Here is a 69084-nt window from a genome sequence, read left to right on the forward strand (position 1 = left end):
CCACTATCCGTTAGACTTTTGCACTGGCAAAGTATCTCTGAAGGTGTTAGCAAACTCCTTTCATCTACCAGCAATACTCCAGCTCTGACTGCTCAGGACAGAGCCCAGTGCTGTGTGTCGGGTCCGGGGAGCATGTTCAAAATGGTGTGGGGAGGCTTTTCTGCCTGCCTCTCTGCAGATGCCACAGGATTCTAGCAAAAGTGGCAAGAAAAGCAAGTAGAACCCTGTAATCATCCTTTATGAGAGGCTTAACTTGATGACAGCCTCACAGTAATAGGTTTTCCATCATGCCTTTTCCCTAACAGAACAGCTCCAGTACTACGCCTCATCTTTTAGCTGGGCTTTACTTTGTCAGACCCCTGACAGGCAGCAACATTGTCCTCCAAGTCCTTGACAGAGCAAGTTCCCCAAGGAGAACTCAGGTACATGCGTGGAGGAAAGACATTAAGAACTGACATTTCAAGGCTCTCTTACTTCATATAAGGAGTGAGGGATTTTCCATTTGCAGTTGTGTGTGTTTTTTCCCACAGAAAAAGAAGAAAGAAAATGAGAAATACATTCCTAAAATCTGACAATAACCGTAGCTTGGACTTACTCAGGTACCCAGAGAAGCAGATAGCAGGTCTGTGACTTCACTTCAAGTTAAGGCCAGGTTCTGTTTAATACACATTTTCTTGTGCAGCCATGGTTTGGAAAAACAACACCTCCCAGGCCTTGGGATGTATGTTGTCATTCTCTGCATATGCTTACTGAGGTTAATTTGAACTGAAAGAGTTGTTTCCTTTAAAAGATTCTAGCTAGTGGTACCTCAGACTTACTTCATGATAACCTAGGAAATGCTGCTCAGCCGAAGAGCAATTAAGAGGTAAGATGAAGGATGGCAGTCAGTCAAGACAGTGGTGGTGTAGGTTAACAGCTTGTAGCTGGTGTAAGATACCCAGTTATTATCCAACAACAACAGATGTATAACTATTCTTAACTTCACCCTCAAAAGGAAAACAAAGAGTACCTACCATGGTGTGATTTACTATTCCCTAAATAAGACAGAAGAAGAGAAAAAAAGGGATATAAAAGTTGGTGGAGGAAAAGCAGCTGCTGAGGTAAGCACTACCAGCCTCAAAGGAAGAACTGGAAAAATTATAAAAGTGATATAAAATTATAAAAGTGATCAAAGGAAGAACTGGAAAAATTATAAAAGTGATCAAAACAAAGAACCTGCGACACCTGGAACAGAGAGCTGAACGCACATACAGCCTGCGGCTCAGTACCCACATACCCCTTGGCACCTGATGTACCCCAAGCACCCACTGCTCCCTGGACAACAGAGTGGTCAGGTGATATTAAAAAGGGCTATGTATCACCGCTTAGTTTTGTACAAGTTTGTTTGTTTCCAGTAAGTTTCTCCATTAGACTTGTACCATCTTTACCTTCACTGCCAACTGTTTGATTGCTTGCTGTCTGGGTTTATCCCTTCAGCTACAGTGGTGGCAGTGAAGCAGAGAAAAAATGGTGAGGGATCAGGAGAGGAACAGCTTAGGTGAGGGCAGAGTTTCCTTCTAAAAGTAAAAGTTGTAGATAAGAAAATAGTAATAGTAACACAGTGTTCAGTTAGTGGAGGGTAGTTTTAAGTGCAAATTAAAGCTCAGAGGAAAGTGTAACTCTGAAAGTGGGCTTGATGCTAGGCTTGATGCCAATTAAATAGAAATGCAGCCTGAAACTCTCTGCAGAAGAAACAACAGTTCCACAGCTCTGTCACAAAAGTCTGTTTCCTTCACTGGAAGATACCTTTCTCATTAAAAAAGCCACATTGTCTTGTTCTCGTCTCAAAATAACTCAAAATTTTCTTCCTTTGGTTATGACTGTTCAGTTCCTTGTCATGGCAGGAAACTGAGTTAAACTGATGAGTTGCAGTTGTAATTTTCTGGAGTCAGTTTGAGGTTCATGCAAGATCATCAGGGAGAAATATATAGAGCTCCATATGGGAGACGGGGTATGAGCGTTGTCTCTGTGTGTGATATCCCCTCTTCTCTACACCTATCCCAAAATAGTGCAGAAACATGCCAAGAACACTGCCAGTACCTACTACTATTGAACTGATGACTTTGATTTCTTACGTAATTTACAGATGATTGAAATGTTGTTAACAGCTCCAAAATCCAGTCTCCAGAAGCTTTTGACCATATATATCCTAAATATAACTTGTTTTCTTCTGTGAGAAGTATGATTAGGAGACATGGTGAGCCTTATATTTTTTAAACTGACTCCAGAATTATTTCCCTCTGTTTGTTACTTTGCAGCTTTTAGAGTTTCCTGTGGCATGAATTCCCATTCCCAGTCTAGGGACTTTGTTATAGCTTTGCCTTTTAAGATCCTGACTGGAGATTACACCAGGATATACAGCCATGTAGACCAGGGAGCAGCTTGTAAACAGACCAGCTGTTTGTACCTCTAGGCTGTATCTCTGCTAGCTGTCACTGTCTGTGCTAACAAAGGAAGTACATTACAGAAAAAGCAAAAAAAATATCTGGAGTTTATAGTAGATTAAAGCCGAATATGAGTCAAGAACATGCTGCTGCAGGAAACCTTAATGCAATTGTAGGATGTACAAACAGAGGTTTCATAAGTGGCAAAGAATGTAATTAATTTTTCTGCCCTGCACAGCACTGTTGAGAACCTGTCTGGAGTACAAAAATGTAAAAATAATGGAAAAACCCCAGAAGAGAGTAACACTATTTCTGAGAGCCTTCGAAAACAGACTGATGAGAAACAGTTGTCAATAATTTTGTTTCTTCCCTCTAGAATAGAGAGGCTTGAAGAAGGACATGACAACATACCTCTCACTAATGAAAATACTGTTAAAAGAGACACAGAGGTCAAATGTTTTCTATGTCCATCAGGTGTCTTCCAGTATAAACAGCATTTTCATAAAGAGGACTGCAATCAGTGGTTTCATTTTGCACCAGATGTGGAACAGAAAGTTCTTTGCCATAAGAGATAAATAATCCAAATATAAGGAAAAAAAAAACCTTCTAAAGGTAGTGATACGTGGAAACATGGATCTTAAGAATATTTGGCACTTTTAACAAAGCTACAAGCAGTGCCAAGGACATACACTTATCCTTCCCCAGAGAAGGGAGATGGCTAAAAGGACTTCTTCGAGTCCCTTCCAGGATTAATAATTTCTATAATTCATAAACTCATACATGTGCACAACAGAAATCCTACACAGTCAACAACAATCCTACAGAGTCTCCCAGCAAGCTGTCCCAACATGGAAACATGTCCCAAATGCAAAATAATGTTACTGTGATCACCAGAGGCTCCTAGAGAGGTTTCGTTCATCAAATATCTGTTGGTATTAGCTGCCAAGTAGACAGCTGTCCTGGTAGTGAAGTCCTCCCTTTCACAGTTCCTCTCCTTTTACTGGTAATGTTTCCTGCTAGTCTAGTACAGATTGTATATAATCGCTGTTCTCTCTCCATATCTGCTTATAGCAATTTGCTGTCTTCATAGGATTCAAGCACCTTTTGTTGTATTTTATACTCTATATAATATAAATATATGATCACTATAAACCATATGTTAAGCTGACTTTTACAATGGAACAGCTGTATTGGATTTAGTGGGATGGTTCAAAGAGCTCTCAAGAGCACTTAGTCTAAAATCACTGGAGCAGGTTTGTATTCCTCTGAGAGAGTCCCCAGTGAACGCTCAGCAAGCACATGCCTACTCATGATGTGATACGATCCAGGTGTTAAGAGGAAAGCAGGATGGACATCTGAATGGGAAGGTGCTGTTTCAGGGGCTGAGGCTTTATTGAAAAGAACTGCTTTTTAAGCAGGAGGTGTTGATTGCTGCTTCAGTCCCAGCCTAGATTTTAACAACAGGTGGGCCACAAAACTGTGTCACATGCACAGTATTTTCCCTGCCTTAGCCTTCTGACTGAAAATAAGATGAAATGGAAGAATAATGTTTAATGTACTCCTAATGATTTATCCTGTCAAACTTGGTACCTGAGCTCAGCTGAGATCTATAGTCATCGTGTGAAACCCCTTATCACCTATAGTGTTTGCATACAAATTATATTCCCTCCAAAGTCTCATAAATCCTAATTAGCTTTAACTCTGATGCCTGAGAGTCTCTGATTATAGTATCTCACTTTGCTGCAGGATCCTTCAAGAAGCAAAGTACAATATTTGAAGAATAGTCTAATATAAAGTTAATAACCTACGAGCACCATGTTCAGACCCAGTATCTTTAATTAAGAAAATGCCAGTTGTCCCATCTGGAAGTTCATAAGAAAGAACAGGGCAGATAAAAGCAAAACATTTACATTTAACAATGCAGTTCTTGTGACTGCCCTTAAGAAATATTCGTATCACAAATGTATTTTATACTGGTGTCATTTACCATAGAGCAATTTGGGAGCTTGCATCTGAACTATACCCTTACTGGTTTGTAGCTGGAAGAGTGCCGAAGGGCTTACTGCATTGCTGGTATGAAATGTTGCCTGCAACCTGGGGAGCCCACTTTCCCTTAGGTTGTTGTTTTGTCTTCCTGTATCTAATGCTTCCTTAAAAGATACAAAAGCCAGTTGCTTCTCACACTCTGCAATTCTTGCCTTTAAAGATAATGGTCTGTCATACTCTGTGCTTTCTTCCCGTCTGTTCTTGTCCTTTATACTCCCAGCCTTTATGGCATGGCTATCAATTTGCTTTTTATTTCCTGCCTGCAAACCCACACTCCTTCTTCCTTTTTTCACATATGCAGACTTACTCTGTTCCCAGATATGCTTTTTGAGTGCTACCTTGGAAATTCAATTTGAGCTTCCTTGAGTTAACCTCAGTTTCACTGCACTCGTTCACTGTATATTCCCAAACAGTTTTTGCAGCATTACAGTGCTCTGCCTATCTTCTTACCTCAGAGAGACCTGTCTGGTGTCAACAAGAATAGCACCCATTTCCACTAACGTATCTAAAAGCTAGACTTCTTGCCACATCTGCCTGCACTGATGCAAACAATTCAGAATGATTTTGTCTTCTTGCAGACGTGTAGAGTGCCATATACACAAATAATGATGTGTAACAAGCAGAGCTGGTTTTAAAAGTATTCTTCCCATAGGAAATGTTGACCAAAAATTTAAAAGCAAATATAGTTGCCATATCAAAAGCAAAACCTGTAATGTTTGGATTCCTTGCCATCACCTTCCTCACTCAGTTGTTTTCCTTTCCTCCCTCTCTCTTTCCTTCTGCTGGAAAGAAGTAGGGAAAAAGAGTGAAGAGGAAGAATGGGAGAATTCCCCAAATTTTCCTCCTTCTAAAGAGTCTCATTCTGTTTTCCTCCTCTCTCTTCCTCTCTCTTTCACAAGCACACTTTTTAAATAGAAAGCAAGAAAGTAAAAGAAACTCTGAAAACTGCTGAAACTTTTCCTTTTCTTTTTAATCTTCCCTCTCCCTTCCCACTGGGAAGGGGAATAAACCACCAAGATGCATATATGAAATGAAGGGGTTTTCCACGTTTTCAAGGCAATCTGCTCCAAAGCCTTCCCAAAGTACAGCAGTTTATTCACTTCTGATCATGGATGTCTGTAAGGTGACAAGGTAAAATAAAATAGTTTTCTCTTAAGTCACAGTGAGTAACTTGAGATCTTAGGTTATACCTAAAGTTTTCCTTTGACTTTGCTGCTGGTTAAAGCATCATCCACTTCCAAAGGTGACAGAGAAACAACAGCTGTGGGCAGTTTAATTACAGCTGAGTCTGCAGTAATGTCTTCTGCAGAAGTCCCCCTGCCTTACATATTCATGCAGCTTTTACCCTCTGCCTGTCTCTCCTCTCAAATTCAATTTGCCCTCAGCTCTTTGCAGCACGACATATCTCCCCAGGGAGTTCACCTCTTTATTTCAGAGGGATATTTGGCTTCCCTACATGCACAGAAATTGCATCTGCTTTGCTGAATCAGAAGATACTCAGATCTGTGTGTGAGACTGGATTTCCTGTGCATTCAGTGGTTGCATTATGAAAGCTTCCGAAGCCATGGAAGAGGGAGGGTCAACCAAGAGTCCATCTTCAGGAGAGCAGGGCAGAAATTTAACCCCACTGATCTCAGGATGGGTGGCTAACACAGCCGCCTGCTTGTAGCCACATCACAAAGCAGGGAATGGCCTGTCAACAGGGCCACACATGGGCCCTGCTGTCCTTTTCCCTATGAAACCTGCATCTCTGCCAGCCACTCACAATACCAAACACGCATATGATGAAGACCTGGAGCACAAAACCACTGAAAAATGAACGCTGGCTATTTACATTCCCCATTTACTGCAGCATCTTTAGCATTGGGTGATGCAAGTGTTAGGCACAACACGTAGTGGGGTGGGTGACAAAGGGACATTTGCGCTGCTAGGCTGAAGGCAGAAGTACAGTTTGAGGTCATGTCTTCCCTTTTCCCCCGGGCTTCCCTCAGAATGACATCTGCCATCTCACTGCCAAAACACAGGCATATGTTCTGTTAGTCAGTGTCAGCAAACTGCGTGGTGATGGCTACATTTCTCCTTCCACAAGCAGAGGACTTTGTCACAGTAAATGACTACAGTGCTAAACCTAAAAAGTGTCATGAATTGGTTCAACCCCTCTGAAAAATTAGATATTAGTTTCTGTCTTCTTACTTGGGGGAAAAAATAGAAAACTAATGTTATTTCTTTAGGTGTGACAGAAAACAGAACTGAGAAAAATATTTTGGAAGCTGAGAGGTTTTCCTTTTTTATAATATTGCAGCAAACCTTCTCAAACTAAAAATTTTACAGTGAAAATGTACGGTACGTGCTTTTGCTTACCATGTAATAAAGAACAGTAATTCCTCCCAGGAGAAGACAACAGCACTCCAAGAACTCTTGCTGTCCTGGATACAACAGGATTTCAGCTATCTATCTCCTGGCACCAGAGATATATTCAGAAATATATTCCTTCCTATATTCAGAAATCTTTGCTGGCAGGGAAAGAAAAGAGCAAACACCTACACCTCCCATGAGCTGCTGTTAGCCCTTGTTGTGATGAGTTAATAAGAAGCAATTTGGTCCCACAGCTTCTATGCTCCAGTTGAGTTGGCTGTGGTTTCCAAGAGCTGGTGGGACTGCATGTCTGGAGGGTCAGTTTTTGATTTATGTTTGTTTTCAACTGCATTAGTCTCTTAAGCATTTTTCCAACAACCTACCTTAGACCACTGCCAACAGGAGTATCTTCTGCCCAATAAATACTGCCTGGTTCCAGATGCTAGGATACAAGATTACAGCGAGGATTAGGGATATGGGGTCTAAGGCTGAGCAGATCAGAGAGGAACAGTCACCCACTGAACCTGACACTAGTGTTGCATTTCTTGGGAGTGGAGCAGCAGCAGCAGCAGGGAGGCCTGACGTCTTCTTGGACCTGGTGACAGTCAGTCTGAGAACTGGCTGCAATTAACAGCCAGCTCTTCCAAACTGCCTCTAGCGCAGCTTTGATTCTCACCTGGACCTGTGACCTGGTGATCCAGTGGGTGGCTTTGCTTTATGAGTCAGAACCGATCAACTTACAGAAGCAAGTACAGAAGCAAGTACAGAAGCTGGTATAGTCATCTTTCAGCTGAGCTCTAAGATAAAGACTTCAGTCATAGAAACAGAGATTTCATAGCATCTTCCTAAGTGTCCTGGTATTGACCAGTGTCTCCACGTTGTCTCTGGTAGTTTTCTTTTGTCTGCATGAATTCCTAAATTAAGTAGAATGTACATTGGGGTCTTTCTTACATTTTTAGGGTAATATCTCTTAAGACAGAAGACTACCTCAATTCCAGAGAAGAAGGAAGAAATCCTTTACAGAGATAGGGTAAAAACTCCCCAGAGCCACTAATTCCAAAGTTAATCACTGAGAAATATTTTGCCTATATATATGAAGTATGCACAAATATGCTATATATAATAGATATATAGTACCATACATAGGATGTAGTAATAATATAAGTAGGGTCCTAATTTGATATGCAACTAGGAAATGTCGAATTAAATTTGCAATACTTCATAAAATTCAATGTTTGAAGAGATTTGACTTTCATATGAATTAAATGGTAGTCCAGCCTTTTTGTTAGACTTCAGTTATCTTTTTTTTTTTCTTTAAGCGAAATGTACATAGTGATTAGATAAGGAAGCATTTCTTTTGTTGTCACTGCAATTTCCCAGCTTTACCAAGACCCTCTGCACTCAGATACTATTCTCAGTCATATTCTATATACCTATGCAGGTTATTTTGTAAAACTTATTTGACAAAGAGGGTTTTTTGGGGAAAAAAAAATCAAAAACCCAAACCCAAGTCAACCCAAATCCCCCTATATTCTTTGATTTCACTAATAAAACATCCGCACCTTGGTTATGTCCTTTGTTCTGACTCTGTGTATGATTCAGAGAGTATCCATAACAGCCCAACTGGTGTGTAAACAGCTGTTAACGTTGCAAAAAGAATGGAAGGATTAGATGCACAGTAAGTGTGCTCTTTTTAAGGGGCATTGCAATTGCCCAGCATTCTGCAAAGTGTGAATCAGCATAAAGTAGGTAAGAATTATTTTTGTTTTCACCAACACTTGAAGCTCTAAATTGTGTTGAGTGCAGCTAATTATAGTATAGTTCTTTGAACAGGGAACAACATATCGGTGCACAGGAGTGCCTCTATTAATTATCAACTCGTGACAGAGGTTTCAAAACTCTGCTTATAAAATGTTCACTAGTTTCCAGTAGAAAAATATTTAAACTGTAAGAGAGTATCTCTTTTATCCCAGTGTGAAATTCTTATAGTACCTTCCTGTTGGTAGCCTTCACAGGACACCTTATGCCTAGGAGGACGGACCGCTATCAGCAAACCCAGAACTCTTCATCGTCTCTGAAGAGAAACAATATACCTTAGTGAAGAGAGATCCAAAACTGAGGTGTCCCCAGTTTCATGAGACTGTGCATGGGGAAGGGGGTATGTTCTGTGAGTGAGGAAAATGTGATACCAACCTAACTGTGGCTTTGGCCATCAAGCTGGAAAGGCATCTAATGAACTTCTTCCAATGTGAAGTCAGGAATATTGCTAGAATAATTGCTGGAATTGCAGGTTTTCACTGAGCTTTTCTACAGAATGCCCATGCCCTGGCTTTGGCAGGCGGGGCTGCAGGGCGGCCTCTGTGAGGAGAGGCCGAGGCTGCCCTGAGCCAGACACAACCGGTTCCAGCCGGCTCCCACTGCAGGGCACGGCTGGGCCCCTCAGCCAAAATGGCGGCGTGTCAGGGAAAAAGTATTTAAGAAAGGGCAAAAAATGCCAGACAGAGAGAGAAGAGGAGAGGGGAATAAAAGTGAGAAACAGCAGTGTGAACACCAAGGTCAGAAGAAAGAGGGGAGGAGGTACTCCAGGTGCTGGAGAGGACCACACCAGAGCAGATATCCACACTGCAGCCCGTGGAGGACCCCATGCCAGAGGAGATATCCAACCTGCAGCCCATGGAGGACCCCACACCGGAGCAGGTAGGTGTGCCCTAAAGGAAGCTGCAGCCTGTGGAGCGCCCATCTGGAGCAGGCTTATCCTGAAGGACTGCAGCCTGTGGGAAGGACCCACAGTGGGGCAGGGGAAAAGTGTGAGGAGGAAAGAGCAGCAGAGAGGAACTGTTACGGACCGATCGTAAACTGCCCCCCGCCCCGCAATTCCCCATTTCCCCTGTGCCACTTGGGGGAGCAGGAGGTAGAGAAGTTGGGAATGAAGGAGTGAAGTTGAGCCTGGGAAGAAGGAGAGGGTGCAGGGAAGGTGTTTTAGTTTTTGTCTTTGTTTCTTACAATCCTATTCCATTTTTAATTGGCAATAAATTAAATTGATTTTCCCCAAGTCGTGTCTGTTTTGCCCATGGTGGTGAGTGGTAAGCCATTTCCCTGTCTTTATCCTGACCCATGAGCTTTTTCACACAATTTTCTCTCCCTGTCCTGTTCAGGAGAGGGGGTGAGCGAGCAGCTGGGTGGGTGTTTGGCCCTTAATCAAGGTCAACCCACCACAGCATTGCACGGCTGGACTTGGGGAACTTGACATGTGGCCAACAGAAAGTCTGCTGGAAAGAGACTGTCTCCTCTCAACAGTGTGCAAGGTGATTATCAATGTACATCTGCTCAGAAGCAGTTCCTCCCTGTAGTTGATGACTAAGGTAATCATGCAAGTACTTGCAAATACAGATGAACCTGTCAAGGAGCTACATGGAAATAGTCAAGTTTACCATTTAATCTGAGCTGAGCACTCAATTCTTAGTTTACCTGAAAGGCAGAAACTCTGTTGCAGTTCACCCTTTATTCAATAAAAGTTATTTTGCTTTTCTGTCAAATGCAGCAAACTATTTAAGCCTCAATGCTAGTGGAAGGGCAATTTAATTAATTCACAGAGTTATTCTTTTAGTTGGATTTGAGTGAATCAACTTTTCTGAAACTCAAGAAAGAGGGGTTATTGGCTTGGCGTTACAGATGCTACTCCTGCTTGCATTTCAGCTAGCACTGGAAGCAAGGTTATTTCTCTCTGAGGATGTCAATCTGAGACAGTGGCATCCACTGCAGTTGTATTATTTTAGTAACAAAAAAATGCAAAAAAATTGATCATCAACTGTCAAGAAAAAAATCAATGAAAGGGGAAAAGATTCACGTTTTGGTGAGGAAATATTCATCATGCAACTGTGGCACTTGATCCACCTGAGCACAGGCTGGCAGATAAGACAGAAGTGAAGTTCACAGAAGTTTTGTCAGTTCCCTTTGCTGTGCTAAGTAAAGGAAATGCAGTAAAACAGTGAAGAACAACCAGACTCGTCTATATTAAAATAACAGGAGGCTCCTCCTGTATTCTGGCAGGACTAGCTAGTTGAGGAGACATTATAAAACCAGGACCGAAACAAATAAAAAACTCTCAATAACAACTTTTTAACCTAAAACCACCATGTCTTGAGATGGAATCAGCACTCTATGAACAAGATATGTCAGGGGAAGGGTTTTCTTTATCTTTTGTAGTTGCAGTGAATTCTTGGGTCACTAGGAAGCACATAGCTATCATGATCTCAGCTCCAAACAGCAGGAGATTCTAGATGGTGCCTTAATGCAAACAATGCTCGTGCTTCCTCTCCCCTTTCCTTCCCAATGCATGGGCAGACAGGAGTGGGCAGTGTGTTCTATCAGTGTTTGCATTTATGTACCATGTATAAGCTGAGTCTGGGGCTGAGCATGTGGTCCCCTGATGGCACCAGTATAAAAGCAGAATAGGATACAGTTCTTGCCTCCAGAAATTTCTAAGTCCAATGAGACAAGAAATACTGTAAAAGGAAACAGAACAGAAAGAGGTGAAATGACTTGGCCCAGGTTACCCACTGCCAGAGCTGGGAACTGCTATCAGCTCTCATGTACCTGAGGCCCTGTCTTTGACACTGTGCTTCTCTTAAAACCATGCAAGTTGGTTTTGTACCTGATTCTACAGGAGCAGCAGTAAACAGTGTCAGAGAAAGTCCTTCCCAAGTGGGACATTCAGTGCTACCAAAGAGATTATGTATCTGAAATTTATTAAAAAAAAGTCCCTCTAACAGCAATATTTACAAAATTGGGATTCAGGTAAGGCAATGGATTCACATTCTATGGCTGCACTTGTAAACAGCAAGGTAGATGTTGACATTTAATTTTCTCACATTTATATTCCTAAGAGGAATTATACATTCAGTTTACACAGATTTATTGCACTTAATTGCTTAACAACATTTGGTATAATATTAAAAAGGTCAAAAAATTATTTTTAATACATATTGTGAGGTCCTGAGCCCCTGTGGGTTACAATGATAAAGTCTTCCCTCTAAAACAAAAAGTAGTCTAGATGTGAATGTGCATAAATGAAATGGATTCAGAGGTGGGGAAAAGGAAAAAAAAAAAAAAGGAGGTAAATGCTGTTTTGAGCCACATGCACAAAAGCACATCTATGGAGGTAAATACTATCTTCTCCGGTGGGTGGAAATACATGTGCGCTGTTGCACCTGAAGTCCTCAGCTGTGATCTTCTCATTGCCTATTCCTGGGGAAAGACCCTGGAGGGAAAGGAGCTCATGGTTCTGTTTGTACAAAAGTTTCATAAGATCATCCACTCCCAAGCCCTGGGACTCATCTGGTGTTTTCCATTCACACTTTGCAGTAATGGGAAAATTAGGGAGTTTATTAAACAAAATCATTCTGCAGAAAGCTTTGCTTTCTTTTAAACACTTTCAGATTCTGAGGAAAAAACCTTTTTTTATCTTAATCAAAGATATATTCCTTTTTTTCCAACAAAATTTCAATATTTTTCTGAAGAATGTTTTCTTTTCCAAACAGCTCTAGTAGACATCTTATGTCAATGATTAGTTATGTAATTTATTATCATTTAAGGTCAAGATATGATCTTGTGTACTCAGGTTAGTTCTGCTGAAGTCTGAAGAGTTATGGCCAGGCAGCAAATTTTCCAAGATACTGTGAAGTCTGTACCACTGCACCACACCTTCCTCTCTCTGTCCATGCCAGCAAGTGAGCCTGCAATGATTAATGAACTAAGTCTTATACATCTCCTTCCCCATTCAGATCAGGGCTGAATTCACCAGTGGCAATGCCATTATACGCTGGATGAGAGTATGGTCTTTAGTGCATTCCTTTTTCAGTCCTAAATTCCTTTGCATGTTGCCCACGTGCAAAGCCCTGAACAGCTTACGAGGTGCCCACTGTGGCTAAATAGAAAATTGTTTCAATCAAACAATTTCCCACTCTGTGATGATGACGTGTACTATAACTTCAGTGCATGACTCCTTCTGCTAGTTTAGCTTAATAAGAACATGTAACATCACAAAATCATTTGGCAACAGCAGTGTTAGGATGGCAACCAGAGCTGCTGCCATGAGATGAAGATTAGTTTAATCTTCTAAACCAGAGGATGATATTTTAGCTGGAAATGCTACAAATTGTGAAGGACTTAATCTGATAATGAGGATATGGATTTGTACAAAATACAGCTGATTTAGGCATGTACATTACCAAACCAGTACGACATTACACTGACCATACTGTAGTTTTTATAAATCATACCTTAATACTGTAACTGATACCTTTATTTTGAATTCAGCATTTCATCTGATTTTGACAGAAGAAAAAGTGTCAGAAATTGGTATTCACTGTGCTTCCTCAGACCAATATTGTTCTGAACAAGTTTCACTGTAACTGTACAAGTAAAAATTACAGTAGGATTTAGGGTTTTGTTGCCATCTTCTAGACTGTCAGAGGAGCTGGTTGCTAGAGATGACAAAAAAACCCTCTCTGGACACTGAGTCTAATTCGATGCAAAACATTTGCTGTCCTCTATGTATTTTCTAAAAACCTCATTCACAAGGTTCCCTGTGGTGGATTTCTCCAGAAATGGAAAGAGGTAAAACGGTGGAAGAAAAATTGCCTCTCAGCTTCAGCCTGTTTCCGTTCTATGCTTAGACTTTGCTACTTCCATATATTCTGTGTAGAATTCTACAAATACTTCCTGTCTTTATCATCCCTTCTTGGATACCTATACTAATAACCGACTAAATGGAATCTCTCCTGTTGAGTTAAGCCCCTACACTTACTTGTTGCTTTTTTGGACAGATATGTTCTGTTTTCATTGTACAGTAACACCAAAGTAGTAATGTCTGCAGAGGGATACTCCATCTTCACTCTACACCTCTTCACTGGGTAGGAATGGAAACCAAACACAGAACCTCCAACTATTTCAACCAAACCAGGGTGAAAAACTCTACCAGCCCTCAAATCTATATATGATTCCCACCCTGCTTTCACTTTCAGTAAGAAGAGGCTTTGGTGGACCTGCCTTAAACACAGCTGAAAATTAAAGCAGTCCTGTCTAGGCACTTCATTCCCAACCACTTGATGCTGGATTTGCTTAGTGAAAAATGCCTCACTGTGCCTTTGCATCAAATATCTAGCAAGGAGAGCAACTGCTCTCTACAACTACCTGAAAGGAGGTTGTAGCGAGGTGGGGGTCAGTCTCTCCTCCCTAGTAACAAGTGATAGGATGAGAGGAAATGGCCTCAAGCTGCGCCAGGGGAAGTTTAGGGTGGATATTAGGAAAAACTTCTTCACCGACAGGGTAGTCAGGCATTGGAAGAGGCTGCCCAGGGAAGTGGTTGAGTCCCCATCCCTGGAGGTATTTAAAAGACGGGTAGAGGTGGTGCTCGAGGACATGGTTTAGTGGTGGACTCGGCAGTGATAGGTTAACGGTTGGACTCGATGGTACACTTAAAGGTCTTTTCCAACCTTAATGATTCTATGATTCTATGATTCTATAAGTCAGTCAGCACCTATCCTCTCACAGTAAGTCCTCCTCAGATTGCATCCACTCAACATGTCCTCCCTCAGGGCATGTATGGTGCTTTATCACTGCTGTTTCTCAATGCCTTGTGTCCTTCTTAGTGCTTCTTCAACAGCAGCACTGTCATCCCTATGTGGCTTCCAGGGCGTGGCACTGCTTGGCTCATACCACTATAGGGAGAGGAGGAGGTGGTACCTCTCTTTCCAACAGCTCTCAAGCCAAAACAGGTCACAGCTGAAGGTCTTGCCTCCTCCTAGCCTGGCTTCTGTCTCTGCTGATTGCAGCAACCCACTATTTGCCATGCTTCAGATCAGAAGAGACTGGGAATTTTAAAACCTTAAGCAGACACCAGTTAAAGGGATTACCTCCCAAATAAAACTTTATCATAGAATCACAGAATATCTCAAGTTGGAAGGGACCCATAAGGATCATCGAGTCCAACTCCCTGCTCCTCGCAGGTCTAGAAAGGACTTTAGGCAGAAAAACATTCTCTGTTACTATCAGAGCTCTGTAGCTTAACCAGTTGCCATTGCAGACAGAATTACTCCTCACATTAAGTGAGAAATGAGTTCTTTTTTCAAATCAAAAGGGATTTTTAAAATTTTATTTAAGACAAAGCTTAAGCTATTGAGCTGTTCCAGTGTGGCTTGTAAAATATAGCACCTGATCCTGCAGAAGTATCATTAAAAAAAAAAAAAATCCCACCAGGCTGAAGGCAGCAGCTTAAAGGAAAGGAGTGAATGGAGGCAAGTTGTCTATCTGGACTTCTGTCAGGCCTTTGACATGGTCCCCCACAACATCCTTCTCTCTAAATTGGAGAGATGTGGATTTGATGGGTGGACTGTTCGATGGATGAGGAATTGGTTGGATGATCGCATCCAGAGGGTAGTGGTCAATGGCTCAGTGTCCAGATGTGGTCAGAAAACCAGCATGGCGAGTGAATGAACGAAGGAGTCAAAGTCAGGGTGGCCAAGTGCACAGAATTCTGCAAGAAAAACACATTCAGTAACTTATAAAACATACTGATAGGGCTGAGATCAGCAGGTGCATCAAATACAGATAAGAACATGCCACTGGCCAGGCACCTCTTGGGCAAAATCTGCCCTGTAAGTCTGCCCAAGCATAGGTTCATTTTTCTTCCCACAAGCCAAGAACAATTCAACATTTCTCAAGGTGCTGGGGTATAAACAAGCTGCCAGAATTACATTCAGGGGCAGTCCTGCTTTGTTTTGTGTAGTCCAAGTGCGATCAAAAGAGACTTCAAGGCCCTGGGGTGGTTGGTAAGGGAACCTGGAGCACAGGTTATTTTTTTTCTCTCTTCTTTGAGCGGCGGGCAGTGACATTGGAAGAAATAGACACACCTACAAATATTTTCCTGCCTAGAACAGGAAGGGGGATATGTGCTGGTTGACAGCAATCGCTTACAGACCCTCGACTTTGACAGCTGAATTGTTTCACATGGAGGAACTGCTCAACCCCTTGCTCCTGTGCTCAAGCAGACATGCAGTTAACCCATATGAAAATGCCCAGCCATATACCACGGAACCTCCAGCTGCACCATGAACACAAAGCATCTTGCAAAATGAGATTGCTTGCACCGTCCGAAACCTTGCTCAAGCACATGCAGCCAGAACAAGGGATGGTGACACCACTATGACTAATGAATGCAGGCCATTAAGTAATCAAAACATGAGCTTCCTGCCTCAAACTCACTTACTGTTTGGGAAATTCTATCATTATGCTTTGGGAAATTATACTCACTTTTTGCCCTGGATGCTCATGGGTGTGGCAGTGCCAGAGACTTAAAATAGGAAGGGCCAAGTTTGCTTAACACTTAAATACTTGCTTGCTGAAGACTATTTCCAGCAGGAAAATCTGGATTGCACATTTAAAGAAGAAAAAAGCAGAAATGTGGCTAAAATCCTATGAGTAAGAGGGCAGCTGAAGAAATGTGTAAAAATTGCTCAGAAACAAAACTAAACAAAGCAAAACAACCATTATTTTTACGTGCTAATCTGTTTCAGTGGGTTGCTTGCAAACCCCAGTACGTTGCTTGATGCTTCTGTGACTGTCACCCCCTGGGAAATTCCTGTGACCATTAAGCATCATGGAGCTAAAACCAAAACCAACTGGTATACAGGGCTTCCTTATGCTAATTGCAACAGTAAATATTTTTCAGAACACATGTCATCCTGGAGAAACAGGCACGATCAATGAAGATGAGATTGTTTTCACAACTTTATCCAAATATTGTAGCTCCTACCACATCAGATGCACACCCCTGGGCTTCTCCTCCGCAGGGATGTTTCTGTAGTAGCAGAATATTCCCCTTCTAGTGCTAGAAACTAAAAGAGGAATCCTTGAATAGAGATTCCCCTTAGAGTTTGGAGTCCTCTTGCTCCCCTGAGGGGAGTTTTATCATTAAAGCTCTTACTTCTGCCAGTCGTCTTTGTTACAGTGCCCTGCTATGTCAAGCACATGGTTGTGGAAGACTTCTCTGTCTTAACGCCTGTTCACTCTGCTCCACCTTACCATGCCACTTCATCCTATATCAAGACCTACTCTCAGTTCAGAAGGTTTTCCCAGAGCATTAGCTCTTTTTTGAGGTTACAAATCCAGCTTTCCCATGTTCTCTGTTGCACCATGAGGTCTACTTTTCTCACCCTACACATCCAGTAGGCGATAAATTTAGTTGACAGCGGTACTCCACCACTTCCCTCTCCCACACTACCCCTCTATCCCATCAGCTGCCACTGCCATATCTCTTCCTCCTGCCACCTCCTGCCTACTTGGCCTCCCCAGTTCAACCTCCCAATGTAATCCTCGCTATACCCGCTGCAGCTATCCTGCTTAAAAGTGCCTTTTTCCCACTGATGCTCACCAGTCCTCCAAAGCATTTGCATTGCTTTATCCCCTTCACCCCTCACCAGCCTCCCCCCCCATGCCTGACTTTTCCCAAACCCTTTTAGCACTGACAGGGTTAATAATGGAATGAAACAGCTGTGAAATGGGAAGGGCAAAAGCTCCTCATTCACTTCCTCTTTTTTTCCTCCCCCCCCCCCCCCCCCCCCCCCCGTTTTAAGGGAAAAAGCTGCAAACACAATTTCAAGGACTGAATGTGGCTGAAATTGCACTGGAGGGGGCAATCTGTTCCAGCCCAGAAGGCGGTGGGAAGAGTCCAAGCAAAAACAAATTGTCTATATCTCCAGTTGTAAAATGGAAGAACAATAGGATTAATTATCTTCCACTTTGGATGCAAGCGTTTGGCAAACCTGTCCTGACTGCTGTATTACCATCAAAGCTGAAATGTTAAGACGTATGCACAGTGAGAAATCATAAAAGCAGAGCAGCAAAGAGGACGCGGGGGCTGCAGGAAGAAAGATTTAAAAGGCTAAATATGCACAGAACTGCGCTTAAACACATCTGCAAAAGAAAAGGGACACAGCGATTTTCTTATCAATATTTGAAGGGTCTGAACACCAAGGGGAGTTACCTCCTTCAGCAGAAAGGATGCAATTAGGAAGAGTGGATGAAATCACAAGGTGAATTTAAACTGCCCCTTGTGGAGGGGAAAAAACAAAAAGTCTTTGCATAGGAAGATATTCTAGGAAGTGGGAGTCCCATTACTTGGGGTGTGGAGAACTACAGTGATTCAACAGAAACACACTGCTTGCAGCAGTCCTGCACTGCCACGGACATGCAATAGATGACCTAATGTTTTTTTTCCATCTGTTGACTCCATGTTCTGGGTTAAATGACCACAAACTCAAGATTTGTATGTGTTATTAAAATATTTTAAGATTGCTTCTTTGCGCTGTGTCCCACAGGCTGGCATCACTTCGCTTTCCTCTGTTGCCAGCACAAGTGCTGCTTCAATTATTAATGAAAGAGTGCTTTTTATACAGGTTTTCCTATCCCAATATGTTAAATCTGTCTTGGAGTTGTACTACTGTGTAATTAAGTTTAATGCATTTGAGTTGGAGGCACAAATAAGGTGGATGCTGTAGCAGCAGTGTAATGATGGGATTTTTCTCCAGCTGATGATACACCCCAGAGCGTTTCAAAGTTTCAAATTTTGAATCTAATGGCTCATTCCTGTTCTTTACCAGGGACCATGCGCAAGACAGAGACACAGGGTGCAAGCATTGACGCGCTTAACTTGCAAAAGTCAGCGGCTACAGAGTGTATGTGAACACAGACCAGTAGCTCATCCCAGAAACTGAGGGAGGGTGAGACGAGACAGAAAGCAGACTTCAGGTGGTAATTTGCTAGTTGGTTTGGACATTACAGAACTTACTGCTCTCGCTTGCCAGCACACATGGATGCCAGGGACGTTACGGGAACTTGGAACAACATATCTAAACATCTAAACAGCAGCAGCAGGATGGGGAAATGGAGAGCCCCGTCCTAGACAGCAGCAGGCAGGAGGCATGCGCTATTCTCCAGCTTCACGTTTGCATTTTCCTGGAGCTCAGGGCCTCCTGGGATGGCTTTCCTAACGCTATTGGTTTCAGAGAATTCACCGTTAGGAAAAAGAATGTCTTGCTTTTACAAAGTCTTCCTGTTACAAAGTCTTCCTTTCTTGAATCACGCTGTTTTCTTTGTTCACTTATCATCAACACAGGATAATTCAAGCCGGACGCACCAGTTCAGTGGCCTGATATTTAAGCACATATTTACAGGAAAAAGGCATTCACTGAGCCGCCCTTGACTCAGGACTTGGACTCTGCCAGGCTGGCAGGGCCCAGGGGCTTCAGCCATTAGAAAACAATACAAGGCTCATCTCCTGTCAGGCGTTTGGGTGGATGCCCGATTTACTTTCAGAGGCAAACTTCTGGCTTGAATCTTGCATTTTAATGCCATGCGTTACATTAAACACTACACACGGAGCATCGAAGAAGCAATTCAGTGCAATGCTTGCAGCTCTCCTGTGTGATGTATTGATTCCATCTAGCATGTGCCAGGTCTGTCTCGTAGCCTTGAAATCTTCCAGCCCCACAGAACAGTTTGATTTCTGTTCCCCTCCTGGTGTGTTTCTTGGGAACAAGGTATAAGGCACAAATGGTAGAAACAACCTCCTTAGAGCAGAAGTGTCTCTCCAAAGTCAAAGTGTTCATAATAACTCTTCCTACAAGGCAATCAGGAAAGCAGGTGCACTTTTCCCACTGCTTTTTCTCCTGTGGATTGTGCAATCCAAAAGCTCCCAATAAATAAAACCAGACACATATAAACACGCAGCCTCTAATCTCTGCCAAGCAGTCCATGGTGGGACTTCCAATAGGACCAGGAGCCTGCCTCTGCAAACAAAAGATCACGAATCCTGATTCTGGATTTGCTCCCCATTATAACCTGTGCAACTAATTATGACTTCTTGCCTACACATAGTTTCTACTGAGAGCTCACTTGTCTGTTCCAAGCCTTCCTTTACCAAGGCAGATTGTCTACTGTTCTCTCTCAGGCTGTCACTGGATTTTCAGTGTCAGAGGTATTAAAAGTCAGTCTCAGACAGGAAAGCATACTGGCACAGTGCCTTGGGAAATGGCAGTAAGAAGACCCCTGTGGACCAGATTCTGCCCCACTGGAGAACCTGGTTCAGATAAGCTGTTTCCCTCCCACACCTGCAAACACGCTGGAGTGAAAATAGATTTTCCATTTACATTGATTTACCAGTGGTTTGAAAGATACTGTACTCCCCTGCCAAGCTCTCCTTTTCTTAGTCCAAACAGGGACATGGGTCTAAGTTACTTGGAGAAGTTTTTCTTTCTACAGCATGCCTGACAAACACATGGAGTCTAAGAAATACTGAAGGATGAAAAGGGCATTAAAATAAGGACCTGACAGTGTATGAAAGCCAAGAAAGGATTAAAACTTTAAAGAGAGCCCTCCAGGACCCTGAAGACTCTTTTGGACAGAGATATAAACTTGGCTTTTTTTTACTTTGTGAGTTTTTGCATTTGAAGTAACAAACTTCAAACCATGGATGTGGGAAAGGGTCATTCCTGGGCTTACAAAGGAATCTAGCTGGCCACAGGAGATGGAACAGAGTTTTGTCAAAGACTCATCTGACTTTGCATACCTCATACCTGACTCTTATGAATCTGCATACCATAACTGATAGATAGATCTTTTTTCCCTCCACCCATCAAACATCAAATCCTTCATCTTCCTATACACCCCTCACTTTCTGTTCTGCAGGTCCTGCCACTTTGCAGCAGCCCCTGCTCCTGGTATCTCTCCTCCTTATCACCCTGAATATTTGCTTTCACATCTGCATTAAAAGTGCCTTCCTTTTTGCCTGCGTCTCTGCTCACCATGTGAGAGCTGCAGTACGGGGCCGAGTTAGTCACTGGAGCTCTGGGGCTATCGCCACCCTGTATCTGCCAGCACGTCCCAGGGAATGCTGTCACCCCGGAGGGCTCTCCTGGATGCCTCCCGCCCATCCTGTGGGCAGCCCAAGGGAGCTCATGCATCCTCCCTGCCCTTGCTGCAGTAGCACTGGCAATCTTCATGAAGTCTTTCCGTGATGGTATCTCACAAGGACATGTACAGGATAGCTGCCAAGGCTACATAATATGCTAGCAGCCATCCTCATGAGGGGTATGTGTGCTGTGGGAAGTACTCTGATCTGCCCTAGTCCTGGGACTCCTTTACACACATACATCTTCCTTGCAGTGGGTTATGCCAGCATGTCTCTCCAGACTTTCTCACAGATGACCAGAGCAGACCAGCAGCTAACTGGGATTTATTTGTGTGCAAGGGGGTGATCTATGCATTAGTTCAGTGACTCTGCATGTACCACAGAAAGCTGCAGTGCCCTATATTTTATTAATAGACATTATGAAAACTTGTGGTTGGAAGAAAGGCAATAACTTTTACCATTCAACACTTTAATACTCTTAATAGTAATGACCATTCCCTCATTCCTGTCTCTCATCAACAGCTTTCAAAGAAGAATCATTAAGAAGGCATATTCCAGTACAAGAGAGACATCAGGCTCAGTTCATTTAAAAGAGATATTTCAATAAAGCTAATTTAACATTCAGATCAGACGTGCCCTCAGGGATTCCCGTGCATGCCCCACACCGCTCTGATGCTCAGCTGTAGCCCATGTTTGTACGATACTGGTGTGTAAGATACGGAGATGCCCAGCAAATGTGGATTTTCCTAAAAGACTATAATATAAGTCAGTCTTTTATTGGACTCCGCAATACAGTGTGTTCAGCCATATGTTAGAGTGTGGGAGGGTATAAATTACACTACATAAAGTGATCAGGTTCTTCACTTGTACTCCACCTTACGGTACTCGCATCCCTGGTGCAAATTGATAGAAAACTTGATATTTGGATCCTTGGTGGACTCAAAAATGAGTAGGAAGAAAATTAAAGCCAAAATGTTTACAGATATATCAAACCCCGCTGGAAAAATATTTTAGCTTTCAGTAGCATTCCACTTGTTTCCTTAAGTGATTCAGTGCTTTAAATAAATAGTTTTGATTGCCTTAAGTGTTCTAAGGAAAAACATTTGGATTCCAGTGATATTCGGGAACTAGAACACAGATAAAGCAGTGTCTATTAAGCCAGGTAAATAATAGCAGCTTCTTTTACAAATAGAGTTGTAAGTTTTTGTGATCTCCCCAGGACCTTCACAGCAGAATTTTATGGGTTCTGTAGAGAGCACATGTTCACAAACTGAGTCTAAAAAAGAAGGTGGGAACTAGTTGCACCACTAAGCCAAAAGGATGCTACATTTTGTCTGGAACACCTTAAATTATAGTAAAATTACTCTGCAAGAAATACAGCATTTAAAACATTGGAAGTAAGCAGCAAAGCCTCAGCACAGTCAGTTGAGCTGAGTCAACTAGTTCAGACAGTGCTGCATCTAGATGTAAAAAACGATTTACATACTTGGCATTAACACAGTTCTTTGAATATATTTTGCAGATCTGTCTCGGTTTTCACTGTTTTAAGAACCAGATGCTATGAAGATACAATTTGTAGCTTTGTATGTGAATCATCATCTTACATGAAATGATTAAAGGGTGGGATCCAGCACAGCAGTCCAGTGAATGAGTGCCCCTAAATTTACTGCCATGGAATCAATGGAAGCTTTTCCATTGACTCTCAATGGAGAAACTCAATTGCCTTTCCATTAAGGCAACTGTTTTTCTATGCACCTACAATTTAGGCAGATATCTATCTTAAACAGGCAGACTGGATCCTAGCCTATAATGCTAACACTGTTGACAAGCCACAATCACAATATCATGACTAATATTTAAGGACCCAATCAGCCAGTGTATCTGTTACCAGTTTGCACCTTCTTGCCAGTCCACATTGCCCAAACAACCTTGATTTAATGCTGGACTATGTTTGCAAAAAGACAACAACTTTGCCTAATTTCACACAAAATTAGACCTATTTGGGATCTGTCCTGTACAGAACTCTTGAATGTATCCATTAAAGCTAATTTGACTAATCAGTCAAATATGATTAAACAAAACCTGATAGCAAAAATCTTAGGTTTGCCAAGGAAGAATAACTGCTTATTTCTAGAAATATAGCCCATGTTCAATAACAGACATTCATACTGATGCTAATTCATGCACTGCATAATGTTTTCCACTTTGATGGTTATAAATTACATACTGTAACTTAACAAGTTGGAAAATGTGCTATCCCAGGAATGAGAGAGGGAAAACATAACAGCAGTCACCTGCCAGTTTTAATAGAAAGATGTAACAAATAGCAGCTATATTAATTTTTTTAAGATCATCACTTCAGGGCTGCAGCCATTTGGTTCTGCCATATTTAAATAGCAAGAATGGTATGCAGAGAAAAAATATTTGTAATCTTAACTCCTGCTGGTCTGGCAGGTTCCCACCTATTTCACAGGTCTCTGGTACCGTCTGTCATATGCTGGTGAACCCATGAGCTTCTGTGGAGATGGGAAGTACAAACATATTTGGGTTACTCCCTGTCACCACGTAATGCTGCTAAACCAGCAGAGGTGACCCACCTCTTTGGATTCAATATTGATTTTTTGTTCTTTAAAATGCTTGTCCATCCATCAATGTCCAAGTAGAAATGTAGCAAGGTCCTCATGGATTCAGCTTACTCTTGCTTTTCTGCTTATGTGCCACTAGAGAAACAAGGAAAAAAAAAAAGCCCAGAGAAATACTGACAAATCAGTGCCTGGAACACAAAAAATTGCAACAACCTTTGGTTTCCTTTTGTAGTATTGTACTGACCTTGAGAGGGAAAAAAGTCTAATTTGAATACTGCAGGATCTAAAATTACAAGAAAGGATCAGCAGTGATTACAGGAAAAAAAAGAAAAACTTTTTCATCTTTTACAAAGCGATGGAAGTTATTGGAGGAGGGGAAAGAAAGGAAGGATGAAGTGCACCCATCTTCTTCTCCAGTGTCTATCACCTGATGAAAGGATAAAATAGCTTTTAACAGGCATGTAAGACTCCCCACAGATGATGCTGGCTTGGCAGAAAGTTCTCACAATACCACCTTTGCAATATAGTGTATGGTTTTTATCACCCCATTAAAAAGATGTTATTTCACTGGATACAGGCTTTGGAAGACGACCAGTGTTAATTGTGGGCAGCAAGAGGCGACAGTGCATCTTTAAGCGGTAGACTGAAGCAAATCAAGTGCAAAATGCTCACTACTGCTTGGCAGTTTAAATTTAAGAAAAAAATTAGTGGAAGAGATTCTGGTACTAATGCTGGAATATAGAGCTTTATGTCATGGGATTTGCACTGATGTGTGTCTGGATGAAATGAAATTTAACCTACAGAGGAACTGGCCAATTTGTAACTCAGATGATCAGAACACAACATAATACTGTCTCAGAACAAGCCAACCTGCCAGCTTCTTCCTAGCAGAGCTGAAATGAAAATATCTAAAGCCAAACGTTTTAGTAAATCAAATGTCTGCAGAGGCCTCTGGCGATATAAAAGCTATTGTCAGATATATAAATAGTTAATATTTACAGCTGAAAGAAAGACATGAGGAAGGACCTGCCCCTTCAGCTTTCACTAAAATAAAGCATAGGTTTTTAGAGGGGTCTCTTTAAATAAGGCTGCAGAGTTCCTCCTTAAAACATCAGAGGCCATTCAAAGCTTCAGCACAAAAGCTTAGTGGACACTTCCCAGCAATGTGGCCTCTAGTGGGAAATTAAGTTTCCACCAAATCAACTTTTTATGCAAGAAAAAAATTAATTTTGCCCAAAGCATTCAGGTTTCCTTTGGGAAAATCAAAACAAAATATTTCCTTCACTACATGGGCTTGACCCAAATCAAACATTTCAGTTTATTTTTTAACTGAACAAGAATATTTTATTTCAACTCAGCTCAACTTGAAACTGCCTCTGGGCTTGCTGTTACGGTGGATATAAATTGTCCAGGAGAATAAGGGAATAAGACAATTTGCATCTCAGCCAGTTAGCTGGCTCACAAGAAAACATTTTTAATTCAACAATATTAAAATGTTACATTTAGATCAACAAGACTGAAACAAAATGTTTAGATACTTCCAAACTGAAGTCCTTCAGAACTTTTCCTCCCATGAAAATATTTTGATATGGAAAAAGAAATGTTTAAATAGTCAAAATTGCACACGAAAAAAAAAAATTCTGACTCTGATTTCCTGCCAACTAATCATTACATCGGTTTTATGCCACAGCAATTCCATTGAGCTCCACTGGAACCACACTGGAATCACATCAACCTAAAACGGGTCGCAGGTGCAATGTTACTGATCTCAGTGCACAGGTTTAGGCAGATAAAAGATGTACCTTAAGGTGCTCCAGGTTCTCTCTCACATTTATCTCCTTGTTGGTACTGTGAGTATGCGGAGGAACTTGCAGATCCTGAAAGGATAACATGTGGTTAGAAAGAAGGACACCCTAAAAATCACCAGGAATACTGCACATCTTTCCAGAACTTATGGATGAATGAGACAATCAGGCTTTTAAAAGTAAGAGAGAAACCACAGCTTCACCTGGGATTGAACAGAGACTGAAACTAGCATTTGCGTGTGGGATAGACCTGAGAGTTTAGAGAGTTTCAGTTATTTTTATATACATATATATGATATATATTTGCTTATTACAGATTGCTTAGTATATATTACACTTACTTTTAGAAATTATAGTTAAACTGAGTTATTCCATCTTCCCCTTCAGCCTCAACTTCTAATATTCAGTTCTCATTCAAAAGCAGTCCAGACCAAATCAATACAGCCAGCCAGTTTCACAGCAGAGACCCCCACAACAACACACCGGTTACTCACCACAGGTTTTCAGTCATCAGGACCCGTGGCCCATGGGAGGACACAGGGTGCTGGTGCCACAACACCCAGCTTGCTCGGGATCATCACCTGGAGGCAGCAAGGGTGAGGGACACTGCTCCTGCGCGGATTTCGGAAAGCTCATGTCAACCTTTTCTCACCTCACTGCAACGGCATGGGTCAAGAAGGTCGAGAGATCCAGAATGAGCATGACTGCAGAGTGTGCGTCAAAAAGAGACCAGCACTGTTTAGTTATTTTTTCTGGTTTGTAATAACTAGGCTCTGATTCATGTCTTGAGGTGCCACAGTATTAACTGCTCCAACAGCCCCTGATAAATGTAAACAGATACCAAATAGTAGTAGTCTCGGCCACAACACAAATTATTCACATTCCACTTGCCTCACTTTTAGATGTCAGAGTGAATGATTAACCTTTACAGTTTACACATTTACTCATTACACAATCCACTCAAAACATCAAGGAGGGCAATGCCAAACTCAGAAACTTGGGATTTTTATACCCGAAATAATCCTGAGAACACTGTTTGAGTTATGTAAACTAGGTTTTTTACTTGTCCTCTTTCAGATGAAATTGTTGAAAAGTAGCATTTCTAGGAAGCAGTTATGTGCACCATGCCAAGCATAAAAACTCTGCCCAATGGGACAGATTAATGTCCTACAACATTTCTGAGCAGCGCCAGGGAACAGAGGAGGGGCTCTCATGAATCTGATACGTTGGTGCCTTCCAGGAATTAAAAAGCAATATGTAGACTGTTCAAGTGCCAGCTGTGTTTCTAAAGAATGCTTTATGTCCAATGCAGACCACATTATCGCCATTTTAAGCTAAGATTTCACTTGATTTACATAGGCTGGGACAGACTGCAGCTGTCTTTGTTTTTAGTGCAGACACGCTGCCTGGGACTGCAGGTCGCAGAATGTGAGGCTCTGCCACTATCGGAGTGCAAGCTTGTTTGTTTAAAAATGGACGACCATGGGACCTACAGTTTTCCAGAGCTATTCACCTTTAGGAAAAGCAATGGTCAAGGCTGGCTTTAGACATGACAAATCATCCAGGAGTTGTATCTCACTGTGCTTTCAAGGCAGAGCGCATGCTCAGTTCTGCAAGGAGACAAGAGTACCTGTGGAAGCCCTGGTACCCTCCTTTCACTGGGTTCAGGAAGGAAGGTTGGATACTTTTTTTGTTGCTTGATGCCTATAATGATACTATATGGAGGGGAAGCCATTTTCAGGTTCTTGGGGGGGCGGGAGGGGGTGGCTGCTGCAGTCAAAAAAACCCCTGAGATAAATAATACAACGTACTTGTGCTCAGTGGCACATCCAACGTAGTTTGCTAGAAGACATCGTAAGATCACGGATTTGTTTCTGACATACTGGGTTACACGAAAGTGGCTTTTGACTCATCCACGTTTCATGTGCAAATGTAAAAAAGACATTTCATCTACCTGTGCCTCAGCTTCACAGATGTCAAATAGTTTTCTAGGGGGACAGTGTAGTGCTCAGAAGGCACTGAGACATTACAGTGATGTGTCTACAGCTAGACCAAAGCAACTGGTGCAGTGCCTATCTGAAGAGCTTATGACGGTACCTGCAAAGGTCTTAGACAAGGCAACATTCAGCCTGTTTGCACTTACCTTTTATGTTCCTGATGTCCAGAGTAGAGCTGCAGTCTTAAAGGAGTCATTGGAGCAGAGGATGGATGAAGTACCTGGATGAAAGTCACCCACTGCAGTGAAGCGGAGATGAAGTTACTCTGTAAGGAACAGGAATGTCCTTTAGGCATCTGCTTCAGGTCTACAGGGAGCTGCAGATGTGAAATCAGGATTCACAAGCCTTTTACACACAGCCTATTTCTTAGCATATTCATTCAGGAAAGTAGAAGACCAGGTCCTAAACCTCCATCTCATCCTTGGAGTGGGAGAAACGTGCACAGCTCTGCTTGGTGTAACCGGACTTTGCTGGCAGCTACAGCCTCTGACCCACAGTTTGGGTATTCACCTGCAAAAAAGGTATCTATCTCCCACCCATGACTGTTACGTTAAAGAGTCGTTAGAGCCTGGAGGGAGCCATCTAAGAAAATAACAGGACACCTGCGTTCCTCACAAAGGATTATATGTAGCCCTAGCCAAGGGGTCTTGTGCCCTGTTTTGCACAGTAGCCGTGTTCAACACAAGTGGAGCACAACCTCTGCAGCAGATCTGCACTCTCACGTCAAGGGCATCTGCATGGGGACAGCCGCTGACCCCTCTGGAGTACGGATGCCGAATTCACTTGGTGAACACAGTAACCCATTTGGTTATCATGTTGAAGGAGAGAGGGAATGGGTCTCTTCTGGATCTTGGACAGGACTGCCAGGGCTGAAACATTTCTTGCTAAACTCAGCATTATCAGCCTTTATTACCAGCTTGTGTTGCCTGACAGACTTCTGGCCGTGTCACCTATGGAACCAGGAAACTTAAGGGCTGGGATGACTCACTTCCAGCTCCCAGGTGGGCATCAGTAGGAGCTACTGCCTGGCTGCTCTGTCCTGCTGTAAGGGCTGTTGGTGTGGGCCCAGCTGGAAGCAAAACCAGCCCCAAAGGAACTTTATTTTAAGAGGCTTTCTGCAACAGTGCCTCACAGATTTAGATGGACTTTGGCAGGTGCTCTGAGACTCACTTTGACAAGGTTTTGACCCCTGAAGAGATGAGCATGTGCCAGCTAAGCTGTGGTGACTCTCCATGTGTTTGCAGACCCCTGGGATCTGCAGTGGGGTTAGCAGTGCTGTACATAGAGATGAGCTACAGGAGAACACTGCAGCTCCCCTGGGCCCACGGGCACACCAGGACCCACCGGCGCCCAGTGACACTCGCACTTCTCTCAGCTCTCACTCCAAACTGCCTGAGCCTGCCTGTATAAAGCCGTTGCCCTCTGCGTGAGGGAAAGCTGCAATATATTTCAGGATGGGCAGGGGAGCAGCAGTAAGTATCAGTGAATTTGGGAGTAGGTTTTGTGTTTCGTTGAAAATTGAAGAGTTGGCTACTTCTTAATTCATGTCCTGGCAGCAGAGGTACGAGGCAGAAACGGTGAAGGCTGTTTTGTTTCCCCCTCTGTTGTATACCACTTTGCCTTACTGAACTGCTTTATTTGGGACACTTCCTTGGGACAGGTTGTTGGGGTTAACTGTTACACCCACCTCCTGACAAATGAGCGTGACGTCAGAGTGACTTCAATTTTTTATAAATATCTATTGCCAATTTGATTAACGTCAGCACAGACCTGGAGTTAAAACTGAAAGAGACTGAATATTACTCCTTCCTTTTAAGGTTGTCATAATTTCCCCTTTACATAGAAAAAGCTTCACACTTACATTTTTCACCAGTGTCTGCCATCGCAAGCCTTAGATTTTGTCTCTTTTAAGCCTGCATCCTGTAAAACACTGTAATTGCATGCAGCTGTGTTTGCAAGCCATCCTCTGCAAAAGGAAAGTGTGCATTGAAAAAGCACCTAAGCAGAGGACCTCCAAAATACACACTGCAAAAGCACCTAGTTTACCAAAAAGACCCTCTTTGGTCTGCCCTCCCCTGCCCTCCTCTGCTGTTGCTACCTTGCAGTTTATGACATCCAGATAGTGGGAGGTCTGACAAACCGAACAGGCAGCAAGCAAGAAATTCCATTCCTGTTGAAATCAGTAATTCCTCCATGCAGGCTGCTTTGTCATGTGTGCGTATGTGTGTGTGTGTGTGTGCCCTTTCTTTTGTGTCACTTCGAGAAGGGCTCTGATATTATTATTATTTTAAATATAGCTTGCCCTGGGGCGGGGAAATGCACAAGGAAAGAGTCGGCAAGCAGCCTATCTCTCAGAAGAAAAGAGCAAGCCTCACAGCACAGGAACTGGCTTCACTCAAGTGTGCAGTTTAGAAGTCAAAAAACTATTCCAAATACCACCATTTTGGAGGAGGCTGAAGAAAAAGGACACAAAACTGGCTAAATACAGTGAAGAATATGGTAAATCAGGGTACAAAGTGCACCTTATTGCTGTTTGAGAGTGGGCTCTGAAGTACAATGTAAGTCTTCCTTAAATTGTATTTTTTTATCGCAGTATCTAGTTGTTTAATTTCCATTCTGAAGCCAGGCTGGGCCAAAAGGTACAATTAGCTATAAAAATCAGCATGGAGCAGAATGTGTAATCTCTGATATAAGGCTGAAAATGATACTGAAATACAACAGAAGTCAGAGAATATCAGCCATATTATGGAAGATGAACTATAAATAAGAGCATATCTAATTATTTCAAGAGAAAGATGCTGGATGGAATCTTTAATCAACTTTCTTAATAGGGAAGTGAGAGCTCTGCTGTTTTGTATGGCAAGCTATTTTAATACTGCTGTGTTTAAAATTGTGTGATTACAGTTACCAATAGCAATAAGATGTAGCTCCAGAGGGGAGTCCTAGTGGTTGCAAAAGTTTTTTCTCTTTTATTTCTCCAACATTTTTGTTCTCTGAAGCCTCAAGTCTATATTGTCTATCCTACCATTTGGTTTTGCTTTTCAGCTGGATTTTCAATGTATGCCTACACGGGACTTCCTATGGAACTGAAAAGAAAACATTTCAGCATTCGGAGTAATTCCGGTATGTTTTTCTACATCACGCTAGTGGCAAAAATACACTCGACAAAAGATTGTGCTCCCTCAACTTCTGGCATGGACAGCTGAGGAATATAAAGCCTGATGGTAACAAAGGGTGATAATTCCCTATTTTTCACTATTTATCTCACCGGTTTTGGACTTAGCAATGGATATTCTTTGTGATGAGGAGAGCTCGCTGAACCCAACTGCAAACTCTTTAATACAAATAAACCATGAGAGAAGACTCTACAGAAATGTTTACGGAGCTGGAGAGATTAATATATCACATCTCTTTAATTTGACTGTGGACTCTGAAAACCTAACCAATCTTTCAAGTGAAAATAACATGAGTCCACCGTGCTACTCTTCCCTGATTCAGCTTTCACAGAAAAACTGGCCAGCTTTGCTGACAGTGATAGTGATTGTTTTAACCATTGCTGGAAATATTCTTGTCATCATGGCTGTATCACTGGAGAAAAAACTACAGAATGCCACCAACTATTTTCTAATGTCACTTGCAATAGCTGATATGCTGCTGGGTTTCCTGGTCATGCCTGTGTCAATGTTAACCATACTGTACGGTGAGTATTAGCTATGTAAACTACTGCATGTATTGAGGAGCTTTAAACATTGCATGCACATGTTGTTGTTGTTGTTATTTCATTCTCTTACCACAAAAAATTGTAAACACTCCACACAAGTTGAAATATATGTAATTGGTGAATGGATGTAAGAATAGGTGAAGTACTTGAATCTTTTCCTACCTTGTATTTCTAATTACAGGCATTTTAAACACAGTCCAGAACATCAGTTTATTACTCAGTTGCTGGAGGAATTGTCTCAAAGTGTATATGAAGATGCTTCTTTCTCTCTGTTTCCCAGGTTTTTTTTCCTAGCTCATAAATGTCAATATTCCTAATGAGAACGTAGGGTCCTGCCAGTTACTTTGCCCTGCAAATATGCACAGAAACACTAATGACTACCTTTAGATTCAAAGTATGCAACCCCTTCACTTTTTTTAATGAAATAATACAAATGTAAATAATTCTCTCTCACCAATACCCTGTTTAGACATCTACTTACCAGCAAATGCTGGAAAAAATATTGTGGGAGTTAAAAAATGGATGGGAATTAATTCTACTTAATTTTTAGTAACATTTACAAAGGCAAAGCTATGATTTCTTAAGATAAGTTATTTAAGAATTAAGTGAATAATGACTCACAGTTCATACCCTTGTAGATGATTAATAGCAGATCTTTCTTCTCATTTTCACCAAAATCACTCGCAGCACAGCTCACGTAGGAAAAAGCAGCAGCCTATGTGTTCAGTACCAATATTGTCAGGCTGTTATAATCCCAATCCCTAAACTTCAAGAAATGAGTTTCCCAGTGCTACAACTGAATTGCTACAGTTCAAGGAGAAGCCAGGCAACGTCAGGAGGAAAGTGAGGTTGTTTGCAAAGATTTCTATTGCTTCACCGTTTTGGCACTACAGGTCTAAGCATGAGCCTGTGACTTAAGAGAGATTTCATCCAGAAAACTGGAAGTTTATTTCCCAGTTTCAGTATTTCTACACAGATTGCTCTCAGTAGCATTTGCAAGCTGTATTTGGCAGCAGTGATGGTGTAACGTTGTGATTTATTGTCTTAGTGGTGCAATTACCTTTGGTGGGAGAAACAGCGTAAAAGAGAGCCGCAGGAGCAGAAATTGTCCGATGTGTGAGATTAGCAAAACCTTTTTAAATCCTGCGTGATTCCCTGAGACATGCAACAGGGACTCCTGCTGGCCGGGCTCTGCTGCCGAGGAAAGTGGCGCCTGAAATCCACGGGTCAGAACTGATTTGGAGGTCGGGACATGGGATTTCCTGCACACAGCGAAGCCAAAACCCTCGTTGCGGGGGGAAGGCAGCGTCGCCGTCCTTTGCAATCGCCGGCGCGGAGGAGTAGCAGTGCACCTAAAGCCATAGGGGATGGAGTGTGCTGGCTTTGCCTCCTCTCTCCCTGCTTTTTCCCTTGCAAGGTCAAGAAGGGGAGGCCTTTGCAGGGTAACTTGGGGTGAAAAATCATCTGGTGGTGCATGCAGGTACCAGAAGAGCCGTCTCAGCATGGTGCACTGTCAGTCTCCAGGACAACCAGTGATGGTGCAGAGGGAAACCTCCCCTTACACAGAGCATTTGCTTGGCCTCAGCTGCCCAGAGAAAGGCCAGGATGCAGCCAGCATCAGCCACATCACCTGTGTTGACAGCCCTGAGCTCAAACTGGGGGCCTTTGCACCCACCTCAGTCTGCCAGGATACCTCCAAGGCTGTGGAACAAGAGTGCTCCACCACCCGCCCCGCAGCCCCTTGAAGGGGGATTGTGACTGTGTTGCTCAAAAGAGAGACAATTTCCTTTTTGAGAGCTTTACGGCTACTATGGGCAATTGCCATTCGGGTGCCTGGCCACACCAGCCATGTTCCTGCCCCAGCCTGCTTTGGGCCAGGCAGGCTTCTCCATTCACCCAGCAGCACCAGCCTCTGCTGGAAAAAAAGATACCCAGCAAGTCCTGCCAAGGTGGATGTGCCCACAGAGCAGAAATCTCACACAGTTGAACAGCAGCACCGGTTCCCACCCAAAACCACATAGGGTGCTGGAAGCCTGTTGCTCCTGCCTCGGAGGTTCGTCCCACGCCGTGGGGTGACAGTAACAGCGTGGAGCAGCTGTCAGGATTATTGGCAGATGGAAGGAGCAGGCATTTCAGAGGGCTCCTGTCCAGCCCGGTGCTGACCCCAGACATGGCTTCGGCTGATGTGCTTCTGACAAGGCAGGACGGTGCACAGGGCCTCCTCAGCAGCTGCCCATGCCTACAGACTCTGCTCTCTTCTTTCCTTACAGCACTTCCTTAGCCTGTCACTCAAAACAGTTTTCCCATACCTCCTGTTACCAACAAGCAGCAGCCCAGGCATCCTGGACAGCTTGGCTTGTTTGCCTCCTCACCTGAAAGGCCTTGTGAGAAAACATTTCTCCTCTCCTGGATGCTGTTATCTGGCTCCATCAGGAAGGAAATCTTATCTTATCCTAGGGGCTACCTGCCCTCCCTCTCAGCCTCTCAACCCGAAAATATATAGATGCACAAGCATCACTTGCCTGTTCCTTGGATGGGACTCCCTCATATGAGCTTCTGGACCTCGTGAGCTCTCAGGGACCACACGAAATCCTGGACCTTGTAAAAGTTTCCCTGCCTACCCAATCTTTAAATTGCAGCCATGTTTTGTTTTGTTTTGTTTTGTTTTGTTTCCCCTTGGATATGTCAAGAGGTGAATTGGACAGTGGCCAGAGCATAGCACAAGCCCTGCACCATGTGCCACATAAAATGTCCCAAGGCCTGCCTGGAGGATGTTATCTACACTTTTCCTAACTCTTATTGCATCCACAGTTGGCTCCCCTCATGTACCTTTGCCTTTCTTGGCTGCGTAGTCTCCAAGGTAGTTTATCTGATGGATGCTGTTTTATCCCTGTCCCATCCAGGTTTAGAGCAAGGACAAGAGGTCTAGAAGGATATGACAAATGTTTTCCCAAAGGCTACTGAAGCAGGAGAACAGATTCATGTTGTCAAGTGTAAAAATACTTTATCATTTTTCCCTGTGTAAACTGGCCTGGCCTGACAGAGAGATGTTGCTGGGAAGACATGCTCCTGAAAGCCAGCCCTCATGTAACACACTCCAGAAACCAGGTTCCCCATTGGAAGACCAGAAAACAAGAAAAAACGTATCTATAAATGCTGTATGGCTTGTCAGGCTCAGCTCATATTACAGCAGCCCAAGAGCACGAAGAAATAGGTCTCAGTGCTTACTGAGACTACATTTAATTAGGCACAGACGTAGCTCCTCTGCCTCTCCCTCTGTTCCTGCTGTTGCAAATCTTGTGCTGTATCTACAAAGGAGACAGGCATCCCCCAAATCACTAGTGTGTTCTCACAATACCAGCTTTGGCATTGTCCCGTGCCGCACTGTCATGGGCAGCTCGGGTAATACGCTCTAAATTAAATCACTACAAGATAAGGACATGGCTAACTACAAAACTCGCTCCAAGGAGAGTTATTGGTGGTTCCCTGCAGGACTAGAAGGGCCTTTGAATGGGGGTCCTGCAGGGCTCTGCTTAGCCTGAGCCTGCTCAGTACTGTTCCTAACAACTTGGACAGTATATAGAGTGTGAGCTTACACAGCTTCCCAAAAGCACCAAGCTGGGAGAGGCTACAAGCACTCAGAGGGACAGGATCAGAATCATCAACAATCATCTGGACCCCTGAAGAGAAAGTCTGAAATGAACAAATAACATTCAGTGAGGATAAACGCAAAGATATCCACTTAGGAAAAAGAGAGCAAGCCAACTACTGCTGGGGAAATTTGTCCAGGCTTCAGGAATGCTGAACACGATCTGGCTGTCAAAATGGATCTTAAGCTAAGCATGTGTCACTAGCATGATATTTTTGTACAAAAGACACTCTTCATTCCAGGCTGTGTAAGTAAGAACATTCCCTGCAAGACCCAATCTTGTATTTCACTTAGCAGTCGGGAGGCCTTTGCAAGAGTACCGAGTCCTGTTTTGGTCACTGAACGATAAGCAAGATGTGGATAAATTAAATAGATTCCACGGCAGAGAAACAAGGGGCACAAAAGTTTTAAAAGCATCATCTGTAAGCAAAAGATAAAGGAATTGGCTTTGCTTAGTCTGGAAGAGAAAAAGAAAAAACTAGGCAAGACACGATAGCCATCTTCCAATAGCTTCCAGAAAGGACAGCAATCAATTATTCTTCATGGCTAGTGGAAAGAACAAGGAGGAAGGGAAGGCTTAATTTGCAGCAAAGAAGATGTAGGTTGGATATTGGTAAACACTAATGCATTTGCTTTGGATTGCTCTCTCTGGAGGAGCCTATCAATATTCATTGATACAGGGAATATCCTTATTTAAGTATGTGGTAAGTACCTAAAGACAGGTGAGATAAATATCACTGGTATGCAACAAAATACATTTCTTTCTTCAGCTGCCACTAAATCTAAAGTTTCAGTTTTAGAATTTAGGCGGCTTTGCTATCAGCAGGTGTTCATAATGCAGTAATTACGTGGATAAAAGGTCTTCAAACAAAATTGAGAACTTGCAGGTTTACAATGACAAAATTGCTTCTTTTTCCATAGATTTGCTGCCAGAAATGGTTAATTATAATGTCAAGCATTAGCATTATGCAAATAGAATTAAAAAGAAAAAACATACGCTGCTTGTAGCCTGGGAAAGAAGCAGAGCTAATCCCAAAAGCTGCAGAGTTAGAAGGTTGCAAACAAATAAAAAAGGTTTCTTAAAACAGTGTCAGGCAGCTTCTATTGAAGGTGTCACTTACTACCAGCTTCTAGTAGAAGGGTATATGTACTAAGACATATGTGTCACAACAAAAGATGTGAGTATGTCACATTCTTAGCTGACGTCAACTTTCTCTTGTGCAGGATACACGTGGCCTCTACCTACAAAGCTCTGTGCCATTTGGATCTACTTGGATGTGCTTTTCTCCACTGCCTCCATCATGCACCTCTGTGCCATCTCACTGGATCGCTATATTGCCATTCGAAACCCCATCCATCACAGCCGGTTTAACTCAAGAACTAAGGCTTTTGCAAAAATAATTGCTGTTTGGACCATATCAGTTGGTAAGTGAGGCAATATTTCAGCATGTAATTGCAGATTTCTAGCCTTTGAGAGGATTTGACATATATATTGCATTCTAAAACTGTATTCCCTGCCTGCAATATTTTGCTTGCCACAGTTTAAGAAGTGCTGTAACGTAGTAATTATGCAATGGAAATCAACGACAACGGGAAATGGAGGAGAACTGAGCAGCACTGAAAGAATATACATCAGTGATACGACTACTGGGTTCAAGTTTGTTTTAAAGTTGTGTTTATTTCCCATATTGATTATCCATCATTACCTTAACATCTGAAAAGAAAAAATTATCTCAACTGAAAAAAAGATTTCCCTGTTTTATGTAAGTCAGTTGTTCCCAAATTTGTATTAGGGTAATTTGCTTAGAGATGTTTCTTATGGGCAGATCTTTTCTGCCTTTCTTGGTGCATAGGATAGGGTATTTATGGATCGTATTTAGGAGGCATTAGATACTCTGTGTACACCGTACATGAGAGAAGTTTCCCCACAGTACACTTCAGAGTTGCAGCCTAAAATAGGTGTCCCGAGTGACTCCCTCGATGAATCTCTCTTTGCACTGATAAAACCCAGAGGCTCAAAACTAGGCACAGGAGTGCCACTCTTGCATTCCTGTGGTGGCAGCACCCTCAGAGCAGAGCAGTTTCATGGCAAGGGAGGTGGAAAGAGCTTGGTGTCTGATGCCATCAGGGATTTCCTCACACACCTGGGGCAATGGTTCTCAAATGTGTTGAAAGCACAGTTCCCTTTCAGCTCATCTGGTTTTGTAGACCCCCGGAGCACTGGCAGCTCATGTATTCAGTAGGAAAAATTCACTCTCTTGCCCTGGAGGCGATGAGTGTTGCCAGCAATCAAAGGTAATTAGCCACTTCCCTGGCTAATTTAAATTATTGCAAGTGGTAGCTGTAATCCATTACCATTCTTCCAAGGGGAAGGAAAGAAGATGATGCCTAACGCTGCTGCCTGCCTGCCACTCTGAATCACCTCCTGGCCTCCCACTTGATCTTGGCCCGGAATCTGAGAAAAAGCAGTCTAGGATATTTATGGCTTGAATTAGCTGTATCTTCTGCAGCGCAGCAAGAAGTAGTGGGAGCCCTCCCTCAACAGGAGGACAGATCTGCATCCTCCAAGACCTTTCGAGGTTCAACAGCATCATGTGTGGCTCTGAGGTGTGTTCAGCTGATCAGATGTAGATGTCTAGCACAGGCTGGGTGAACTCCACCCTAAAAATACCTAGCTCTCAACTATAAAGAAAGCCCAGAGCAACTCAGATGTAGATGTCTTCATTTAGATGAGATGAACCATACCTTATATCTCTACAGTCACTTTTTTAATTGATCCAGTAGAAAACATATTACTTAATCTGTCCAGTTTTTCCAATCTTGGATACTGCTAAGTGCAGTATTTTCAGTGCATTCTCCATATAACATAAAAAAGTCAAGCATTCCTTTAATTTTTACTTACTGTGTTTGTCTGCATTTGTGTGTGGTGCCTGTGCTTAGTGTGTGTGAAATGACTGTTCTTTGCTTTTTAAACACTAATAAATTCACAGAATGATCAGAATGACTATTCCAGGGACAAATCAGTGGTCCATGCTGCTCAGCATCTTTCCTCAGACAGTGGCTCACTATTAAAATGAATCCAGAAAAAATATTATTTAAGCCGTATTAGTTAGAACATGGTTTATGTCCTCTAGCAGGAGGGGTTAGTTCTTTGATATCTTGACATTTAATTTCAAAAGTTAGGACTATTTTTTGCAGTAATAACTGATAATAACTTGCACATTGTAAAAACACCTTTTCTGCTCTCTAGAGAACTTTCTTTTAATCATGATCAGATGAGACACAGATGTTATTTGTTATTACTATGGCAAGTGATAGCAACACGGTCCCTATTTATAGAACTGAAAACTTTATTTTATTGGAAAGCAATCAAGTGTGTCATGAGTGAAGAGGACAGAGTTCTGCTTTACTGCAGCTGGATAAAGACACATGTAAGGGAATGGTGGATGTTAGGAAAATAAGTGGGCTGATAGGGTAAACTCCATCTCATTCACACATCACCTGTCATCAAGAGTGAGCAGCTTAAATAGATATAAATGAATGCAGGCAAGCCCACTGAGGTGTGCAGGAATGAAGTGGTGCTGAGCTGGTTTGCTAGTCCTGTGGAAGCAAGGGGCATAGCAGACGAGCTGAAGCAAAACGGGTTGGTTCCCAGCCTGGCAACTGTGTCATGAATGAGCTCTGGCAAATGTGATGTGCTCCAGAGGACAGACAGGGAAACAAACACACAGCAAGCTATAAAGAAGCTGCTGAGCTAGTCACTGCCAGCCTGGACTGAGTTTGCACCATGGCATATTGCTATACTAATAGAATAAAGAAAAATGCCGGTATTATAAGAAACCTTGATAGATCCCAGATCACCCACGCAACTTGCTGTCAATCGGTCGTTGACCCTGTCCTCCTGATCTGCCACGATCCAACTCAGAATAGATAGGAAATGGTTTCTGAGGAATGAGGTGCTTTCTATATCATTTACTAATAGGAAATGGTTTCTGAACAAAGAGGTGCTCTATCTATCATTTACCAGTCTACAGGCTCTCTGTGCTACTTAGAGTGGCAGGGCTATACATTATTTAACTCTGCATTTTCACATAGCTATAGCTGGCACAGGCAGAGCTGGTGTTGGGCACACCATGCTCTCCACAGTGCACGATGTGGTTGCCATCTCACTGACAAATTTGGAGAGGTGGGAGTTTCTCAAGGTTTTGCCCTCCAGCCTCAGTTAGATATCTTTTGGCTTCCCCTTGCTCCCGCAGTTTGCGGCTGAGCTGGTGCCCTGTGAATTTACATGATGTATGAGACAGAGGGTAAAGAGCAAGGGAAAGAAATGAAAGACATCACGTTGCCCTGTGTAGAGGCTCATTTTACCAGGGGAAGAGGGGGGAACCTGCTGATCAGAGACCCTCAATAACTCCCTCACTGTCAAAATCCTTAGTCCGTCCTCTCGCATAGGTCTTTTTAATGATTGCTTTACCAAGCTGAGACCCAATCTATTCAGTCCCTGTTTGTGTGGCAGTATCCCATGCCTAGGTCATGTTTGTACCCTTCTCTGAATCTTTTCTAGTGCTTCTGCATCCTCTTGGAGACATAGGTGGCCAGACCACAATATTCAAGACATGGACACACCATGAATTCCTGTGGTGTAGTAGCGTTTTCTGCCTTGTTCCCAATTCCCACCTTAATACGTCCTGCCTTTCTTTTAGTCTTCAGGACCATCTCTGCACACTGAGCTCAGTGGCTCCAAATCATGGAATCACAGAATGGTTTCAGTGGAAGGAACCTTTAAAGATCATCTAGTCATCTAGACATCTATCACTAGATCAGGCTGCTCAAAGCCCCGTCCAACCTGACCTTGAACACTTCCAATGATGGGGCATCCACAACTTCTCTGGGCAACCTGTGCCAGTGTCTCACCACCCTCATCATAAAAAAAAAGTCTTCCTTATGTCCAATCTAAATCTACCTTCTTTCAGTTTAAAGCCATTACCCCTTGTTCTGTCACTACAGGACTTTGTAAAAAGTCTTTCTCTGTCTTTCTGATAAGCCTTCTCTATACATTGAAAGGATGTAATAAGGTCTCCTTGGAGCCTTCTCTTCTCCAGGCTAAACCCTAGCTCTTTCAGTCTTTCTTCATAGGAGAGGTGTTCCAGCCCTCTGACCATTTTCATGGCCCTCCTCTCTTTCCTGAATGATGACAAACATATCTAGATAGGATTCCCCCCCAACTAATGTACAACTCTTTACTTCTTAGCACTGAATTTTGTCTGCTACTTTGCTGTCCATTAGCTGAGATTTATAAGGACCTTCTGCAATTCTCTGCAGCCAACAGCTGCGTGTCACCAGCACCTTTACTCAGTTCCAGTGTGCATGCAGGCAGGTCATGGATCGGCTGAGCAGCACTGATGAACACAGAGGGCTATTGGACGCTACCTTCTACCACCCTCACTGTGGAAACAAACCATTTAATCCTACATCTTGTTTTCTGTCTTTCAATCTATCTTTTTTCTACAAGAGGACCTTTGTTCTTCTGCCATTAGAGTTTAATTTCTTCAACAGCTGTTGACAAAACAGTGTTGTCAGAGCATTCTGGAAATCCAGGAACATTATATGAGCTGGATCACCCTTATCCACCTGCTCACTGATTCCTGCAAATGCTTCTAGCTGATTTGTGGGGCATGCAGAAGTTCTCCTACTGCTTTCCAATCTACCCACGTCTCTTTCATTATGACTTCTAATTTACCTAAGTAATAACACTTTCATTCACTAAATTTGTAATTTTCCTTTTATTCACTAAATTCATAAACTCATTCAGTGAGTTTGATCCAAAGACCAGTCAATCAGTGGTCTTCCTTCCATTGGCTTCAGTGATATATGAAGTATTTAAAAAACAGGATAAAAAAGGACAGATAATTTGATTTACTTGTCTTCTGAAATCTTGACTTTCTTAGATTAAAAAAAAAAAAAAAAATTGTACTAACATTTGTTTTTGCATTTAGTGGAAGAAGAGCATTTAGCCAGCAGCCTTTCTTTCACTAGACCATGTAATGCCACAGGCAATTGGTTTAAAATGGATTCTAATTACTGTAACAGATTCTAATCGTGTCTTTAATTCTTAAATCATCCAGTACCCAGAGTGGCTAGATAATTAGATTATTTGTAGCTGTTGAAGGCAAAAGCCCATTAAATCCTGAAAATTATTCCATTTGTTTTAAAGCAGAGGTCATTACTGAGAACAGGTGTGAAAAGCCCAAGCATTTCCCCTTCCTAGAAAAATTAGAGTTGAATTTTGAACAGCATTTAATTGGAATCTATAGAATTGTAAATAGAGCCTATGCTGAAAAATACAGGTGAAGCACCTTTGAGTCTTAAGTGGGCCTAAGAAACGTATTACTCTGCAAGAGGCCAAAAATGCATCATTCTCCCCTTTAAAAATCCTTGAAAGGGCCACATAAAAGAATTACAGTCACGAATGTTAAGCCCTTATATATATATCATTCCTCAGTCCTTATTTCTTTCTATTCCTCTGTTAATAGTCTAAGTAATGTGAAGTTTGATGAAGCCCAAATCCTCTTAGTTGAGTTTTCTCTTCTCTTATCATTTCTCACTCAGCCTACACATCTGTTCATTGCCTTCAGGCAGTCTCTGCTCTCCCCAGTCACTGACAACTTAGATTTATTCAGTACTTTTCATGCAGAAAAGAAGTCCAAAGTGGAGCTGGATGAAGCTGGTGGAATATCTCCCACCGCATAACTCTCTTAAAATTTTGCCATTGCTTTTGAGGCTTCAAAAATACAGAGACACTGTAGCATGTGAAGCAACAGTCTCCAAAGTGCAGAGTGCAAAAAGTTACCTCCAGGTGTAGGAAACAAGCCCAGTGCAGCTGAGGCCTCTGACTCATAATTTGGCAGTGGGAAGGTTTAGGCTGACATAGAGGCTGATACCCCCTTCTCAGGCAGCCTGCAATTTCTCTGCGTGACTTCTTGCTGTCCCACGGAGTACGAAGGGCCAGGGAAGGAGCTGCGATTTGGAGAGTACAACTATCAGTGTCTCTGGATTGTAGTTTGTTGACAGCTTTGGCCTCCTCCAGCTCATTCCTCCTTCTGCCAAGGACAGCCTTCATTTGAAAGTCCCTTTGCTGTTTTCAAAAGGCACAAATAGCCAACGCGCTGCAGGTTGGGAATCCCTGTTCCGGATCCACCACATCCTCCATTTCTTCCAGATGACATACTTATAATTTGCCAGTTCATTCAAGTCTAATTTAGGGATGGCTGGGCATAGGAAAAGACCACTTGTTATAACATGGAATATACTGCCAAAATACATAAAATTACAAATAATTACACACAGCACTGTACTCCGACAATATAGATTTAAAATTGAGCACCTAAATTTGGAAGTGCTTGAGCTAAACTTGAAATATCTGCCACACTGCTCTCTTTACCATATAGTCATTCACTTTGCTTCCATTTCTTCTTTTGAAAACTTGGCTTTGCATTCTTAGTAGTATTTATAATCATTTCCTTAGTTAACATTTCTTTTTTTTTATTGTCATACTATATTGGGTTAGCGTGGCAAGGTTTTGGTAGCAGGGGGGCTACAGGGGTGGCTTCTGTGAGAAGCTGCTAGAAGCTTCCCCTGTGTCCAAGAGAGCCAATGCCAGCCGGCTCCAAGACGAACCCGCCGCTGGCCAATGCTGAGCCCATCAGTGATGGTGGTAGCACCTCTGGGGTAACATATTTAAGAAGGGTTATAAGCTGCGCAGAACAATAGCCTGAAGAGGGGGGTGAGAATCTGTGAGAGGAGCAACTCTGTTTGCTCTTTCCAGCTGGAGGATCTCAAGGGCAAACATTATAGTTTTTGTGTTTGGGCAATCCCCTGGGACCTTTCCCATTTGTGGATGTAGATGCCACCATAAAAATAAAATGCCATAAAGATGGTGTCAAAAATTGTAACACAACATATAGAGAAATTTGCATTAACTCTAATGAAGGGCCATGGCACAAAATTTCATAAATTAAGTACTCGAGCTTCATCACCATCTCATAGAAATAGGATCTTCATTGTATTATTTTATAGAGACACAATGTATGAGGCTCTGTAGTCAGCAACAGTTATGCCAGTAGAAAGTTCATTGTCATACTAATGACCCCACCAGCAGTGACAACTAATGAGTAAATGAGCACTTCATGCGTACCTACCTGTCCGAGGGAAGTTAACACTCGATGCTGTGATGCACATTTCTGAGTTGGCTAGCATGTACATTCTGGTTATGACACATTACTTACGACGGTTCTGAGAAAGAGACATAAATATTGTATTTAATTTTATCATTGATGTAAATTATTCCCGTATTTCCCATGTAACAGAATCCTTTGCTTCATTTGTCCTTCCCAGAAGAGTGAACACATCTCATCCACCAGACCAACAGCTTACTACACATATCTCCCTCTCATAACTCTGAAGGTTAAAAAAGCTTGCATTTGGAACTTGTATACGCTTTCTTCATTATTTAACAAGGAGGTGTTACCATCCTTATACTTTTCTTTACGAAAAAATGCTCAAAGGAATGGCAATGATTGAACTGCTTTCTAAATTCTCCGAATTTGGAAACACAGAGATAAAGGAACAACATTAAAATCCATAGGGCCACATTTCCAAACCAGAGACATTGAGCAACCTGGCATACATCTGGACGAGGAAGAATACATTACACCAGTACATATGTATTGTCAAATGAAGTATAATTATTATGTATACATTTACCATTTTCATTATGTAATTACCTGATTATCAGGAGGAGATGACAGTTTTTGGTTATGAAAAAGGCACACACCCATTCTGTGAGCTCCTCTTTTACAAGAAACATTCTGCTTTACAAGTGAAAAAAGGAACAAGGAGTGGTCACAACATCACTGATGTGTGGCTTTTCTTTCTGCTTTGGTTTTATTTTTAAGGGCAAGTTTTAAACGATAGAGCTGTATTTTTAATAGCAGACCTATGTGGAAAGAACATGGTTAGTCAAGGCACTGATGACAGAATTTGTTCATTGTCTTTTTTTATTTAAAAAAATTTGTCTTTGCTTTGAAGACCATAGGGACCATGTTCTCCTTCCCCTTGATGCTACCAGGAAAAAAGCATTAAGTTCAGTTGGACCAGGCTGGTCCCATTATCAGGTTTCCTTGAATGAATAAGTTCCTGGTTGGCAATATGACCTATAATCAGTCAGTCTCTCTTTGTTAGGATACTTCAGAGTAAATGGAATGTTTTAAGAAAAAAGGCAGTAACAGCATAGTGCCTATTATAAGTTATTCTTCCTTCTCTGAAAGGCTCTATTTTTTTAGCCAGTCGTGTACTCAGCACAGTGTGCAATACATACAAGAATCCAGAATGGATTCCCCATCCAGAAGGGGAAGGATGAGTCCAGGTCCCACCACAGGATATCCTTTTCTGCAGAAAGTGCTATGTGAGATGTTGCAAAATGCAGAAAGGACATGTTCACAGGTCTGCTCTCATCTTTTTCTGGTAGATCTCTACAACAGTATATGCTCAAAAGGGGATCCTATATTGACCAAGAAATTACTTGAGCATCTGTAATTGGAGGAACTGGGATTTCTGCATAGCAGAAGCCACATGCAATATAAATGAGCAGAAAAGAAGGCACAAGGAATCACGTTGAGATTTATCAACTCTGTCATCTGTACACTATAATTGCATTTAATCGCCTTATAAATTAAAATTAGTGTTGTTAAAGTAGCACTGTATTGCAAAAAAGAAAATATGAAGAACAAAGATATTTTCAGTCATTTTAAAATTATACAGAGCAATTTCACAGCTTCTTTTATGTATTTTAAATAATTAAATTTGATTTAAGCCAGATTTTGCATTTTATAATGTTAAGAAAGAGAAATATATCACACAATTCTGCTTTAAAATGAAATCCTTACATTTACCCCAATTAGCAGGAACATTGCAAACTATCGCACACTCAGGCTGCAATTAACTTTCCCCATGCATTTCCTGGCACATGCTATTGGCACCATTTCTAAGCAGGACCCCAGCTAATAAATATCAGGGGTTCTGTCAGAGCTGAGACAACATATTCCTAATTACCTACAATAAATTTAGAAATACCTGTCAGCTGATTTTTCCAATGATGTCCTCCAGAGTCATTGATGGAAAACAGCCTGTCAAACTCCTATGATGTCCTGAAAGCAGGCTGAGGCATCATGATAAAGGCTTTCTTTTCTGGCTGATCAAAATTGGAGCTCAGTATTTCACAGTATTCAGACCTGCATTTATGTTGCAAGCAAATTACACCCACTGGGAAGACTTGTTTCCTTTTGGCAGAACATAACCCTCATTATGACTTTGTATTTGATCTGAGTTTTGAAATGTCAAATTGACCGCTATTGCTAGGATCATAGGCTGAGCTGAACTGTGAGTATCCCGAGATAAATACCATGTGGTTTTAGGTCTCAGGTGCCCTGAGTGAGCAGCATAACTTCCTCCTTACAAGCGTAAAAGTGCCCAAAAGTTTTAGGTTGAATGATCCCAGGGTAAAACAAGCCTCGCCTTGCATATCACTGCAGGACATGAGGAGGTCCCTCCAGCATGCAGAGTAGCCACTTCTTATTGCAAGGGTAGTTCACGTATTTATTTTTCATTTTCAGGGTGGTTTGTGATATTTAGCAGAAAGATAAGTCTAGGGATAATGCTATAGCACCTACATAGCAACCTGTAGGTGGGAAACACAGGCAGATATGATCTATCACTTTTTCATCTGCTCTTTAACCTTGTCATCTTCTAAATGTGACCAGGACACTGACCGATTCGACAAAAGAGCAGTTCAGTCAGGGTGAAGGGCATTATCCACTGGGTGGGCAGTGAAGCATGAAGCACAGGATCCCGAATCTTGATGTTCAGACCAGTCTCTAAGCTGCTTCTCATCCTATTTTTCCTTCCAAATTATCCATCGCATCAGGACATCTACAACAATAACTATCCAGCCGTTGGTGCAGTCTCCTTGTATATCCAGTAAGAAGCTGACCATCTGCTTAATCAGCAGCCTCTGCAAGCAACCACAAAAGGAGACACGGAGAGACAAGACAAAGATTTGGATTAAAGTGGGACCCTGAGGTCTAGAAAATCCAGAAGAATTACAGTGTTGGTTGTCTGTGCCCTTCAGGCTCAGTGCAAAATTGTTGCTAAAAAACACCCACATTAAATAACTTATCTGGTAGTTACATTCAGTCTCCTGTTAAACTACACAACGAGGTCAAGCAGCATGCTGCAGAAACATTAGAGAGATACCAACAGAAATCTCTATGCAGCTCAATGGAAGATTAAGGCAGAGTTAAGTAAATTAGCAGCATTCGACAAATCATAGAAAGTAATAATTAAAAGCCCAGAAGTGTAAAAACTGGGATAGTAAAGGATCTTTTCACTTAGACCGCTCCAGGAACCATCACATTAGTTGCTTATGATAGTGAAATATCTAAAATCTTGCCATAACTTCTATCTTACTGCTACTATATATATATATATTTAAGCATTCTGTGTACGTAGAATGTACAGCTTATAATAAGTTAGCCCTGAGGAGCCTTCAAGAGCTTCATAGCTAAAAAGGCAGACTGATAACGTGTGATCTGGAAAGATCCTGATACAAATGTATGGTATTTCTTTCTTTCTCAAAGCACAATTATCCCCAAATCAAAGTGAGCATTGCAAAGCCGTCTGACATGGAATACAAAAAGGTCCTGTGCTAAACAGGAGGGATATCACAAGTGGCTGGAGCTGATCCCACTTAGAGGCTCTTTTCTTTTTCAGATTAACATATTTACCTAAGCCAGTGACAACTGTAAATTTGTAACTTCTTTGAGTAGGAATTAAATCATTGCTGCAGGGAACTTGAAAACACCAATGCAATTTAAACAACATTAACTGAGTACACAGAAAAGAAAAAGGGTGTTTGACCTGCTCTGCTGCATTTTGCTGAGCCACAGAAGCAGCAGGTTTGTCCATCCAGGAGCTTTAAATGAGTAGCACCTCATCCCTCTGCACAGAGCTAGGCTGGAGACCTGTGGCACCTCTTGCAATTTTTCAAACTAAATATTCAGCTCTTTATCATAAGATCAGTCACTTCTAATCACTTCTAATCACCAAGATGAAGTGGTTACACAGCCTGTGTCCCTGGAGGAGAACATTAAGCCCAGCTCCCTCCTGACTCCCAGATGACAGCAGGGCTGTAGCTGCCATCTGGTTACCTCGGACTTCGGCTCTGCTCAGGCAGCATCACCCAGGCAAGCCGCTTCCTCAGCCTCCGGTCCAGGCTTAGCCAGACACCGCCTTACTCTCTACACTTTCCAGACTCGGGGATAGTGACCAGTCTCAGTCTCACCAAGATGGTGACCAGTCTCAATCTCACCCAAGGCCAGACTGCAAATAAATTGGTATTGTAAATAGTAATGCAATTAAATTACAGGGTGGGAGGTCTTAAAAGCCTTTTATTGTTACATTAGAAACCTCCCCCCACCCCTAGATTTTTGCAGCTGTGGTTTGATTTCCTCGAGGCACTGTGCAGTGCGACACACCATCCTCTCTCCCTCCTGGCGGGCCTTCCCTGATGGGAGGCAGGGATTAACGTGCAAGTAGACGTGCAGAGCAAGCTGGAGTCCACATAGAAGGGCTGGCACATAGGGCCATGTGCCCTGTCAACCTCACTTGAAATACAATGCCACCATCCCAGCTGGGAGTGCTGGGATAGAGACCAGGACGTGGTGTGGAGGCAGAGGGCTCCTCCCAGGAGTCTTCACCAGACCCAAATGAAAATATACATGTTATTGACAAACTACAGGGCTACAAAACTTGCAGAAACCTCTGCTGCTACCCTATACCCTTTCTACCCTATGCACCTGAGAGCTGGCAGGATATCTCCTTTGAGATAACAGATACAGCAGCACTGATGCATTGCCAAACTGCAGGCTAAAGGTTTCACAGCACTGGCCTTTTTGGTCTTCAGGGGATTGCCAATGTTTGTAACAAACTACACACACAGTTATCAAAACGAGGCTGATGTAAGTAGTGATGACTTCAGAGCATGAAAACACAGCTTGTAATTCAGTTATTTAGAAAAGCTGGCAATCTTCATTGAGCAGGTGTGTGTGCGCATGCAGATGGGTGTGTGGCCACGTGAAATTAGTGCTTATTTTCAGCCCTGCTTCTTTTAATGTGACATGTTGTGGTATCCACATGCTTCCGAGCCGAGGAGGATATAGAGTACCCATGCCTTTTCACTCCTCGTCATATTTCATACTCTCAGATTTTAAAATGCACCTGAGGTTGCAGGCAGGTCTCCCTGACTTTCCCTTCTTCAGGTACTTCCCAGTGAGAACAGCTGGCCTGAGGGAGGGCTAATGAGAAAGAGGAGCCTCTTGCCAGACGCAAATCTAACCTAGCCCAGCTCCCAGCAGAAGAAAGTTATGACATCCATACAGATGGCCTGTATGGAGTGGGGTTTGCCCTTCTCTCAGTGCTCCTTCAGCCTTGCCACTCTGACGCTAGTTGTCCATGCAGTCTCAGCATCATCTGGGAACCACAGGACCAAGCAGGGCAAAGGAGGAGCAATTTCATCTTGGATGTGACGTGGCAATGTGGTGCCAAAACACTGCTGAGACACTTCCATAAACATTTCTTTGTCCCGTCTCTAAGGATGGGTTAAGTTTTCACCTGGAGAACACAGGGATGGTGCTTTCTCAGATGAACAAGTTTGTTGTACATGGCACAATGGCATGCTCCTTACTGGAGATCCGATTGAGTGGGTTCCTCTGGATCAGTAAAGAGGAAAAGGATTTTTAGGCTATATCTCTGTTATTGACTTTTACCCTCCTGGACATCCTGGAGCTAAACAGCTGTGTCTGGCCTTCTGCTGCAAAAGCAAGCCCAGTTACTTTCTTGCCTCCCTCTTCTTCTCTGTAGATGTATTTATAATGACTTGTATTCTTGACACAGTAATCTACAAAAGGCAAATAAATTTACTTCTCATCTAAAAGTTGACACACTTACCGAGTCTAGGGCTGGGGTCTTTTGACATCTTTCTCCAGTCTTAACATCACTACAATATTCAGAATCAGACTGTGAAATCTAACCAAGCACAGTAAAAGGGAGATTCATTGAATCCATGGGAGACCTGTGGAAGAATCTAGCATATGGTACATGTTATTTTGTCCTTTAGCCATATTGTGCAAAAATTTATTTACTGGGCTGTTTGGTATTTCTTGCTTATTTAGGGAAAGTTCTGTGCCTCGGTAGATATAAATGTTATAGTAAACAACCAGCTGGAATTCAAGTATATGTGTCATCTAAAATGAAAATTTCTGCATAAAGTCTTTCAATTTTCTGAGCTTTCCACTGATCAAGAACAAACTCTTTCTATTTCTCTCTCTCTCTCTTTTTCTCTTCTTTACACTATTTCTATTGGACTAGATGACCTTTAAAGGTCCCTTCCATCCCCAAGCATTCTATTTGCTGGCCCTAGAGGTTTTACCTGCAGGTTACCCGTATTGCAAGTCACCGGTGTGCTAACTCCAAGCAGAAGTACTTTTACTCTACAAAGACAGAAGCACTGCAGAGCTTCAGCTAAAATGCGGCAACTTGCAGTCAAGGACCAAAGAGGTCATTACCTGGGAATAAACACAAGCACATTGGGAAATAACTAAAAAAATGTAATATTCAAATGTATACCAAGACTAGCTTTGGGACGTGTGACTGCCTCCCTGCTTATGAAAGACCAGACCAGGCAGAACAGCTTTCTCCAGCAATTTCTCAGCCCTTGGAGGCCTCCCTTCTGCACGCTGCAGTTGGCAGAAGGTGAAGGCAGCCTGTGCAGACAGACCTGTGCTGGCACTAAACTAAGAGGGTTTGGCTGCAATAGCAAGATTCTTTATTTCAGCTTGTTCAGTTGAAACCACTGGGGTCTGTTCACCATTGCTCCTTGCTGCATACATGAACGGCATAATCTGAAATCCCCAGTCCCTAAACCCTTTTCCAAAATAAATTTCTTCAGGACATTTATAAATCTTTCTTTCTTTGTAGCTATTTGATAAGTGTAGACTTCTATATGCCTCTGTTGGTTCCTTTAGTGACTGGGTAATCATATTACACAGAGGGATACCAACTTCTCTTGACTTGAGACAGCTGTGAGAAGCCAATAAGCACCTTGGCAAAAGCCTCTGCCCAAACTAAAGATAATGTCACTAGTTGAAAAGCAAAGACTGTATCGGTGGAGAGGCTCCACTGAAAATTGCTATGCAAAAGCTTGTGCCTTCCTCAGATACTCAGGACTGGAAAATCCAACAAGGAAACAAGAACGACCAGACATGAAGGACACAGAACTGCTGTAAACAAGTCCTGCAGCACAGCTAAGAAAGGGGATTTGAGGTGTGGATAGGCAGGAATAGCACTTAAAGCCGAGAGCAAAGAAACTGCTTCCTGCTGCCAGATTCTTGCTGCCTCCAGGAAACAGAGCTGCATGCACATTTTGTAAGGGAACAGGATTACACCAAGGCAGTAAGAGACTCCATCGGCTATTTCCTCTCATAACTCAGTCCACCCTGGGTTTCTAATCAGTTGGGTCAACAAGGGGCAACTGTCCTTCATTTCTTGCTCTGTCCTCCCTGTAATGCTCCTCTAATTCTATTTAATTTATTATTACGGTCCTACAAATTAATTTGGAGACACACATCTCTGTTCTTGTAAGAAATAGGCTTCAGGACTGAGGACATATATGAGAAATATATCAGGAAGACACTGAGACTTTTCTGATTTTGTTTTTCTAAAGTGGAATAGACAATTTACAGCATTCTATTATTATAAATTATCATTTACAATAATTTTTTTCACATGAAGAGAACTGAATATTTCTCCTACTAGGCTAAATAATATGTTTCCTTAGAGATTTTCTGAGCTGCCAAGAACAAAGCCATTTCAAAATTTATAGAATAATCCAAGTATTACCTGTCACCCCCTGTGTGAAGTTAAATATAATGTAGTTTTCCTTTCAGTTGTATTAAATAGAACATGTCTGACCAAATAAAGTGTTCCAAGGGAAAGATACAGAAAACTAGGTCTGTATGTGCCCTCCAATAAAAAACTAAATTTGGTCTACAGATAGTGATAAGGAAAATGCCTGGACCCTGGATGCTCTGACTTCAGCCCTGTGAGGATGGTGCTTCTGGGATGCAGAAAGGAGATGATGCTCCACCAGCACTGTGACTCACTTAGCTCTTGAGGAAATCCATCTGAAAGCAAATATTAGGTGGGGATTTGTGAGAGAAAGCTCCTCACCCACTCCTGCCCCCACCAACACGCGTATCTGCTGCCAAGGAAGAGGTCCATGCTTGTCTCACGTGTGAGGAGATTCTAGCCTAGGACTTTGGGGACACTGCCACGCTGACTAGAAAAGGCAGAAGTTTTTTAACATTCATGCTAACTAGATGCAGCCTCAGATGGTGATTCCCAAACCACTCAGAACTTTTCAATGTCCCCTGTCTCTAGGTGGAAATTTCTGCTTCTGCACTGCCACCCAGCAGCAAACTGCACAACCTTGCTGCTGGCAATGTGGCTGGCACTATTTGGGTAGCAACGAAATTGTAACATGAAAGGTTTGTCACGACTGGAAACGAGTCAGGTGGGAAATAACAATTTCAGGTGCATGCAGAAGTCAGCTAAGTGTTTGCAGGTCTGGAGAAACGATAGCTCCCCTAACAGTGAGTGCCACATGCCAAGCAGAGACACGGAGCCAGACTGAGCAGCTCTTTTGCGGATGTTTAAGTGAAAGCACATAAGTTGCTAAACTCCAGCTCCTGATATAAGCCCCAGACACATTTGCATCCTTGATACTCAGAGGAGCACATGGTCCACAGTCCCCCCCCAAGTGGGTCACTGTGGTTTGTGTTCCTAGAGCAGGCAAACATCCACACAGGCACCATGGTAGCCCAAAGGAATAAATATTATTTTGTGTGGTTATTTCAGTCCAAAATATTGAAAGTAATGTAATGGCTGTGTTGCACCAAAGCAATTTTTATACAACAGAAAACCGAGGGTATGCGTTGTATGCCTTGGGAGGCAGCATGTGAGTATACATGGATGGCTGTTTGTTGTTTTACTGTGTAGATGTACCAAAGGAGGACATTCTCCAAGTACAGAAAGGCATCAGATACCAGGCATGGGCTTTTCTAAAGAAATCAGACAATATTGCCACACTGAGCTGCTTTAAGGAGAGATTGGCCTTCTCCAAGCAGCAATCCCTTCAGAGGTCCTCAGTGTCACAGCCCATCTCTGTGCAGTGGCTCATGATCTGGCCCATAACCTGAGTATCTCTGAATCAATGTGACTGCTAAACCTTGAGCTGGGGAGGCTTTTTTCTTTTTCATGCGAAGGTGAATAAAGGTGCCAAATTGTACTGAGAAACTATAATGACATTTCTAAAAGGTAATTCCTATCCATTGGACATTTATTAAGGCACATAGTAATGCTCATTTGTATTCAAATCAATTGAAATAGATATATGTGAGGTGAAAGCATGTGACTGACAGTTTCTGGTTGAAGGAGACTTCACGGAAGGAACCTTGACTTTATCATTCACTCTCCCCTCCTTCTCTTCATCCTAAGTAGCCCAAGCGTGCCACCCTGCAGGGCATATTTTAAATTTTAGCTTTGAGTCATTGATAGTCTCAGCAGCTCAAGGCAGCTGCAAACCCAGTTTACCCGTCCAGTTAAAGTGGTTTTATGGCTGCTGTATACATCTGAAGATTTGCAAGCCAGCAATGTGTACCACTAAATCAACCGTTGTCAGTTTTATCAGGCTTTCTGAGAGAACAAGAAGGATGCTATTGCTTTACTTCTTAACCTTTGGTGTTTTCAAGAGCCTTTTGTCATTCCGAAGTTGTGCCCAAATGCTTGAGGTTTAATGCAGGATTTATTACTCATCTTTATTGTTTGGATTCTGTTTTGCAGTTTATTAAAGTCCATGGAGTTTGAAACAGCCACCTGTGTACAAATCAGCTATATAAATAAACCACCTTCTACCAGAGGAACATAATATTTAGGGTTTCTCTGCAAGGGAAAATGTTCTGATGTAAGGGAGAATGTCAACTGGAAACGCAGTGGCTAATATACCTCCAGTACTTGAACAGATGCTCCCATTCTGTGCTGAGCGCTTCCTCGTGCCTCAGCTTAGTTTGATTTGGAAGCAGAGTAAGATAAACCATAAAAAAGCACTCAGGGGATATCAAGACTTTTTCCATACTGTCCTTGAGCTAGTGGGAGCCAGGGACATGGAACGGGCAGGGTGTGGAAGAGCTGATCTGTTACAGCCCTGCCAGGTAGTTTCCTCCAGATCTAGGGTTTGCACATGGTCCATTTCCCAAATACCTGCTCATCCCGACCTGGTAGCTCTGCGTGATCCTTTCTTGTGAAGCTGATTTTCTTCTCTTGACATTTGAATACACAGGCACAGCCTGTGTCTTCTTAAACATCCACAGTCACCAAGAGCAGGGAGCTGGAAAGCAAGGACAATAAAACCAGGAAGAAATTATACATCTGAATCATCGGGGAGAAATAGATCGGTCAGCTTCAATCTTTAAAGAATGAGTTCAGTCAGCTGCAATAATGCTAATACAGCTTAGACTGGGACTTTTCGTTACGTGCCTACAGGGCAAGCTTGATTTTGACCAAACCCGAGTGATGTGTGGGTGACATTCTTGGTCATGTGTGACGCTTCCTAAAAATCCCATAAAATAGTGGACGTGGGTTGCACATGGAAGCTCCTTTATTTACAGTTTAAATATGACTGCCTTTGAATTTGGTCCCTGTGTCCTCACTGGGACTTGCCATCCTCATGCTACAGAAGCCAGAAGCTACCTGTCGAAGAGGGACAAACTCTGTTCCTTTGGGGAGGGGAGCAATAAGTTTAGTCCCTGTAGAGATATGAAAGAGCAAATTGGGCTGGAAGTTAATTTACTCCATGCAGGAATGCCACAAGATCATTTGTAGGATCCCCTGCATCAGCTGAACCAGGGTGTACACAAAAACCAGGTTACAGCTGTTAATGTTCCCTGCTACCAAAGCGTGGCACCTCTGGTATTTTCAAACTGTATACAGGCCAGTCACCCGTGGCTGTAGGGGGAAGATGCCTTGAACGGTCATTCAGAAAAACTTACATGACTCCTACAGCTCTGCTGTGAACAGCACTTTTGCACTTGTTAAAGGAATGACAAAGAAATGTGGATACTCAGCTACAAGCTGAAGCTCATTTCCATTTTTTAAAGCCAGAAATCTGTATTTAGATGCCAGTCTCCAGAAGCTGCTAACAAGAAAATAAAGCAGGTGGGGAATTGCTGCCCTTGTATTTCGGGTGAGGAGTTGTAACTGACTTTGGCCTTTTACTTTAAAAAGCTTGCAATTACGCTAAAATTTTCCTCTTTCTAGTGCTGCTGCCTCTCCTCCCATGCCTCCTGATGCAGCCGAACCATAAGGTCTGTAGTAATGAAAGGCATCTTTTTACTCTGTCAATACCATTGTTTATTTTATCTTTGCAGCTCACACTAGGTCTTTGAATGAAATGAAAAAACAGCCCTGCTGTTATCAGTACAGGGCAGAACCGGACGGGAAACTTGTGGTATTGCTCTGACTAGTGTCGCGTCTTCATACAGCTGAAGCGTAAACCTGGGAGGTGCTGGGTGCCTTCAGTATCTCTTTAAGTCTTCCGAAAAAGAAAAGAAACTTCAAAGCATTCCCCATTTCCCTGGAGGTGCTCAGCACCCCAGATCACTTAGCCGTGGCTGGGTAATGTGGCTCCTGCAGGTGACCTCTCCCTCTGTGCCGTCAGTCGGACTGACTCGGACCTTCTTAGGCAGCAGCTTTCCTGCAGCCACTGGAGGTTTCCAGCAGCTCAACCCAGGAGCTGCCACAGGCTGCATGAGTTTGCATCTCACCCACGGGCTTCTCATAGCCCAAGTTCAGGCATTTAGGGCTTGTGCAGCAGAAACAGAAAGGGCAATACCGCAGGCTCTCCACCAGCTTCTGCCCTGGGCAGATAAGAACAGCACTTTTGTAAATTGGCCCAAGGCATTGCCATGACTCAGTTCAAAGCTGTTGCAGATAAAATAAGCTACAGTGTTGTTAGAAAAATAAAGAGAGCAGCGGTGTTAGAAAAATGAAGAGCTTTGTAGAAGCTCCAGAACCACCAAAAGAATGGAACATTTGAAGAGAATAATAGTCTAATATTATTATTATCATTATTACTGTTGTTATTGTAGTTTCGTACTGTGCCTGGACTCCACAGCCTCCCTCTAGGACAGGAGCTGTTATGCTGGGCACTGGAAATGTGTGAATTGAAGAGACAGCCTGTGCTTTTAAAGGGCTCCCAGTCTAAGCACCAGAGCGGGAAGAAGGGAAAGGAAGGGAGGCAGAGGAAGGTACAGTGCTGATGTTAAGAGGATGAGTTTCAGGACTCAGCTGTGAACCAGTAAGGACATTCTTGGGCACACAAGGGACAAAGTAGGGCACAGCATCATCCTCACATCATAAGAAATTCTTCTCTAATTAATTTTTTCTTCCTCAGAAGCCAAATACAGCATCTGGGATTTCTGTTCAAAGATGCAAAGGGGACTGAAGCTCCTAGATTATGCTAACTTTCCACAGGAGCCAGACTCCTAGCTGCTTTTATCCAAACAGGACTGCATTATCGCTCCCTGCTTCACAGCTCCACTTTTGCTGTCTTCACAGCACATCATCCCTTTGGCTGTCTGAATGTTGCCTCTCTTGGAGAGACAGCATCCATTTGGGGGGAGGGGAGGAGACAAATATTGGAAAAAAAACCCAAACCAACAACCAAAGAAACAGCAGCTGTTTGATTTTGCTCAGACACAAGCAGCATTTGCAGAAGTCCCTGAGGAAATGGCTGAGTGGGCTTGAGTCAGACAGCGCAGTCCAAGGAGAATGGACTTCATCACCTGGCTTTGCCGTTCATGACGGGGCAAAAACGCAGCACACGCTCCAGGGGAAGACGAAGTCTGCATGGCTGCCATTGCCGTGGGGCTCTGCATTGAGAGGGCAGCCTGTAGCAGCTGGCAATACCATGAAGGGACATTTGCAGTCCTGCAGGGTGAACCATATCTCAGGCTGCCTCATATCAGTGTCTCTCAGTGCTTAATTTTTCCCCATCGTTCCTCTGGCCTTTGCCATGAAGTTTTTTTAGCTTTTAGACTGTGTGGGCTGTATGGATATTACAGGGAGGAAAGAAAAAGACCCAATGAAAGATTACTCTCAGGCCTATGATAAAAATTTATCTTTCCTCCTAAAATCAGTATTTCACAGCCTAGTCAGAAACCAGTACCCAGAACACTTTTAATCCTCTTATGAAAAACAGCCCAAGACCACTCTTAACCCACCCCAGAAAAAAAAAGAGATGGTATCGTCTTGATTATAGTTGATAAAAGCCTTTGCCAAGGTGGCTGGAACCAAGGAGCAAGTCTGGAGATCATTACAGGAGGCCCAAGATCCAAGAATATAAGGAGTGATCCAAGAATATAAGGAGATAAGGAATTATGCTTTTGTTGCTACCAGGTGTCATGGGACAGTTGGATAGAAGCAAATGTATTCTACCTGTGGCTGCGGTTTCTTTGAAGGACAGAGGGAGTTCAGATTAGAGCAACTGCAAAATTCCATGTAACAAACGCCAGTGCTGCTCTTCCCCTGTCCTTCTTTGCTGGCACCCTGTAAAGGTGGTGGCAGCACAAACGCCAGAGCCTGGCAGACCACAACTTAGGTCCTGAGATTCAACATCGGCAAGACCAACATTTCACACAGCATCTTTTCTTAGTAAAATGTCACAAGAACAGGACTATCAGCACGCTGCTACTGAAACATGAGATGCAATATTTTTCCTTCCCCTGTGTAAATTCAGTTTGCTTTGGGATGTCTATCAATTGTGGCTCTATCTGTTAGTGTTCATTTGTGTCCTATAACCATTTATTCTTCGAAAAATGATCTGTGTATAGCTAAGAGTGTTTTGTTTATTTTTTTTTCTTGGAGATTGGACATGGTGTTTTTTATTATTGTGTTTAACTTCTTTCTCTAATCCACCATCAGGTATCTCCATGCCTATACCTGTCTTCGGACTACAAGATGACTCCAAAGTGTTTAATAAATGCAGCTGCTCACTTGTGGATGAGAATTTTGTCCTAGTAGGCTCTTTTGTGGCATTCTTCATCCCTCTAACCATCATGGTGGTCACCTACTTTTTAACGATCAAGTCGCTGCAGAAGGAAGCTATGCTATGTGTGAATGACATTGGTCCAAAGACCAAGTTTGCTTCATTTAGCTTCCTCCCTCAGAGTTCCCTGTCCTCAGAGAAACTCTTTCAGCGCTCTTTGAACAGAGACGTGGGGACTTCTGGGAGGAGAACCATGCAATCCATCAGCAATGAGCAGAAGGCTTCCAAGGTCCTTGGCATTGTCTTCTTTCTGTTTGTTGTGATGTGGTGCCCGTTTTTCATCACCAATGTGATGGCTGTAATTTGCAAGGAGTCATGCAATCAAGAAGTCATTGGAGGACTACTTAACGTATTTGTTTGGATTGGCTACCTTTCTTCGGCTGTCAACCCACTCGTATATACGTTGTTCAATAAAACCTACCGCTCAGCTTTCTCTCGTTACATTCAGTGTCGCTACAAGGAGGAGAAGAAACCTTTCCAGCTGATTTTAGTGAACACTATCCCAGCACTTGCGTATAATTCCAGCCAGCTCCAGCTAGCACAAATGAAGAGTTTGAAAAAAGAGGCAAAAATGATGGCTAAGGATTATTCGACGGTCACGATAGGAATACACCATTTGGATGGTACCTCCAAGGGAAGTATCAGCCCAGCGAACGAAAAGGTTAGCGGTGTGTGATGGTCGGCAGCTGCCATGACAACCACCGTGCGTACGCTGAAAATGTCACCTGGCTGTGAGAAGCACTGATAGCTTAGGAAAATCAGCCCTGTTCCAGAGACCCTCCAATAACATCACATACTCCTCATGTTATCCTGTGGATGAAAAGCAGGGTTGAAATCGTATCAAATGTGCAATTTTTTTTCATACAGTACTTTGGCTGTTTTAAGCACAGGCTTTATTAAACTTATTTTTTTAATATTCTAAAGGATATATTTCTTAAAGAAAAAAAGCGCAATTTCTGGTATTATAACATGGGCTGTGAAGAAACCTACGCCTTTCTTTTCTCTTTGCAAATGAAAGCTAAGCTGTCCTTTGACGTCCTCGCAGAGTAGGCTCCAGCTAGTTTGTCTTGCTACAATGAAATTTTGTTATCATTAACTGAATGAGCACTTTAAGGAATTTTAAATAAAATTCTGGTTAATTTGCTAATATATATTTAAAATAAATTTTCAACTATTAAAGAAAAATCTATTAAAACCTGTATAGATTAATTATATGGACATTTTGGTAACAGTGTTTTTATGGCTATTTTTTTCTTCTGAGTGACCATTCTGAAATGTTACTGGGCTTTTCTGCCATTCGTTCTATAGATCAAATTAGCAATCTTCACAGGTAAATTATACTTGAATGAGCTTTTGTTTCTACCACCATACCTAATCATTATTTCATGTCTTATACTTTATTTCCATTCAAAAAGTTTCATCTGAAAACTTGAAAGTAATTTTTTCAAAAGTAATTATTGGACTTGATTCCCTGTTCCTTCCCACTGGTGTTGACAGGGAAGTGAAGTGAAGGAAGAGTGGAAAATCAGGCACAACACTACTAAATAATTTCAGGAACGATTCCACGTCCATGCTTCTGTTCGATTCTGGCAGAGTCTGACTTAAGTAATGTCAGTGGAAGTTTTGCATGAGTAAAGCCTTCAGTAAAAGGTTGCAGCAGATCCTCTCTCATAATTTCTCTTTGGCCAAAAAGGCCATTATAAAGATGTCCTTCTGGTTTTGTTTTAGGGCTTGTAGAACCAGAATTATTAGAAAACTCTTAGTTGCTCAAAATTGTTTTGCCTGGTTTTGCTGTTATGGTAGATTGCTCAGGAACGGTAGGTAGCTTGCACTATTAGGACTCAGCCTTAATGAAATATGTATGGGCAAACGGGGCCCACTTGAAAAATAACAGGACTTATAAGCAGCACTGTATTTCACCTGCATAGCTCCAAGGGCAGAATACATTACACAAAGAACATCAAATACATTGCTTGACAGAAATGCCTAGTCATGAAGCTGTTTCCCTTTGGGCATCATAGACAACTTCACTGAAGCCAGTGGGACTCTGCTGGAGAGCAGAAATATAAATGTTGCATCCACCTGCAAAACGTAAATCCAAGCATTTCATTCATTCCATGAATTTTGCAGCCATAACCATCAGAAGCAGGATGTATTCCAGTTTCAGATCCTGTCCACTCTGAAAAAAACACTGCCTACCCAGAAGCCAAACTCCAAGGCCTTCATCAGTCCTTCTCTTGCAGTTTTCACAGACCAATTACATTTCCACTCAGGCAAAGAAAGAGAGAGACAGAGAGAAACTGAATCTGATTCTAGCCTACCAGCTGGGGGTCTTTGGAAGAGGAAGACTTTTAGCTTAAAATACTGATCTGTGGTAGGAGAGGACTTAAAACTTGGCTGGGTATTTGGCTGATTTCCAAGAAACTGCTTTTACTGTTCTGTTGCCAATATGATAACTAAACCTGCCAGTTTTATGAGCCGTTTCCTCCAACGTGGGATAGGTCAGAGCCACCGTGCACAGGGCACACAGGAGCTCTGCATGCACATGGTGACACTGGCTCCACAGTCCTCAGCCTCCACGCCTGGGTCAAAGCGTTGTGCTGCAGCCCCTTTGCAGAGATACCATGCATGTCATCCATCGGCTCATGGCCATTAATGGTTTTCTCTCCAAAACCGGGAATTTAGGATCACCTGCTAAATCAAGTGGTACAAATGCTGTGCTCACCGAGGTGGTTTATATGGTCTCTCTGGCGCTGGGTACACTCGGTCACCACAACCAAACTGAACAGCTTCAGCAGAAGGAAAAATGAACTTGCTGCTCCTGCTTCCCTATGCACACCCCGCTCCCAGACAGCACCGTGCAAGGGGTGCGAGCCTGCACCTCCACACTGGCACAGAAGGGATCTCAGGACGAATCTGCTAAACGCAGCTAAGCATGAGGAGCACTGTAGTAGTAGTCCACTGTTCCCTGACAAGTTTGATACGGACCCTAAATCAGGGGGTTTGAGCTAAGGACAACTGCCAGCTCGTGTCACAGAGGCCAGCCAGGCAAGTGCTGGCACTGATGGATCACAACTGGTCCAGGGCATCCCATGGAACAGGGTATTCAGATACCTCCTGGTGTCCAGATGTTGCCACCCTGCAACTGGAGTGATGGTTCTGAGGATTCACCTTTGGGAACAGGCACTGCAGGGAAGAAGTAGGCAGTAATAAAACCAAAGGTCTTTTGTGAGTAGAAGTTCGAGGCTCAGGATCTGGCACCAAACCGGATTGCCTTCACGTGATGAATACTGACACAGGACCGAAGGACTCTAACCCTGCATGTGAGGGGAAAGGAAACACAGGTGCTTCCACCAGTGGAGGGAATTGCCATGTTTTGTGCAATTTGTACCCATCTCGATGCAAGCGCCTCTGGCCTTGCAAGAGAAAGAAGCAAACAGGACGGACAGTCCAGGTCCTATTGCCCATTTGTGCCAGGGAGCAGAGCCTGCCTGCACACTGTACGACATATACGGCACCCTGCACTTCTCCAAAGCTCAATTCCCCTCAAAACTCCTGAGGGTCTGGTTGCTGGTCTGTGCAGTCTCCTTCACCAGCTTGCGCTTGATAAGCTGTTACTGAGCATTTAACATTCACTGCTTATGCTCTCCACTTACCGTCTGCATTTCACCCACGTGGCAGAGCAAATCAGCCCCCCTGTTTCTCTTCCATTTCACCTTCTGTTCCTCTTTCACAATGTCAAATTGCTCAGGTTGCAAATACTGACTGGGAATGTTTCACTACAAACAGAGAGGGTTTCAATTATTTGCTTGATGTTTCATTAGAAGATGACTCCGAACAATATTTTCTTCCAGCTTATTGAAATAAAACCCATGTTTTGGACCTAAGAGACTTAACAGCACTTCTTTAATTGAGAGCTGGAGGTAACATAACACTTATGTTTTGCTTAGAAGCAGGGATATCTGATGCCTGACATTTTAATTCTGCGAGCACTCAGATAGGTGGTTTCATTGAGTGATCAGCAGATTTTGCCTAAGAAGCCTCTCAAAGCCAAGAATGCACAGCAGATAAAGAGCAGTATCTCCAGCTCTTTATGAACATCTTTGACAGTTTAGCGAGGCCTGATTCTGCCACCTTGCACCAAAATGTTAATAGATTTTTGTGCAGTTTGCCTTAGTGAGGATGACAGAGTCAGTGTCTGAATTTGTCCTACCCACCATGCCAGATCTGCGGGAGGTCGTTCATCAGCAGATAGCAATTAATAGAGTCATTATACTGCAGACAGATGACAAAGTTCAGCCGTTTTAAACCAGAATTTATAGCAGCGGGCCCACACTTGGGTTGAACACTACAGTTTAGTATGACCAGCTTCAGAGCAACACTTCCATCTTGCAAAAAAATGTGAGTGTTTTCATTATGCATCAGACTGGAATGGAAACTTCTGTAATTTTCCAGGCAAAAAAAAAGAAGACATTCACACGGACTAGCTCAGAGGTTAGGGCCTCTCCCTACCTTACAGGAAAAGCGCGCTGAGTCAGTCTGTCATATCTGCATCCAAAAAACCCGCTTCGTTTGAAAACATGTTTTAATCAACAATTTTTCAAATAGATCGACATTTTGTTACTGTTAAGACTGCATCTGAAAAATGTCCAAAGACATGAAGCTCACCATGTATCTCCTAAGCTGGTGTGCATCCTTTATACACTTCAGGGTAAAAAAATCCTATCTATCTCTCCCATCCAGCCAACCATGCACTGTACTTATGTAATTATTTAATTATTGCCAGACGGTGAGATGCATTCTATTTTGAATACCTATATGTTTGCTTATGTAAATACATAGAGAAAAACGTTTGCTGTATTTTGTAATGTTAATGTAAAATGGTGTTCCAATGCTTTATTGTTTTGTCAGATCCCACTGCTAGTAAAGCAGATTAAAATATTTAAATGCCATCAGTTGTTTTATAAACTGGAGGTTTGTCTTAAGTAGTTATTTTGGTTTGGTTTAATTTCTCCCATACATATTCACAGTACAATGCCTGCTGAAGGTTAAAGTCATTTTAAATATCTTGATGGACAAAGAGAAAGAGCGTGTTGCAGAATTTAACTGTCTCAGTAAACTGGTCCAAAATGAGCCATTGCAATCATTCTCTTTTTCTAAGGACAGCGGTTCTTCTACTGAAAAGGTATATTCTTTGGATAAGTACATACAGCATAAAACATTTCAGTCTCAGAAACAATGTACTTGCAATAGTAATAAGCCAATTAAATTAATTTCACTAAGAAGTAGCACTATAAGATTAAAATTAATAAGCAGCATAAATAAATGGCACTGCACAGTTGCACGGACATAAATAACACCTGAGCCACAGAACCACAGTGCCATCTATTGGTAGTGTTTCCTTTCACAAAGAGTATTAAAATAAGAAACCAAAATGGATTTTGTTAGCGTTTTCTCCATCTTAAAACCAAAATATATCCCTCCAACTGATGTTACAGCATACGCGCTCTTGTTTACAGTTGCTGTGCATATCATAGTACAGCTGTTAATAAGAAGTCCCCTCAAAACCTTGCCGTAATCTTAAGGTTTCATCAAGCTTTATAAGTGTAAAGCATACAAAGGCGTATTTTTCAGAAGTTATCAAATGAATGGAAACAGATTGTTTTAGCCACAAACCTGTGAGGCACCATAAGGTGAAATGTGCCGGATAAGATCCCTGAATTGAAAATCCACTCAGTTTTACCTCTGTAGTACGAGACTACTGTACGTAGGCTCCACGGTATCATAATTTCTTACGTTCTTTGGAAAACTCCTTGCCAGATTTACCTGTTTTGACATACTTTGCACTGGCCATTGAAAGAGAACACATTTAGCTTATCCATCTGGCACTTCAAGCCATAAAAGCAAAGATATTTGGAAAAGAAGATATTTGGTCTTCGGATTTATAGTATAATCTTCTGAGGACACTCCTTGACATACGGCAAAAGGGTCTTTGGAAATTTTATCTAACGCAGTGAAGTTCTTTGATATACCTGCAGCTTTGACATGCGAGACCTGGCAGATAGGCACAGCAATTCAAAAGCTTCCTTGATTGAATCTTATTATGTTTGATGCAATTTAATCACAGACATACCACGTTATTTGACCCTGAAAATAGTTGTAACAATGGTTCTGCAAAACATAATTAATTATGTCCAAAGTCATTTGACTACACAAAGGCTTAACATTTTTCAGTCAGATGATTGAAATCTTCATTTTAGGTTAAAGAAAACCTGACAAACTCAATAGTTTAATTCAAATTCAGTGTGTCAGTTTACATGTGTAAAGTTACTTACAATTCTTAGTGTTTGTAGGACATCAGTTGGGATTAACTGCATCTAAATTGCTTGGGTTCTATCACTGTGTAACCAGTAAAAAGCCATGCAAAATAGGTGATGGTTATAGTTGTGTTAATATTTTAACTACCAAATTCCTATCAGAATGGAAAATTAAAAACTAATGCAAACAAAGAATTTTAAGTGGTTGTGGAGAAAAATTAGAGTTCATCATGGCCAGACACTGTAATTTTTCAAGCGCTGGACTTGTTTGGGTTTTATCTAAAATGTGCAAGGTAATATATTTTAAATATGACTACTTTGCCACTCTGGCTGTGAACAGAGTGTGCAGAGAATCAGACCTGGGATCTTTCCTTAGGAGATTTTAATATATAAGCAGAAAAGCTTGCTTTTTTTGGTTTTTTTTTTTTTTTAAATCTGTGTTCACACTGGGGATGCTTGGGAACGTTCCTGTGTCAGCAGACTTCCTTATGGTCATGTGTCAGAAGATTTGCCTCAAATCAAATTGTCAGTAAAAAGATAATGAAACAAAAGAGAAAACCATACAGAGATTATGTAAAGGACATAAACCACCCTACGGATGTATTCTCTGAAGAGAGTCAGCATGTACCTGCACCAACACAGTCCCTCATCAAAGGCTCAAGAGAAAATAACCACAAGACAGAAGGTTCTTGAATGGTGAAAGAACCCCTGGGAGATAGGAAACAGGCAAGACAGAATAATCAGTCCTCACCATGGGAGGCAGGACACCAGTGAGTCTTACAGGGGCCTCTAGAAAAAAAATATATCAAAAGTGACAGCGTGCATAGTGGAGAACTGATTGCAAAGACCACATGATACTCTGTGGTGGCTCTGGAAATGGCAGGTGAAATTCAAAGTAGAAAAAGTTAGGTGATGCATTTTTGGAGGAAAAAAATCAACTCTAGCTTTACATACAGAATAATATGCTCTAAACTGACCGTTACTACATGGGAATGAGATCTTTGTGTTATGGTACTGTGAAAAAAAATGATCAGCAGTAGTTAAAAAAGTATTTGAGGATAACTGTAAAGGGTACAGAGAAAGGCAACAAGGACAAGCAAAATTATAGGATGGCTTCCGTACAGGTAAATATCTAACAGATTAGGACACCTAAAAGATTGGGCAAATTCATAAAGCCAAAGAGAGTTCTTTAACATAGAGATGATAGACATTTCTAGCCAGAGAACTGAAGGATCTCAGACTGCTAGATGTTAGCGGGTGCTCTCTGGAGCTGCCGGCCAAATGCTTGTGCTCCTCCTTCTACCAGTTTGTGCTACAGCTCATCTTCAAAACAGAGTGTTGGGCTGAACGGACCTGTGGTCTGCACAACTACAGCTGCTCTTCTGTTAGATTTCAAATGAAAAAGTGATCTGTATATGAATTTAATGAAGCAATTCCCCATTTTTCCGTTCCTGCTTTTCCATAAATATTTCTGCCAGTGCATTTGCAATTGACCTAAACAATCTCAAGGAGTTACTTTGTAAATTCTTAGGTCACAATTCACTGACAATACAAATATTAGTATTTTGTGAGTTCACTGTTATTCTTCCTGTTATGTGATAAGTGTTCTGTAGCGACAGAAAAGGTTGCTAGTCTGAAAATCCTTAAACACTTCTTCACCGCTCTCAGGTACCCAGTAATAAAAATTAAGTTCATGCAATCACACAACCGCCGCAGAAAATGGAAGCAAAGAAAACAGTAGTTAAAATGATGGTTGCTGAGTTTCCAAGCAAATTTACAACACGCTTGTTTTGTAAAGTCTCTGCTGCTGAACTATTTGAAATGACAAAGATGTTTGGGTGATTCCTGTCTCTTTGCAGAAAAAGCAAAAGGGGTGTGAGTTCAAAACATCATTTTTCATTGAGTCATTTAGGCTGGGAACTGCTAGGCGTCTGTTAGTGAAGTGTCCATGTCTAAGCCAGCTCCTGACCCAGCTCCTAAAGGCAATGGAGAAAGAGAGGTAGCCTAAAATGAGCATTTAAGGCAAGTGGAAAGAATCACCCTTTGGAATTGCCTACTGGAGAAAATCCCAGCCTTCAAACCCCATGAGTATAAAATAGTTTAATTTACAACTAACAGCAGCTATAACGTAGCCACATAACACTGCTTTTCAAAACTAAATTCTTGGGGTTGATGGGGCTAAGGCTAAGCCTAAGCCTGGAGATGTGCTATAGGGGATAAATTTCCCACTGTAAGAAAGAGGACTATTAACACTCACATTTGGGGTCCTTGAGGGAGAACACAGACTATTTGCTGAATGGGTCTTTTGAGCGACAATCACCTGGGAGAAGGTGAAAAGATTGAACTGTGCCATCTTCTGATCTCCCCAAGAGGCAGGTGGCTGATGAAGGAGGAGCACACTGTGCCATTTTAAGTGAGGTTTCACCTTGCAGACTTACATCTAAGGAAAAAAAAGGGGGAAAGAGAAATATGTTAAACAGATTACTGCTGTCACTGTCAGACTACATTCATATTTATTTATCCTTACGATTCTTTTGAGGAAAAGGCAACTACTCCTGGGACTTATTTGCTGATGGGCAGCTGAGGTACAGTGAGATAAAATCAGCAAAAGAAGCCACTCAGTGAGCCAGATGCAGAACCCAGAACTTAAAAGACATGGGTGAGGGTCCCCTCCGTGTAAGCCTCTACTTCCCAGTGCTGAGGGAACAGAGATTCCCAGAGGACATCTGGAAATCTGCAGTTCTTATTGACGCATGAAAAAAAAACTTCTAGCAATGTAGTTGAGATTTGCGTGTTTGAAATGAGTCAGGTCTACATACTTTAAGTTTGAGGAACCAGCAAAAGTAGGAAGCAAAAGCCATTTATAAAGGCACTTTCTGAGCTCAATTACAGCAGTCGTGAGACCCTGAATGACTCAAAGAAAGACAGATTATGCCGAAGTTCCTCTTTGATACCTCCCATGAGAAAGAAATGGTAGTCATTTGGGAAGCAGCACACAGGGGCCTGAAAATTAATCCAAGGCGGGATATCTGCTTCAGAAATCAGCTTGTGAAAGAGATGGAACTATTCAGGGTCAAATGAAGGTGGAAAATCTCAAGATTTAGAAGCAGACTAGTCCAACAGATACTCCACCAAAGTGTTTTGAATTGCTGCATATAACCATAATACAATAATCTGTTTTTTTCTTAGCTATATATCTCAGATTGCACTCCATCTCATCATCCAGGTCATTAATAAAGACACTAAACAGTCTTGTCCCTTGTATTGATCCCTGAGGGGTGTCACTCTGCCAGCTGGACTCTGTACTGCTGATCAATACCCTCTGAGCCCAGCAACCCAGCCAATTTTCCACCCACCTTATTGTTCACTAATTGAGCCCGTATTTCACCAATCTTGCTAAAAGGAGACAAGGAAACTAAGAGAAGTTGTTGCAAAGCCCTCGCTAAAGCCAAGGTATACAACTTCCACTGTTCTTGCTTTGTCCATTGAGGCCGACTTCTTACCAGAAGGCAATTAGACTGGTCAGGTGTGCTGTGCTCTTGGTAAATCCATGTTGGCTATTCCCAATCACCTTCTTGTTCTTTGTGTACCTGGAAATGGCTTCCAGGACAATTTGTTCCATTACTTTCCCAGTGATGGCGGTAAGGCTAACCTGCTTTCGATTTGCTTGATCCTCCTTCATGCCCTTCTTGAAGGTGGGTGTCACATCTACCTTTTTCCAAACCTCAATAAGACCTTCTGGATTGTTCTGACCTTTTAAACATGATTGATAGAAAATGCCTTCCAATGACATTGGCCAGTTCTCCCAGCAGCATCTAATGCATCCAATCTGGTCCCACAGGCATGCATATCCACATGAGTTAAGTGTTTCCAAAGATTGTCCTCTGTTCTGGCTAATACTCACCTGACAGGCCAACTTTATCAGTGAAAGCTCAGGCAAACAAAAAGCCGCTGAATACTTCATTCTTTTCCATGTTCCTTGGCAGTAGCTCTCCTGCTCCATTGAGCAGTGGGCCCACATTCTCCTTAGCCTTCCTTTTGCTGTCAATGTACATAAAGAAACCTTTCTTGTTGCCCTTCACATCACGTCTAGTTTCAGTCCCAGCTGAGCTTTGGCTTTCCTAACTCCATCCTTGCATGCTTTAGAGAAGTCTCTATATTCTCCTCAGGCAGCCCATCCCTGCTTCCACTTTCTGTAGGCTTCCTTTTTGCATTTGGCACTCAGGAGTCTTCATCCATGCTGGCCTGTGCTCAATTTTCTGCAGTGAATGGACTCTTCTTGTGCTTTGAGGAGGTTGCCCTTGAAGATCAACCAGCTCTCCTGGGCTCTCCTTTGCCTGTCAGGGCAGTCTCCCATTGGATCCTGCCAATAACCACTACGTGCTCTCCTGAAGTTCAGGGTTGTGCCTCCATTTTTTTTTTTCACTTTTAGAATAATCCCACATATTAGTGAGTGAAAGCTTGTTCCCTTCAAGGTTTATTCTCTTCCGTGATTTCAGTTACTCAGCCTGAATCAAATTAAATGAGGACATTCAGATGACCGCCATCTTTTGTTAAAATTCAGATCAATCAATTATTTTGCTATTTCTCTTGGGGCAATGTGAGCATCTACTTTTACTTTTTCATCTTAAATGATGTTTGGAATCTTCTGACTCTTTCATTGCCAGTACTTCCCCTAGGAACCATACATATTACTGAAATAAATGGTCTTCCTGCTGGGGATCTCGTCAGTTGCTTCAAAAGCCATCTAGGCATGTTACCATACTCAGTCTTTGACAGCAATAAAACACTGCCTTTTCCTCAGCATTTTTAAAAGCCACGGTCTTTAAAATAATCTTTTAAATAAAGAGAAGACACAAGCTCATGTATTGTAATTTTGCGTGACTCTCTGTCTTATATCATCATAGATAACAGATTTAAATAGTCCTCACAAAAAGAGTTTATAGTACACAACTTAAAGGTTCTTTCTGCTGTTTTGATCCTAAATTCAACAAATGACTTCAAGTCTGTGGCCTGAATTGCACCCCAAGACCAAGAAAGAAAGTCCACTGTACTTGTACTACTTCAAGGCTCATGTAGGGATCAAAAAATCCGAGGAATGCCAGCTAGTGTTGCTGATCTTAACTTATTCCCTCAGACCTAAAGAAATGCCTGTCTCCTGGGGAAAGACAACCATAAGCCTAAACAAATAGCATTTATGTCTCCATCTCTCCTTGGGGCTTCCATTAATAAGGCAAGCCCTAATGTTCTACTAAATTATTTATTGGCTGAAATGGAATTTAAATTTGTGCTTTGGCATTCACTAAGTCAGATCTTAACTATTACATTCCTGTCAGCCAGTATCTTTCTTTAGCTGCAGTGATGCTAAATTTTACTTGGAGATCTGAATTCAAAATATCAACTTCAAAGGCTCAGTAAATCCAACACGAGGAATTTAAAACTGTATGTGGAAAAATTTCTCAGACAAGCAGACTCTTCCTAAGTTCAAAATTAATCTGTACTAGAAAGAAATAGAAAACAAAAAGACATAATACAAATACGTGCAGTCAATTTACTATAAAAAAGCAAGACTGCTTCATTTTTAATTGTTAAGCATTAAGAGGAAAATACTTTCCGTCAGAATTATCAGACACATATACCTCACTGGATTTAGTATATCAGTTGTAACATGTGCTTAATTTTGCATTTCTCTGAAATGATAAGGAAGTATTACTAATATTTCTTACTCACATCATTACTGTAATAAAAGAAGCATGCTTGGTTCTTGCCCTGGAAAAGTTTTCAGTGCTTTAACTGCTCCAGAGACAAAGAATTTTTTCAAAAAACACTAACTTTTTCTAATTTCTTATCACAAATGACTTATTTCTGCAACTGTAAATCTTCTGTGTATAGATCTCCCGCAGTCTCTCTGCAAAGAGGATTCATGAACATGGCCAAGCTCATA

At 42.2% G+C, this 69084-nt stretch overlaps 1 protein-coding gene across 1 annotated transcript; it reads left to right on the top strand.

The window, feature by feature from the left end:
- The first annotated feature begins 29604 nt into the window (after positions 1-29604).
- On the top strand, positions 29605-57557 carry HTR2A (5-hydroxytryptamine receptor 2A). Its single transcript, XM_082304902.1, has 4 exons — positions 29605-29738; positions 30226-30880; positions 35775-35975; positions 56700-57557. Exons 2-4 carry the CDS (start codon positions 30466-30468, stop codon positions 57497-57499), a joined length of 1416 nt encoding a protein of 471 aa, XP_082161028.1. The 5' UTR covers positions 29605-29738; positions 30226-30465; the 3' UTR covers positions 57500-57557.
- Positions 57558-69084: the final 11527 nt, after the last annotated feature.

The sequence above is a fragment of the Platalea leucorodia genome (genome assembly GCF_965183815.1).
Source record: "Platalea leucorodia genome assembly, chromosome: 2".
Lineage (NCBI taxonomy): Eukaryota > Metazoa > Chordata > Aves > Pelecaniformes > Threskiornithidae > Platalea > Platalea leucorodia.

Coding starts and splice junctions, on each gene's coding strand:
- HTR2A (XM_082304902.1), top strand. CDS start 30,466: ATGGATATTCTTTGTGATGAGGAGAGCTCGCTGAACCCAACTGCAAAC. Junction 30,881..35,774: donor AATGTTAACCATACTGTACG/GTGAGTATTAGC, acceptor TCTCTTGTGCAG/GATACACGTGGCCTCTACCT. Junction 35,976..56,699: donor TGTTTGGACCATATCAGTTG/GTAAGTGAGGCA, acceptor ATCCACCATCAG/GTATCTCCATGCCTATACCT.